The 71356-nt window shown below is 32.5% G+C and overlaps 6 protein-coding genes and 1 long non-coding RNA gene across 14 annotated transcripts; 5 read left to right on the forward strand and 2 right to left on the reverse strand.

Moving 5' to 3' along the window:
* Positions 1 to 1728: 1728 nt before the first annotated feature.
* Positions 1729 to 9030, forward strand: LOC137825603 (stomatal closure-related actin-binding protein 1). 3 transcript variants are annotated; one of them, XM_068631311.1, is made up of 13 exons: positions 1729 to 2269; positions 2589 to 2889; positions 3084 to 3212; positions 3613 to 3705; positions 4172 to 4312; positions 4762 to 4830; positions 5047 to 5130; positions 5903 to 6083; positions 7364 to 7480; positions 7645 to 7703; positions 7927 to 8058; positions 8319 to 8468; positions 8576 to 9030. In XM_068631311.1, the coding sequence occupies exons 2-13, from the start codon at positions 2608 to 2610 to the stop codon at positions 8618 to 8620; spliced, it is 1482 nt and encodes a 493-aa protein (XP_068487412.1). In that variant the 5' UTR covers positions 1729 to 2269; positions 2589 to 2607; the 3' UTR covers positions 8621 to 9030. The 3 variants fall into 3 exon arrangements, with proteins under 3 accessions (XP_068487412.1, XP_068487413.1, XP_068487414.1); XM_068631312.1 differs by having other exon boundaries at positions 2039 to 2439; XM_068631313.1 differs by lacking the exon at positions 1729 to 2269 and adding an exon at positions 2292 to 2469.
* A 1457-nt stretch (positions 9031 to 10487) lies between these two features.
* On the forward strand, positions 10488 to 12785 carry LOC137826768 (uncharacterized). 2 transcript variants are annotated; one of them, XM_068632904.1, is made up of 3 exons: positions 10488 to 10682; positions 11172 to 12130; positions 12509 to 12785. In XM_068632904.1, exons 2-3 carry the CDS (start codon positions 11174 to 11176, stop codon positions 12512 to 12514), a joined length of 963 nt encoding a protein of 320 aa, XP_068489005.1. In that variant the 5' UTR covers positions 10488 to 10682; positions 11172 to 11173; the 3' UTR covers positions 12515 to 12785. The 2 variants fall into 2 exon arrangements, with proteins under 2 accessions (XP_068489005.1, XP_068489006.1); XM_068632905.1 differs by having other exon boundaries at positions 10599 to 10873.
* A 1651-nt stretch (positions 12786 to 14436) lies between these two features.
* On the reverse strand, positions 14437 to 23878 carry LOC137825511 (protein DGS1, mitochondrial). Its single transcript, XM_068631193.1, has 14 exons — positions 23485 to 23878; positions 23202 to 23316; positions 22725 to 22928; positions 22106 to 22243; positions 21780 to 21941; positions 20109 to 20303; positions 19346 to 19446; positions 17793 to 17882; positions 17341 to 17413; positions 17245 to 17273; positions 17046 to 17169; positions 15457 to 15567; positions 14914 to 15014; positions 14437 to 14763 (listed from the first exon to the last, which is right to left on the reverse strand). Exons 1-14 carry the CDS (start codon positions 23691 to 23693, stop codon positions 14646 to 14648), a joined length of 1770 nt encoding a protein of 589 aa, XP_068487294.1. The 5' UTR covers positions 23694 to 23878; the 3' UTR covers positions 14437 to 14645.
* Positions 23879 to 27418: 3540 nt separating this feature from the next.
* Positions 27419 to 30991, forward strand: LOC137826863 (ankyrin repeat-containing protein ITN1-like). Of its 3 annotated transcripts, none has more exons than XM_068633016.1 (7): positions 27419 to 27543; positions 27657 to 27774; positions 27895 to 28239; positions 28688 to 28798; positions 29048 to 29478; positions 29583 to 29781; positions 30306 to 30991. In XM_068633016.1, the coding sequence occupies exons 2-7, from the start codon at positions 27660 to 27662 to the stop codon at positions 30413 to 30415; spliced, it is 1311 nt and encodes a 436-aa protein (XP_068489117.1). In that variant the 5' UTR covers positions 27419 to 27543; positions 27657 to 27659; the 3' UTR covers positions 30416 to 30991. The 3 variants fall into 3 exon arrangements, with proteins under 3 accessions (XP_068489117.1, XP_068489115.1, XP_068489114.1); XM_068633014.1 differs by having other exon boundaries at positions 29583 to 30025; positions 30306 to 30973; XM_068633013.1 differs by lacking the exon at positions 30306 to 30991 and having other exon boundaries at positions 29583 to 30304.
* A 3596-nt stretch (positions 30992 to 34587) lies between these two features.
* Positions 34588 to 37060, reverse strand: LOC137824429 (uncharacterized). 3 transcript variants are annotated; one of them, XR_011083253.1, is made up of 6 exons: positions 36838 to 37035; positions 35713 to 35775; positions 35210 to 35305; positions 34945 to 35040; positions 34777 to 34866; positions 34588 to 34705 (listed from the first exon to the last, which is right to left on the reverse strand). It is a non-coding gene; the product is annotated as an uncharacterized lncRNA (long non-coding RNA). The 3 variants fall into 3 exon arrangements; XR_011083252.1 differs by having other exon boundaries at positions 34588 to 35040; XR_011083255.1 differs by lacking the exon at positions 35713 to 35775 and having other exon boundaries at positions 34625 to 35040; positions 36838 to 37060.
* A 2823-nt stretch (positions 37061 to 39883) lies between these two features.
* Positions 39884 to 43645, forward strand: LOC137826900 (ankyrin repeat-containing protein ITN1-like). Its single transcript, XM_068633057.1, has 8 exons — positions 39884 to 39997; positions 40114 to 40240; positions 40367 to 40711; positions 41367 to 41477; positions 41728 to 41775; positions 42082 to 42120; positions 42294 to 42724; positions 42834 to 43645. Exons 2-8 carry the CDS (start codon positions 40117 to 40119, stop codon positions 43419 to 43421), a joined length of 1686 nt encoding a protein of 561 aa, XP_068489158.1. The 5' UTR covers positions 39884 to 39997; positions 40114 to 40116; the 3' UTR covers positions 43422 to 43645.
* A 12889-nt stretch (positions 43646 to 56534) lies between these two features.
* On the forward strand, positions 56535 to 57644 carry LOC137825368 (uncharacterized). Its single transcript, XM_068631039.1, has 3 exons — positions 56535 to 57160; positions 57245 to 57485; positions 57603 to 57644. The coding sequence occupies exons 1-3, from the start codon at positions 56535 to 56537 to the stop codon at positions 57642 to 57644; spliced, it is 909 nt and encodes a 302-aa protein (XP_068487140.1).
* Positions 57645 to 71356: the final 13712 nt, after the last annotated feature.

Below are 71356 nucleotides of genomic sequence, written 5' to 3' on the forward strand. Positions count from 1 at the left end.
AAAGTGTAAATTTAAATTATAAATCACAAAGACTAATAATCTTTGATCCAATTTTTTTTAATAAATTTTAATTACTAAAAAAATATTATAAAGTGAATCCTACATAAATTTCTTAAAATAAAGAAAATTAATTTAAAAAAACTGTAATCAATTTAAGTAATTTATATTTGTAGAATCTATATTAAAATATTTTTATTAATACAAAGTTCATTTGAAAATGCTATAAAAAGACATTTCCATAGCATATAAAATGTAATAACCTTTGTTAGATGCAAAAGTCTATTGAAATTTATTTTATTAGAGATCTTATTATTACTTCATGTTATCACTAAATAATTTATACAATATTCATGTAAGGTTATAAAATCCATATTTTTATAGATCACAAATATTTTCTATTAAATATAAATTTATTCAATTCAGATTTAGTTTTAATAAATGATAATTTTCTTCTTCAAATATTTAATATAATTGTGTGTTCAGAATTCTAATTTGAAATTATTACTAATTGAATCAATGTTTTCATATTGCTTTGTATAATGTAAAAATATTGGCATAATATTTTAGGTACCTTCCATAGAAAAACATGATATTATGTGAAAGTATTGCCTATCTTCCTCTATCAATTAATGTTTATGAAAAATATTTTTATATTATATATATATATATTTTTTTATTGTATTTGTAAGGTTTTGTCTAATGAGACTTATTCATATAGATCTTCTTAGTCTTATTTTACATATGTCTTGACATTTAACACGTGAAAAGTAAATTTGTAAAAAATATTTCAACATTCAAGTTGAGTAATAAGTATTTATATATAATAAATACTATTTGTTAAATACATATTTTGTCTTAATTATGATTAACTTGTTTTTAGAGTTAGGTTAGACTTAAAAGATATTATATCCGATTAATACGAATATCACTATTAAATTTTTGGAGAGTATTTTTTAGGGTTGATATATATTCTATCATGCAATTAAGATTGTGGCATACCACATTTTGATCATGTAATACACAAATCATATAAGTAATTAAATGTAAAGAGGCATAGGTATGAGAAAAATGTAACAATAATACATAAATCTATGGGTATGAGAAAAATGTAACAGTAAAACACAAATCATATAAGTAATTAAATGCATAGAGGCATAGGTATGAGAAAAATGTAACAATAAAGCCATTAATAAATTAGCAACTAGTTATTCCTCTAATATATGACCTAATGGTAATAAGCAATTAATTGTGATTGATTGTGAATTAGGTTTATAAGGAAAGAAAAAAATCGATTTCAAAATGTCAACTATCCACAATCTGCCCTAATTCATTCGGGCACACATAATGGAAGAATAATATGATATGATCTTGCATTATTGTAACAATGATTCCCCAAATTACTTGGTAATATTTTTTTTTTATCTATTTATTAAAAATGTGTTTTTTTCACAGTGTTTTATTTTGAGATTTTTTTTTCTCAGGGATTCATTTTCTGTAAAACACGAATCAGGAGATTTAATATGTGTATTTGTGTGTTCAATGACCAAATTCATTTTCTATAAGAATTAGGAGATTATTGATTTAATTTTTTTTCTGAGGTGTCTATGATGTTTAAAAAAATTATAATTTGGAATGTTTTCCTTGACTTCACAACGCACACCGAAACCAAAACCCAGTCAAACAACTAACACCGAAAGCTATCTCAAAGTCATTGAAAGTGAATAATATAATTGCAGATCAAATAATAGAAAAAAGAGAATGAGAATGAAAGTGTGAGTGAAGTGAAGGGTGAAGGGGACCCTGAAAATGGAAGAAATTGAAGTTGAAAGCATAAGCATGGTGACAAAGTATTGCAATGGTTATGTTAGTAATAGCAACAAACAAACACCATTGTTGTATGTAACATCTTGAAGACAATGATCCAAGTAGCTTAGTTCCATTCAAAGCTGTTTTGTTGTGTGTGGCAAAGGATGACACAAAGACAACACAACACAAAACGTTGACAATAAAGTCCCGTAAGAGGGGGGCCACTTCACACACGGGCGGCACAACACAACCTATTTTTTTTTTCCTCTTTTCAAAAAGCAAGCTTTCATCTTTCTCATTCTCTCTATCCATATGCTATGTGCTTATTCTTTCTCTCCCTCTATCTCTCTAAAACCATTGATCTGACTACTGCTTGTGTGTATAACCAAATTGGAGCAACCCCCTTTGCATCTGATCCTAGAATCACAAGCATATCTACCTATTTTCTATCTTCTCATCACCCGTAAAGCTTTCATTTTGTCCTTTTCTTGTTAGCCTTTTCACCGCTGCTTTAAGTTCAGATAAAAGAAAAACAAAATAAGAAAAGGAGGGAGAAGAAGGAAGATTAAGGGGGTTTAGTTTCCTTGTGAAAATGCTTTGACTTCAATAAGCTTAATGGATTATGGACTTGGGGTATCTCTGTTTATTAGTTTCTCATTTTTTGTATGTTTTGTTTGTAAAGTACTTCTGCTTTTGTTCTTTACGTCCCCTTTTTTTGTATTATTGTAAGCTGTAATTTGTTGAATTTCCTTTGCTAAAAGGTTTGATTTTCTGATTGGCAGAGGTAATTGAGTGTGAAAAATGACAAGGGTGGCTCGTGATTTTGGTGATACAATGCAAAAAGAGGCCGTGCCTGCGGTGTCTTCTGATGTTGTGTTTGCTTCTAGTCGGTTTCCTAATTACAGAATTGGAGCTAACAATCAGATAATGGAGACAAAGGATGACCCTAAAGTGCTGTCTATGAAGGAAGTTGTGGCACGTGAGACTGCTCAACTGTTGGAGCAGCATAATCGTCTCTCGGTTCGTGACCTTGCCAGTAAATTCGAGAAGGGTTTGGCAGCCGCGGCTAAGTTGTCTGAAGAGGTTACCCTTTGTTCTGGTTTAAAATCAATTATTTTTTACATTGGAATACAGTTTTTCCTTTTGAAGGGTTTTGCAACCTGAGATTGTTATTTTGTAATGCTTGCAATTGAAATAACCAATGGTCATATTCATAACTTTTGAAGAAAGGGATGCTCCTTTTTTAAACTAAGTTTTTCATGTGCTGGTGAAATCAGGCTAGACTTAGAGAGGCTGCATCTTTGGAGAAACATGTTCTTTTGAAGAAACTTAGAGATGCACTTGAGTCCTTAAAAGGGCGTGTGGCAGGAAGAAACAAGGATGATGTGGAAGAAGCTATTTCTATGGTTAGTTCTTTTTTATTTTTTGTAAAAGGAAGATTTCTACTTCAAATTTGTTCTACAAAATAATCAGGTTTTCATATTTATCCTGTTATGTGCTTTTCCATATGAAGCTGCCTCTATAATATAAAGTCTTGTGTATTTCTAGAGAAGTCAATTTGGGAGAGTGTATGTTAATGGAAGCGCTTTGAGAATGAACTTGGGAATACTTCTCTTAAATTTTGTATATACTTGCAGAAGTACATTTTCTTATCTAGAAATGCTTTCATTGCTCCATGAATAAAAATGAATTATTAATTTTTTAATTTTTTTAATGTAATGTTCATCGTAGTGCCAGTTTATTTGTGCATTCAGTCTTCTAAGAGATGCAATCGTGCAACTGTAATTTATTCTGCGCATTCTCCAGGTTGAAGCTCTAGCAGTTCAGTTGACTCAGAGGGAAGGAGAACTAATACAAGAGAAGGCAGAAGTGAAGAAGCTTGCAAATTTTCTTAAGCAGGTGAGTTGTCCTGTTTTACATGGCGACGAAAGAAGTTTCATTAGAAATAGGAAGAGAAAAGAAGATCAAACATTATAAGATATCCTCTTTATAAACATTAAAAGTAAACACAATGAGACCAACAATTGCATCAAAGAGGACCCCAGTCCCTTACAATCGTTACTAAAGACATTCCCTGACAAAATTTTATGCTGAGCTCCACAGAGATGTCACAAATCCTATTTTATCCCATCACAAGTTTGGGCAAAAAGATTTACAAGCACTCTGCCTCAACCATGGAATCGGAAAGCACGGATTGTGCACTTACATGAATTGAGCAACTCATTACTTCTTTAATTCTGATATGTTGCATATTAATAATATAGCTTCACAAATAATGATATATTTTTTCTTTAGCTTATGTCTTCTTGACATGGCTGCATAAAGAAATTCCTCTTCCAATATTGATAGTTCAATTAATTTCTAGGCTTCTGAAGATGCTAAGAAACTTGTTGATGAAGAAAGAGCTTTTGCTCGTGCTGAAATAGAGGATGCTCGAGCAGCAGTTCAAAGAGTGGAAGAGGCACTTCAAGAACACGAGAGAATGTCTCAAGCCTCTGAGAAACAAGTTTGTATTATTTTATTGTCATTTGCCACTTTTTATTTGTAGGGAGTTGGTAATAAGTGCTTGTTGAAAGGTTTATCCTAATAGGCTCAGTATATATTTGCAAGTAGTTATCTTGACACAAGGACAAGGGAAAGTGGAAGATGGGTATTTTGCTCAATATTTTTACTTGTTTGTTTAAAATTATGCTTCAAGCTTTCTTGCACCTATCTTTCCCTCGCTTCTAGGTTTTCATTTTCCCTGAAAGCCTGAACTAAACATTTGACTCTTTTGATTATTGTTTTAATGTGATACCCTTCAGCAGTTGAGCTACTGCTTCCCTTTCTATGCATTGTTTGTCACTCCCACTCAAGTGTTTTTGCTTTCTCTTTTCTTATACGAGAAAACAAATACCGTTGGTCTGTCTTAATTTAGTAATAATCATTTGAACAAAATTTGGTTCTATGGTTTAGGACATGGAACAATTAATGAAGGAGGTTCAAGAGGCTCGAAGAATCAAAATGCTGCATCAGCCAAGCAAGGTATATATGAGCACTTACACATGTATCTATTTTTTCTCTCATCTAAATGCTATTTCTAGTTTCCATTTTTCTTAGGTGTGCAGTCTCTTGATTGTTCTGCTTTGTTGAATTACATTTCTTTCCTTTATTTACTTGGACTTATTTTTTCCATATTGTCAACATTTTTATTAAGTTATTTAAGATATATGATTACATTGATTGTTGATTGAATTTTAGGTCATGGACATGGAACATGAACTTCGAGCATTGCGGGCTCAACTTGCAGAGAAGACTAGACAGTATCTTCGACTTCAAAAGGAGGTATGCCTGTCATATGAACCATCAACGGTCAATTCTATGATATACTCTCAGCATTATGTGGAAGACTTTTAGACAGTTGTTGGGTTTTTAAGCAGCATGTTATGATGAATCACGGTTTGTAACTTGAATTTGGTTTTGAAGTCTGGTTTTTGGTTGAAAATCTGTGTTTAACATGGTTTTGCATCATGCATGGATTATGAGGACAACATGCCTCGACAATTGCTGTGTATCATGACCATTGGAGGATATCTATGATAGGGACTTGAATATTATGGAGTGTGTACGTTTCACATTGAATAGTAATATGAGATGATTGCTGGAATCCTAAAGTGTTTGGTTTCCCCCTCTTATCAACTAGTGTTTGTCACCTCTGCTTTGTGTCATGCAGTATTTACCTTCATACTGTCAAATTCTCTGGCAATACTGAAAACCTGGTCCTATAATTCTTTCACAATTGCTTTATTTTTCTGATGATTCATATTAAAAAGAAATGATTTTAAAATACTATATGAAAAACACGTGAATATTTAATATTCCATATTCTTTCGCTGAGGCAGTATGATCTTTAGATAGACTTGGGAGAATCTTCTGATTCTTACATGGTGTGAACGAACATTCCATGATTTTATACATTTGGACTAGTGTTTGTTGAACAATGTTTTTTTCTTAAGTGAAGGGGGAATTTCTTTGCTTAGATGGAGGAGTTAAGTGATTGTCTTCCACTAATCATTGTAAGCTTCTTTTATTGATTATCTTTCATAATACTTTTCAGCTAACTAGAACAAAGAAAGGTGGGGAGAATATTTCTCATTTTTATGAACTTGAAGGGAATGAAACCTTAGGTTCTTACTTGCAAATTCAGCCTTGCTCTGATAATGCACCTGAAGTTTCGGAATGTTCAATTCAGTGGTATCGTGTATCATCTGATGGTGCCAAAAAAGAACTTATCTCAGGTAATTTTTCTGTTTTTTTAACTTTCCAGTCATCCGACTCTTGATTTATGCATTTTTTCTACTGATTGTATTGCATTTTCTATTATTGGTCATTTTTCTGGAGAGCGAATAATAGTTATGATGATGACAATTCTATCTTTTAGTATTTATAGAAATTTATAAATGACACCCAAACCCTCACCTACCTATCATCTGCTTAACATTTTTCATCATAGATGAATGTTCAGTATAACTACTTGTGTTGTGCAAATACTAATGATTAATTTAGTTAAACTTAAAACTATTTTGTAAGATGGTATCCAGACCTATTCTAGTGAGGTTTATTGATTCTATCATGTCACTCACTATTCGGTCACAACCACAAGAGGTATATGATATGACCATATTTTAGTATATAAGTGGGTATAAACTTCATCTTACAAGCTTATTTTGTAGGATTGAGTTACGCCTAAATCACTTTTTAAGAACTTTATTCATAGCTTGTTACTTGCTTTTTGTGGCTATTATACATTTAAGGTTGCCAAACGTAACTGTCAGTGGTGCTTATTATCTAAGCTGTGCTGTTGAAGATGCTGGAAGACTGGTTGTTGTTAAATATGTTATCCAGTAGTTCCTCGTTTTTATCTTTCCTTATCATGTGTCAACACCCGATTTTCTCCTCGTAAATAAATTTTGTTTTTAAAGAAAATAAAAAAAGGTAGAAAAAAGAAGAATAATTTAAATATAAAAAGAAAAAAAAGGAAAAAAATATTTTTCTAAAATAAAGATAAATAAATAATAAAACATTTCTTTTTTTGCTTTTTGCACCCCTGCACCCCTTTTTTCTCACCTTCGTTTTTTACTTTCCTTTTTACCCCCTAGCCCATCTGCACTGCTTTCACCAAATAAACCTGGGTCCATTCTGCTGGCACTAGTTCTGCTGTTCGTCACCTATGCTATTATTATCTGACCACCTTAACCAAATAAGTCTGCGCCCATTCAGCTGGCCTAGCACTCGTGCTATCTGCCACCCCCTTCCCATCAGCTCTCATAAAAAGCTGATGGGTTTGTGTGAAATAAGAAAAGGGGTGTGGAAAGGAAGAGAGTGCGATGGGCTAGGGGGTAAAAAGAAAAAGTGGCAGGGGTGCAAAAGAATTTTTTTATTATTTATTTTGTTTATTTTCTTCCTTTTTTATTTTATTTATTTAAAATATTTTTCTGCTTTTTTCCTTTTTTTTATTTTCTTTAAAAACAAATTTTATTTATCCGGAAGAAATGACAATATGATATAATTTTCTCAGGAGCAAGCAAATCAATTTACGCCCCTGAGCCTTTTGATGTTGGACGTGTATTGCAAGTTGATGTTATTTCAGAAAGTGAGCATGTCACACTTTCCACTGCTGGTCCAATAGACCCAGGTCTGGTTTCATTTTTACTTATCCTTATTTCCATTAGTACTTATTTCCATTAGTAGTAGTCACTAACAGCCAATTTAAATATAAACTTTTCTTATCTGTTTTTTTAAGACATGTTCTGCTGTGCAGCCATGTTTAGCTCACATTTCTTGTGTACTCTCATGCAGCTGCTGGTTTGGGAACCTATGTAGAGGCGCTTGTGCGCAAACATGACACTGAATTTAACGTATGTTGTTCTGTACATGCGTGCCTTGTTAAGTTCAGCTGTTTTTTTTAATCTAAATGTGTATGGTTTCGTACGTTGTTGTTGCTGAGTCATTTAATCAAATTGTTTAGTTTTGACAAACTGCTGTTATTTTGTGCTTTGTTCTTCACTTTTCAAAAGAAATTTCAGAAGTGTAGTTGGATTACATGACAATAATATTGTAGTTGCATTTAATACTTTTCAGGTAGTTGTAACTCAAGTGAATGGTTCTCCTCCAACTGAATCTATTCATGTGCTTCATGTTGGAAAGATGAGGATAAAACTCTGCAAAGGAAAGACCACAATTGCCAAAGAGTACTATTCTAGTTCTATGCAGGTATTTAAAACTGTTGATACCATCTATATTTTGATTGTGAAAACCAAAACAATGCTCTAACCTCCTTCTTGCACTTATTCTCTATATGATTGTTAATCACTGTGTTCATTCATATGCATACCTTGTGCATTGAATTATTCGATGCCATCTGGGTGTATGAAAATGCATTTGTTTTTGTACTCTTGTCTTCATTTTTTCCCCTTGTCACATGATAAACTGGAATTTGGTTAACCATACTGCTTTGATCTTGTTTTCTTTAGCTTTGTGGAGTTAGAGGAGGTGGAAATGCAGCAGCACAGGGACTTTTTTGGCAGCCAAAGCAAGGGCATTCTTTTGTATTAGCTTTTGAATCAGAGAGAGAAAGGAATGCTGCCATCATGCTTGCAAGGAGATTTGCATTTGACTGTAATGTATGTCCTTCTGAAACTTGAAACATTGGTTAGAATTTGAGAATTCATCTTTTCTCTCTCTCTTTTTGGCCACCATTGCTAAGTTGGAAATGCAAATATAATGACAGATCATGCTTGCTGGACCAGATGACAGAGCTCCTCTAGGGACATGATGAGTCTCCTCCTTACATCTTTTTCCCCCACCTTGTAATTATGAGTTTTTCTACCTTGTATCATTATCATAAGTGTTTTTGAAACACGTAAAATCTTCCTTATAATTTGTTTTAGCTTGTAGTGATTCATACCTTGTGGTCTGAATCATTTGTATAATTTTGTTTCATCAGTCCAAGGCATTTTTTTTTTATTTGCCTGTGAGATTAGGTTACACTGTTATAGAATCCATGGCTTCCATGTCAAGTGTTTGAGATGCTAATTGGTTGTATTTGATGGACAGACAATTACTGAGAACTCTGATTGATATTGTCCATGGACACTGACCTTGTGAACAGGACAATATGTGAATCTTCTTCTCTAATTTGTAATGTAAAAGAATCCAATGTTTATATCACTAGATTTACCTCAAGAATCCAATGTATTGTGTAGATAGATAAATAGATACTGCATGGATTATATTCATCAATAAATTAAGGATTTGCAGCAATAATAAAAAATAAAAACAAAAGCTAAAACATAAAAAGGAGCTCATTTTGATATTTAAAGTATTAATAATCACACATCAAAATTTGAAGAGATTCATTTAATAATAAACCCTTTAAAATTTTGATATGGTAATGATTTAAATCATGAAAAAAAGAATGTGAGATGTTTGATAAAGTAAAAATATGGAAGAACAAAACAAGATATACAGCACAAACCTGTTTATTTTTTCATGAAGTTGCAAAAAAGAAATACTCAAGGAATGTTTAACATTTTGTAACAGTTCAGTTGTGGTGAATTTGTCAAAAATTGACATTTCATGTTTTAGTGTTTTTTTATCAGATCAAAAGGGCTGGAAACATATATTACAAAAGAAATTAATATTAAAAATAATATTTTTCATTTTATTTTTCTATGTACTTATTTTCTGTTTTTAACTATTAAATTCCAAAAAGTTACTTCATTTGTTATTGTTTATTTTCATTCATCTTATTTTTCTCTTTTCTATTTTTTTTGTGTGCTTTACTTCTTTTTATACTATTTTCCCTACCAAAATACATGTATAAGATATAGTAGATTTGCTTGAATGCTATTATTTATTAATTAATTTTTCAAAATTTACTATTTTTCATTAAATACAGTAATAAATAGTAGATTGTATTAAAATATTTAATACTATCAACTCAATGATTAATAAATTATATATATTTTATTGGTCGGTGTTGAGTCTTGAATACTAATCTAGTTAAAAAGTATTTTTACTTTCTGTAAAATGAATAAATTTTAATTTTAATCCTTGTAAATTTTTAGTTTTAGTCTTTTAAAAATTGAAAATTTACCATTTTTTTATCTTTAATATTGTATGTTACGAGTTAATTACTTATGTGTTAAATAAAAATTTAAATAATCATTCTAGTTAAGTAAAAAATAGTAATGTGATAATATAAGGGGGTGCCATCTAAATAACTTTTAAAATCTGAAAAATAAATGTTATTAATATATTTTAAAATAAGCATTAGATATTAAAAGGAAGGATTTAAAGTTCTAAAAGATGAACATTTTTAAATATTTTTTTTATAAAAACTAAAACAAAAATTTACGCATTTGAAAAAAAAGATAAAAAAGTTATTTCAAATTTTATGAAGATGAAAAATAAACCATAATAATTTTATAAAATATTTGATAATATGAACTCGATATTTAATAAACAAAAAAGATCACTTAATCAAATTTATACTTTTTTTTGAACTTTGTAGTTGGCGTTCTTAAAAGTTGAAATTTTTATTTAGGCATTCCGTGTGGACCATGCTTTACAGAGTTGAATGCTTGGTTTTGAGGTCAAACCAACTCAAACTTCAATCAACGGCTACCATTCATCTTCTCTTCGTGCCAAATATCTGACCCTTCATGTAATCTCAGTTTTTTTTTTCAGTTTTTTTTTTGTATTTTTTTATTGTCCCCTACAAAATCTTGATCTCTATGCTGTTGTGTGGTGTTGTTGTGTTGTGTTAATCTGATTCACAGTTACACACTCTCTCTCTCTGTCACTTGGATCACTCATCTCGCCTCAATTCTCAGGTACTTCTCTGCACTCTTTCTCATGTTTCTGCTTCATTCCCACCTAGTATCTTCCATTTTTATGATCCCCTTTAAGGCCAATTTGACCAAGCTTCCTCATTTTGGATATTTGCGAGGGTGGTATCTTGTATTCAACTCAAATGATCAAGCGTTGACCATCTTATGATTCCTGGGAAATCCATTGACAAAATGTACTTACATAAATAAATGCAAATAATTTTTTTTTCTAGTATCATCACCCTGATATGGAATGACAAGTTTTGTTGCCTTTTTGGAGCATGGAGATCTAAAGTATGTATTTTGAATCGTGTGTTTGTAACTAGCTAATGCTGATGCAAGTGATCCAGCATGTTGCAGTGTTTTCCTTTGCAAATAATTGATCAGAGCGTTAACTTGTGACTTTGGTTGACTTTGATTTGCTGTGTGATTGGATTGGATTTGGATCTTGATCAAGCTAACTTATGTGAAAATTTGCTATCTGTAATTTAGATATGTCGACATCTGATGAGCCAGAAGTGGTGGAAAGGGGTAGCAAGGATGAAAAGCACAAGGAAGATGATAAAGAGGAAGGGAAGGGTGGATTCATTGAGAAGGTGAAGGATTTCATTCACGACATTGGTGAGAAGATTGAGGAAGCTATTGGGTTTGGGAAGCCTACTGCTGATGTTTCTGCGATACACATTCCATCAATTAATCTTCACAAGGCAGATCTTGTTGTTGATGTGCTCATAAAGAACCCAAATCCGGTGCCGATCCCTCTGATTGACATAGACTACTTGGTTGAGAGTGATGGAAGGAAGCTAGTTTCTGGATTGATACCAGATGCAGGCACTGTCCATGCACACGGAGAACAGACTGTCAAAATTCCTCTTACTTTGATTTATGATGACATCAAGCAAACATATGCTGATATTAAACCAGGAAGCATCATTCCTTATAGGGTGAAGGTGAGTCTCATTTTTGATGTTCCCATCTTGGGAAGGCTAACTCTACCTTTGGAGAAAACTGGAGAAATCCCCATACCTTATAAGCCTGATATTGATCTTGAGAAGATTCATTTTGAAAGGTTCTCTTTTGAAGAGACAATTGCAACTCTTCATTTGAAGTTGGAAAACATGAATGATTTTGACCTTGGCCTCAATGCTCTTGATTATGAGGTCTGGCTTGGTGATGTTAGCATCGGTGGTGCCGAACTCACCAAATCTGCTAAAATTGAGAAAAATGGGTTTAGCTATATTGATATTCCAATTTCCTTCAGGCCTAAGGATTTTGGCTCTGCCCTCTGGGATATGATTAGAGGAAGGGGAACTGGTTACACCATGAAAGGACATATTGATGTTGACACTCCCTTTGGAGCAATGAAATTGCCCATCAACAAAGAGGGTGGTACAACCCAACTTAAGAAAAAGAAGGAAGATCGTGATTATGATGATGATGATGAAGATGAGGTTTGTTAAACTTCTTTTAATTATGTTTCTTGATTCCTTTCTATGTTTTCAAAGTTCTCTAGAAAATGATAAGGTATTGGCATGCAACTATACATATCATCAAACAGGATATAGCTTTCAATTCACATATGCAGCCCTTGTCTTGCATATTTTCAATATAGTAGAAATGCTTCAGAATCTAGTATTGAAAAAGAACTTTACCTGTGCTTAGTTGGAAAGATGACAAATAGATTTAGTGAACAATTTTTCGTCTTTCATTGATGAGAAATTTTTATCTGAAACAAGGATGCTTCCCAATAAGTTGTTCCATCTCTTGGTAATGTCTTTATCTTGTATAAGTTGTTCCATAACTTTTGTCTATAATCCTTTTCTTTGCAGGATTGAAGAAGAGTTGTAGCAGGTTATTTACTGGTTATTAATAAAAACGGACTTGAACTTTAAGGCATTACTTTATGAGTTCTGATGGCATTGATATGTATTTTTAGAGATCAAGTTGACATTCAAATTATGAGATAATATCAGAATTTTAGTGAAAATATGCTGCTGCAGTTTGGCTTGTTTTCTTTCTTTTGAACCGTGCTTTTGTTGTACTTATTGATTATCATGACAATCTAATGCTGTCTTAATGTGAGATAAAAGATCATTTGCCTTGGAATTGTATATGGTCAGTTTTCTTTGTCATTCTGGAATTGAGAATTGGTCATGTTATGGCTTCCTTTCAGGGTTGTGTGTGGTCTCCACTTTAAATCAAACAGTTCTATTATTAGTTTGAATCAAAGTGTGCTTGTACCAAACAACATGAAAACACTCCAAAGTTTTATGCCTGTTCTCGTCTAAGTATTAAACAAAAAATGCATCTTCCTCGTAATTGCTAAACATTGGCTACTAAATTCGACCATAAAGAGAAGTTTCTTCTTAGGCTCACATTTGTTGTGCCAAAATATTAGTAATGCTTGATTCAAATGATGAGTATAGCTGTAAGGACAAAACTTAGATACTGTGTGAACTATTTCCCAATCAAAATTGGAGTATTACCTCAATAATCTATTGAATCTTTTAATAATACAGTATTTATTATATAAAAGTTATACTAATATTGTCACATATAAACAACTTTTTGCACACTTATATTGAATATAAACATTGGTTAAATTAAATTTGAAAAACAAACCATTTCAATGCATCAATTAAAAAACTTGTAAACCAGTCTGATTATAAAAACTTATAAACCGATCAAATTATTTTAGTTTGATGGTATATCAAATGCATTGAATAACTTGAACTCGATATGGTAATACATTCTCTTTATTAGTAATAAGGAAAAATATGTCAATATTCATATTTTAGAATTGTTAAATATGATATTTTTTGATTAATTTTTTAGTAATTAAATATTTTAAATGATCTAATACTTGTTTTTATAAATTTTTTTTAAATATTTTAATTTATCTTTTCATTCTTAAACTATATATATACAATATGGGTCAACTAGGCGTCAATAGTATGAGATGGAAAGAATCATGGTAAGGATTGTGGTTTGGAAGAAAAATACCCATTGAATTATGAAAAAAAATCATTTTTCAAAAAAATTGAATTATCATTTGAAATAATTATATTATATGGTTTTAATAAGTTTCTTAAATTTTGTAATAGTTATCTTAAAAGTATACCAATAATAATTTTTTATTAGTTTTTTTAATAAATTTTAATTAGTTGATACTATAACATTTTATACTTAAAATGCTTAGAGATGAAACTCTAACTGCTTATTCATACATAAAATTGTTACTCTTAATCATTATGTCATCGTAGTAAGTGTTTAACATGGAATGATAATATCTATGAAATCAGAAATAGAAATCAATGTTGGTTCAAGTCTTTTTATTGTTAATGGTTACATTTGGTTGTGACAGATAGTTTCTTGCATGGAACATTGTCATAACAAATCATAAATAATAACGAGTTTTTCATTTCTTTGTTTTTTCTGTCAAGAGAAAAAATAGCTAAATAATGTTAGTAGACTATTTCTTTCCAATTTTCTTTTCATAGGGAAGCATAATATAGGGATACATTATTCATTAGTTGTGTTTCTATGTTGTATATATCAATTTATGTAGCGTGACTACTATATAAAGATACTAGTCATACAAAAAGAATAATTACGTAGCACAAATGAATAATGATTAATTATTAAAAGTTAATTCGCTGCTATATTTTATATATGTATTTAAACATGGCATAAGAATCCTTTTCGATTTCCCACCGAAGACTTACAAAAAAAATGAAAACTTTAAAAAACACTTGCAAGACAATGAAATATAGTTACTTATCATCCCTTCAAAATATGATTTGTATTCAATTGTTAAAATTGGTCAAAATCTTTGATCACACTATGGCGATAAAATGTCACCATGCATGAGGAAGATATGCGTACATCCAAAACAAAATTGGATTTGAAAGTAGCTAGAAAATCATGATTAGAAGAGTTAAGAAAAAAATAGTATACTAAAATATGCTACCGGCGGTTCTGACTTGGAAGCAAGCAGTCATATGTAACCATGTGTGATATCACAGAGAGCTTGTCTGAAGTTTGCAGTCCAGGGGCTGCCAAATCTATTATATCCTCACGCAAACTGTTCATGATATAATTGATTTAGCAATTTTAACAATCATAAAATTCACACCCTTTTCTTGTATTTAAACAGTTAGAGGATATAAATATAAATCCGATAAATAGGAAGTGAGTGAACAATTATAGCTGAGACAAAAAGAGTGCAACTAACCTCTCCCACTCTCCAGAAGCTTCTGCGTGCCCTTTGATAGAATGATATAGGCGATTCAGGCTATAGAGTGCCAATCCAAACATACATTGTGCATCTCTCTCCTGTAGATAACATCTAACATTAACTTCCCATCTTTCTTCCATCCATCTCCTTCAAATTAACTAAGGATTTCTTTGTTTTAAAGTTAAATAGAATTGATTTTAAACCATTAAAAATAATTGGAACATATTCCCAAATTAATGTCATAAATTTCACGTTAGAACACGTGTCATGGTGGGAGAAATATTGGTGAACCCCACTCCCACAGTGAAGAACATTTTTCATATACTCTATCATGATTATTCTAGACCAACTCGGCCTAGGTGAATTGTCTCCATAATATGTGTGTGTGAGCGACGAGAGTTGAAACTTCATTTTGGGAGGGCTAAATAAAATCAAGCGTCATATATGTATGCACAAATGACGTGACTTTATAGACGTGAAACTTCAATGCAGGAAGAACTGTAGTCACATGTATGTAAAAGAATCAGGAAAGCTTCTTACCAGCCCTTGGTCAACATAATTTTGGTACCGCACAATCCTTTTCTTAACCTCAGCAACAAGTAACCTCCTCTGAATGCGAGCAACTCTACCTCTTCCCTCAGCTTTGGTATCCTAATTTATACAAACTTTTTTTATCAATGCTAGTGAATAAAAAAATTCTTTTTAAGAGAAAAGATAATGAAGGCAATACTGAAACAAGTTGACAAATCTGACACTAGGGGTCAAAGAAACGAAAGCAAAACCAGAAAGTAACGAAAAACAGAGCTTCGGAAATTTTATTCTTCCCAAACCAAAAAGAAGGCAAGGGATGAATATATATACAGCCGAATCAAAGAAGATCAAACTTTAAGCAAAACAAGAAAAATAACAGCAAAACAGACTAATCTTTAAGATGGTCTAACCAACCTGAAAGCAAACTACACGGTCTGAGTTGTGTACACAGACGGTCTAGTAAGAACAAAAAGGCTAGATGATCAAAGACTAGGCTGTCTACAAGAACAAACAAACTAGACAATTTGAAATGGAGATCATCTACACACAACACACTAGACGGTCTACACACAACAATACACTAGACGGATATCGTCTACACACAACAATACAGACAGTCGAGCGAGAGACTGTCTATGACCATACCACGACTAGACAGCCTAAGGGAAAACCATCTACACGACCAAAGACACATTAGACGATCTCCTCGTAAACAAAGATGACAAAACAAAGGTTTATCAAAATCACTGGAAATTATATAACTAAATTATAATGAGTGAAAATTCAAGGACAACCAAAAATAAGTAACTTCATAACACTGTAGAGCATCCTCCAATCAATGAGGCAGTAACAAAATTCTTAAAAGTTGGAGGGCAGTTAAGTATAACAAATAAAGGATGAAATTGAGCAGGTTTGATACAAAATAGAACACCTTTTTGACCTAATCAAGTGATATTAGGATACATATGTCGACTAGAAACAGGTACTGTAATATCTACCCCATAAGTTATAAACCAATTTGCTTAAAACCACTTTAGTGCTCATAATTTCATGTATGTATATTTTTGATATGAAACTTTAATTGCACATTTGGTCTTCCAGTTTTTCAAAAAGTAAGCAATTTAGTTCACCATTAATATATATCATTCAATTTTTAATAGCAAATGTTAATATATCGATAAAGATAGTGTTAAAACTTGTTAAACCTTGCAATTAATATTTTATGTGAATATTTGACACTATAATTACTGATAGACATGTAATACTTTTTATTAGTAATTGGATAACATCAACAGTAGACCAAAATGCTTAATTTTGGAAAAATGAATGACCAAATGCGCAATTAAGTTTTAATAGAGACCAAAATTGCATATCTTAAAATTGCATGGCATAGAAATTGCACAATGTGTAATTTAAATTTTTATAGGGACTAAAATTCTAACAATATCCAACCATACACAAAAAATGTGTCACTCCAAACAAGATCCACACTCCAACTCATTCATACAAGTTTTCTTATGTAAGAACTGCAGTATGATATTTGGATTCCTATCAGCATTATGATCATAATTTTTTGCAAACTAAACAAGGGAAATTACCTTTTTGAACCATGCACGTACTACCATGATGAGTAAAAGAGAGAGAAAGAATGCAGGTAAAGCAGTCAGAACGGCAAAGTTGATTTCATTTGCCCGTAGAATCTGGTTCAGCTCTAGCATTGCCCTGACCAAAATATTATATTGAGGAATAAAAACAATGTGAATATTTATTTAAAATTTTATATTCAAATAAACTCACGTCTCAGTATCCAGCTTGAGCTTCTGAACCTGGAATATTGAAGAATTATGTTAAAAACTTAAACAGATGTAACATATAACATATGAATTACATTACCTGAATAAGTATAGCGCGAACCAGCTCTCCATTGAGAAGGTTTTGAATAGGATGCATGAGTTCCTTCTCATACCTGCATTTATACTTGAGAGAATTAGATCTTAGCACATGATAAACACCAATGTTACAAGAAATGGAGTGATACTAAGAATTTACTAATAAGGTTTCTAAATTCAAAATTTCTTCCTATTACATTATATCGAGAGGACTACAATATATAAAATTCACTTTCTGTATGTAATTGTCCTTTGATTCCATCAAAATCCAAGTTTTAATTTTAATTTTAAAATATATTCAATCAATATAAATTGAAAATATTTTGTATGAACATCCCAGTAGGCATAATATCATAAAAAATTGCTTACAGGTAAATCTATGTATCTACTTCAAATTCAATTACAGAAGCAACTTACTACCATTGGACCAGTATAACTAGAGATATTCCAACTCACCTATCCATGACTATCTCAAGCATTTCCTGGTCTGAAGCATTCGCTGGGATATTCTGACCCCTTGCTTGCTCACTGAATGCCAACAACATCCTGCACAGAATTTTTTTAGAAATAGTTACTAAGAAAGCAATATCCAATCATCCATGCAACCACCATGCTTTCAATATCGAGTAGATTACTATTGCAAGTCAAATTTAATATCAATGAATATGACCAAATGCAATTCCAGGTAGTCCTAAAAAAATGAAATAATTGATAGCCCAAAGGCTAGTTAACTCTAATAGATCCTTACTGTTGAACATGTTTTTATCTCGTTTCTTATAAATCCATATTCTTCAGATAGAGATTTAGGTGGTATAAGAGGATTACATTTCTATCTATGGTACAAAAGGATGCTAGAGAACATAGTAAAATATCATGGTAGATAACCGGACTACAGTGAATCGTGAAGATTACACAAAAATAGCATCGTACATCTGTTGCATAAATTTCATTAATTGATGATTTTTATCTCTAATCAAATTAAATCTTCTACGGATAGAATCAGCCCTAATTCAAGCCACAGAAGATACTCAACGCAGCTCATTAAAATTTGCTAGGTCCCAATAGTTTCACAAACAGTTACACCACCCATAATCCTTCAAACAGTCCTTCACAGGCATCACACACACCTAAGGCTGGAAAAATGTACATGAATTGAACTAAACTATTCTAAAACTGAATTAAACTTTAGAAAGAACTAAACTTTATTGTATAATGGTTTGAAAGAATTGAATTGAAGTGCCTCATGTTAGTGAACTGAACCAAATTGAACTACCCTAAATTGCTTTTGAATTGGTTGAACTATTCGAATTGTTTGAATTATTACCAATTAATATCTTATTTTAGAGTTATATTTTCCAATCTCACAAGTCATAGTCCAGTTTAGTTCAAACAATTCTATTTAGGAACAATTCAGTTCGGTTTTCTTTTAAACAATTTAGTATTTTTTTAACATCTCCATTTTGAACAAACAACCCTACACGTACCCAACACTGTTCACTAACTTGCATACATGCATATTCTATTATGAATGAATAAGACCAAGCACATGCGTAATTACATATAAACCAGAAGCAAAGTTCAATGACTCACACGAAGCTTTTCCATACTAATCTATACTGTCTAATAAGTTAATAACAATTAATTGAATAGTGGGTTATTGAAAGGAAGGGTTCTTCTGAATCTTCAAAAGTTTTAAAATTACTTAACATATATTGTTGTTTATTTGATATTTTATTTAGAAAAATAAATTTAAAATAAGAATAATATGATTTCGTTTTCTTTGTAAAACAAAAGGTCCTAATGGGTTGAGAGTTTTTACTTCAACTGGAAGAAACATCAACAATTTATATCGAAAGAGAATTATAGAAACAAAATTATTAAGGTACCTAAGTAATAGCATACAATGCAAAACTATAAACAATTATGTTAAAATAAGCATCCAAAGCACATAGATTCTATACAGGTTTAGTATTAAAGAAAAAGGAGAACAACATATTTAAAAACCAAACCTGTGTAATGAGTTTGAAGTTAACTGCACCTCTTCGAGGTCCATAATACCTTGATGTCTCTTTCTGAATGTCTCAAAAAGTTCGTCCCTAATGGATAAAATCTGAAAATTGATTGCTTCAGCATATATACAAAGATGTGGGACACAGTGACAAACAAGAGGGCTCAAATCTCAAACAGTAATTTTTATAGGGATTATTTTAAAGGATTTTATGTGGTTTCAACTGGTGGATTTAACCCAACCAAAGTACAATGAGTACTCATGGGATATTAAATAAAATTCTAGGGCCAGGCTTAATTTAAACATAAGAAACAAAACACTCCTTCTAGCTTTATAATATTCTAAGGGCTTCCATATTTTTATGCTGGAATCCACCTCGCCTGCATAATACACTTTAGATCAGCTACTAGACAATATTAAACCTTATTTCATCCTTCCATCCTACATCAATCACAATCACAATCACAATCACAATCAGTTTGGTTAACTTTTCAACAGATATCAAGATGGGAATGAAGAGGGAAAAGACTCAAGGAAAAGAATTTTGTCCATTGCTTGCTGAAAATGGACTTTTAGGAAGGCTACATAGTTAATTCTAATTATCAAATAGATTGAGATTTGGAGGGGAAATGCAGCTAAGCAAATTTTACAATGCTTACTACAGCTCCTATCTCATAAGGATATTTTAAGTCCAACTCTCCTTTATTGAGGATGAAAAAAATGAAAGAATAATGAAAACCCTGGTAAATCATTGAGAAATTTACCGGTTGCTCTACGTGATTCTTAAGAAAGCTAATTGTTGAGTTCCTAGCTTCCTGAACCCAATTATCAAGATCAGAACTTCCCACCAATCTACTATGTCGTAAGAGCCAAATCGAGCATACTGACAGACCAACTGCACCACATGTATAGCGGATCCAATATTGAGTAATTTTCTTGGGCTTTCTATGTTTGATGACCTGAAACATATCACAACCATTAAATTGCAATTTAAAACTTTATTCATGTTACTGAACGGTCCAATCAACATAAACCAACTGAAACTAGAAAAGAATAAGTATTATCAACAAAGTTTATTACTTGTTCAATTTCAAAACCTCCATAGATGACTAAATCCAATATAAATGGTAAGAAAATAGAAGCCCTTGTAATTGACACCAGTCAAGATAAATTTGTCCACTTCTAATTGGCATTGAAGGATTGACGAAGTCCCATGGATTTTTAGAATATAGAAAATAACCGAGTAGAAAATAACTAAGAGACACCTTGAAATGTTTAAGATATAATAAGGAATATTAAATTGATAAGTATTAATGCACTTGGGGAACCAACCCTCAAAAGCTAGCTATTAAGGGGGAAGAACCAAGTGTGTTACTTAGGTACCCCATAATACCCAAGTATCTATTGTAGCACCGCTCCTAGGATGGACTTTCATTCTACAACACTTCACTCAACTCCATCATTGGTCAGAACTCTCGCCGTACATAGCCTTTTTCAAGACACCAACAACCAGCTCTTATACTAACTAATTGATAAGCACCCAAGTACTTGAGGAACACACTTTCAAAAGCTAGTTATTAAGAGGGAAGAATCAAACACTTAAATTCTCCACCTAACATCTCATACTACTTGATGTGGGACTTAGACATCCTATAATACCCAAGTCTCTATCATAGAGTCAGGCCAACTGTTGTCTAACGGAGGGGTTTACTGTTCCATTACCAGTCGAAGCAAAGGGGAGCAAAGTACAACATAACGAGAAAGCTAGGTAAGCAATTAATTTTAACATCCCAATGATGGTATGGCTACTATTCACTTCTCTGATTTTCATATAAAAATGGCTTGCTAACTGAATAGAGTAACACACATGCCCCATGAATCAACATATCTTATGGGTGTGAAACTAATCCCCTTAGGCAAGGAGCATTATAGCTGCCAATTCATTTAATCATGAAGGAACTATTGCCTAATAGCAAACAGAAATGACTCTTCAAATACATAATACCAAACAAAGTTAATATCATGATTGTGGTCGAAACCTTATTTTCAGGAAGGTTGGAAAATATTTCTGTTTAATATCTCATTTTTCAAGTTACTTTTTAGACCTAAAAGGATAAGTAATATTAAGTAAAATATTCAGTTTGTGAAATAAAGCGTATCTATTTAATTATTAAAATTCTGAACAAACAAACAAAAGTCATCTCTTTGAAGTGAGACTTTGCTGATAGAAGTATATAAATTCAAAAGTATTAACAAGAATATTTTTTATACAAAACTTCGTAATTTTTAGTTAGAAAATAAAAAAAATGCTGAACAGTAAGGCACATAAGCAGTACTCCGTTACTGCTCACCAAAAAATCAAAAGAAAATGCTAATTTGCTAATGCTAATAGAGTGAGCTGCCGGAAGTTGCACGATTAACATAGAAGATCTTACAAGAAAAGATATGTATGCGTCCAGCTTGTCTAAATTTTGATAAATTGAATTGATAGCATCTCTTATTTCACAGTCTGTCCACTGAGATCCGTCCTGATTTATTTCTGGCACCTTCTCAAATATCAGAGGGAATGAATAGCTCCCGTCAACAGAAGAATCACTCTGAATAAGCACAAAAGGTCAATTCTAGAAACAATGTTAAGCTGCAAACATGCTCCAGTTTTATTTTGAAAAATCACGGCTCACAGTATTAAGGGTTAAGTTAACGTACATAAATGAAAACAGAGGGAAAAAAGGCAAAAATGAACAACTTTATATATATATACCTCACGCATTGCATGTAGATGCCCAATTGAAGCTTCTAATGTTGAAAACAAATCACTCATTTTAACTAACAAAGTTGGAAGCTCTGTCTCTGGATCTGCCACTAAATCCTCTCCGATTTTATCAACTTCCATATAAACCTGAGCATGACATTTCAAATTTGAAGTAATATCAGAGAATCGATAGATAGAGCAATTCTTCCATATTTATAATTTTCTATTTCCACAGGTGCGTTCAAAAGTGTTTTACAGGTATGCCAGAAGAACTATCCTCATAAAATAAACTCCCCTAAAGACATGAATAAGAGTGCCACAGCCAGGAAAGAGGGGGGGGGGGGGGGAAGTAACCAAAAACCAAGCTAGGGCAATTTGGTAAAAAGCAGCAGCTGCTACAAAAACATGTAAGATACAGCATCACCTTCAAAATCATTCGTCATTCCAAATTTTCTCTTCTACAAATATAAAGATTAATAACTCCAATTTGACAGAATCATGCAACAACAAAACATTATTCACCGTTAAGCGAGCTTGACAACAAGGGACAGGCAAATTATATTCATTCTAATTATGAAAGGCTATTGTAATTTAAACATTAGGAGACAATGAATCAGACAAAGCAAACCTGAGCCAAAAATGTGGCAAGTGAATATCTTAAGCTACTCAAAACAGCTACTCTCTCGTCGATAAAACCAGACGCAGATTGGCACAGACTCTGTGTGGACGAACCCTGGGCAGTGAGTCCACGCAACAACTTAACTGTTTCATCAATAAAAGCCCTTGGACCCCTCTCAAAAATCATGAAACGTGCCTTCTGGGAATCTGACCTCTGAAATTTTAAACAAATAAGCAGTGTAACTATTTCCAGAATAGACATAGTATGAACTAAAAGACATGAAAGATAAAAATAAGAAAGAAAACACAAACTGTTTTATTACAAGTTAAAGTTAGTTTATAGGAAAGCTTATTTTTAATCTATGCATTAGTTAAAATTGGCTTATGCAGTAACTCAGTTAGATTATTTTTTCTTCTTAATTCTTTTTGGAAATATTTATAATACAAAGATAACAAAACAAAATGACAAGATATTTAAAAACAGAACCTTAGCTCTGAACTGCCAGAAGTGGAGATTCTTTTGAATGCTATGCAAATTTATCAAAATACGCTCCAATATGCCCTCCACAATACCATGCACTCTGGATCTTTTGGTAATGAGCCTGCAAGGGAACACAACACCAAACATAAAAAACCCTAACATTCATTCGTTCCATCCATGAAGAAATAGAAAGAGAGCTGAGAATAAAATGAAAATGAAATTTAAACACGAACGAATATTCATCAATTTAGGGTTGATTTTGAAGAAGTGAATAGGAAAATGAGCGTACACAGGAGAGTCGAGCGAAGAGGAGGGTAACGGAAGAGGAAGACATTCCCGACGCGGTGTTGATCTGAAGCGGATTGCGAAATTGGAGATAAAGTTTTTAGGGTAGAAAGGATAGAGAGCGTGGATTCGATTTCGAATATAATGAGAATAAAATTGTGAAAGAAAAGTTGTGTTTTCGGTGGATTCGGTTTCCGATAGTGGAACCGCCATGAGAACCACTGCTCCAAGCTTCGCGCCGCTCAAACAAACTTTTCTTACACTTTTTGACTGTGTGTAGTAGTTTTTTTTTTCTCTTTTAAAATTAAATTATTTTGATTTAGTTTCGCCCAACCTTTTCACATATTCACAGTCAAAAAGCCTAACCCTTGTATTCTAACATCACCTAAATCACAGACAAAGTGAAATAAAGCCATTCAACTATTTATGAAAATTTAAAACATTTCAAGTGAGATATTAGCTAAAATATTTAAAAAATAATAATTATAAAAATATAAAAGTAAGATGGTTGTGAAGATGATTTTTTTAGCAAACTAGTGCAATTTAATATGTTAATGATCGAATTGAGTAAAATTTTAAAAAATTATAAAAATAGCCAAGTCTTGACAAGGTAACATGATTTTTATTTTCTAAAAGTAAAGTTGTGTGAATGTTGCATGATTTCAGTATTATCAGCATGATTTTTGTGTAATTAATATTGTTAGTTAAATTTAATTATATTAAAAACATGTTTACACTCTAGCACGACTTCCATTCAAATAAACTGAATCGTGTTATCTTAACATGATTTCACTTTCAGGAAGTTAGGTTTAACATGACTTTTTCACAATAAAGTTGTATCAATGATAAATACAATTTTTTTTCACACTTATTAACTTTAATCATAAATTGTTGGAATGTAATAATAAATAAATTTATTATTTTAAATAAGATTTATATAATTAGATTTATTTTGACCTTATTTATTTTGTGGTTTTTAGATTATACCGTGTATATGGAGTGTTTCTCTTTGTAAATGGACCGTCTCAAAATTATATTTTTTATTCTAAATGGTTAGAATTTTATTTAGTCTTTAAAAAAAATTATGAATTCAACAAAAGATTCATATTGTATCTTTAGTTTTCCCAAATAAATTACTACAATTGTAAAATATTGTATTTATTAAAAAAATGATATTATTGTAATTAAATTTATTTTAGCAAGTAATATATTTATTGTGTTAATTTACATTTACTTTGGCACGAAAAGAGTATTTCTTTTTTAGAAAATGTTCCCAACATTATAACGAAAACTTACAAAAACTTAAAACTCATTATCTATAACTAGCGAACACAGGCACTAACGTGTCTGTGTATCCGATTTTTTTATTTCTTTAGTATTTTTTTTATTTTTCAAAAATAAGTTAAAGAGTAGTGGAGAGAGAAAATGGAAAGTAGGTAGATTGGGTCATTCGTAACCGATGCTTTAGCATCAACTACAGCTCTTTCATCAACTACAGCAATATCCGATGTAGCACATTCTCCCTCTTTATATAGGAGAGAAAGTGGAAAGTAGGATATGTGGGTTATGTGTAGTGGAGAATCATAAAATCTGTTTCTTAAATCAATTTTAATAAAAATAAATATGAGTTTAAATCAGAAAAGTAACGTACCAAATCTCCACTCTCCTGCTGGTCCACAAAATATTACAAATATCTTTAATTTTTTATTTAATAGGGAATAAGATCTTTAAAACAGAAAAGTAACTAATCAATCTCTCCACTCTCTCCATCCTCCCCACTCTCCAGTTAAATAATAACAAATAAAATAAATTTTAAAATTAAAAAATATTTTATTAATTTTTGAAATTATAAAATGTCCAAATAACCAAAATAAATTAATACAATAAATTATTAAGTAAGGATAAAATGGAAAAAAAAATTAAGAGCAGTTAAGAGGAGAATAAGAAATGACACAATGACCATAATACAATAATAAAATTAAATATTAATATAAGGATAAAATAGGAAAAAAAGATTAAGAGCAGTTAAGAGGGGAATCCCCTTTATATATAGGTATAGATATATAAATATATATGTATATGTTTATTGGATTGTTTAAATAATTCTTTAACGGATCTAGATTCTTTTTCGAGCTTAAACTTTTTTATTACTTTTCTCCAATAACAAACATTAAATGGGTCTTGAGATAATTTTTTTATCGTTTAAAATTACTTAAACAAATATGACATATAAAATAAGCAAAAGATTTAACATCAATAAATAATAAATAAATATATTTAACTCAAAATCTTAAGACAATAAATAAATCTATAAATTATGCAGAAGTACACAGAAGCTGAAGTTTGCAAGCTTTCTAACAAGAGGGTCTAGGGGATGTACTTGTAGTCTGTGTGTTGTAATGGCTTCTAGGCAGAATTCCATCTACATGTGCTATAAAACTCTCACCTACTGTGACAATTATGCAGTAAAACAATAACGCAGAGTCAAGAAATCTGCCTTTTGAAGCTTTGTAGGCCACCAAAATTATAATGTACTCCTGTTATAGAAGTCATGGGTGCAGCAGAGGAACCCTGCTGTTAGCATAAGCAGGGTAGGGATGCAGATTTCATTGGCTTTGGATGGATAATTTTCAATGCTTGTACTAAGTTTTTAATTCAAGAAAGTTGTTTCTTTACCTAGTTTTTCTCATAATACTTGTTAAATAAATAGAATGAAGCAGATGCTTAAATCCTTATACAAAATGCACAAAATCTTACAATATTAAATAAAGTTCCTTCTAGCTAGGCTATATGCTTTTCAGCCAAAGCCATGAATAAAAAATCGTAAAACACTTAAGAGGAATGTTTTAAAGCACAGCAAAACCAGAAAAGGAGAAAAAAAATCTGCTAGAAAAAGCAAAGGCACTGTCTTTATGTGGATCAGTTGCTGGCTGAAATTAACTTAGCAGCCAGTAATAAAGCATGCTATCTTAATGGACAACTTTACCTCACTATTCCTCTTTCACTTATCTTCTAACAGATTCTCCTACTCTCCATCATGCCCCTTAACCATAATCTTCTGCATAAACCAGAATTTCTGTTCCACTAAAAGCATATCTTTGCTGCATGCAACCCTGTTTGATACTACTTGCTTTAAAGCTTTAGTCTTTGATTTCCACTGACAGTAGATGATGTTCCAATGTGTCTTCCTAACAAACCAAGCCATTCCTCTTCTCTTTATTAACTGCTGAGCTTCTGCTACCCATTCATTCTTCTCATTTCCTTCTCAATTCCTTCAACCGCAGCAAAGATACTTCATTCATCTCACGTGCATCAAGACTCACAGAACAGCATCTGATAGCATGTATCAGAAAAACTTGAAAGAAGACATATCCTAACTGTTAGGATCCTTGTAGTAACAGCTACTGGTTTTCTTTGGGCTTGTAATTGACCCTTATTGTACTTTTGTGGTTGTTACCTCCCACCAGCGTCTAGATATGGAAATAGATGAATTTAAGAATTTGGAGAGAATGGTGAACCTTTTACATTTGGAACCCACCTCTCCTTCTCTTTTACTTTAGGAATCTAGCAGTCCTTCGGTTTTAATTTTGGAATACGATTCTCTTGCTTTTCCCTCGTTACTTTTGGTTCCAATAAATAAGAAAAAAATAATATTATAGGTCCTTTGGTATCAGAAAAAACAAATTATACATTAACCAATCAATTATTATTATTTTACATTTTATTTTTATTTTTTTTACTTTACCATTAAATTTCCAACTTCCATTTATATTATCACTATTTTTTCCGTACATTTAACCATCCAAAGTTTCAGTTTTCATATATTTTAAAAAAATAATTTTATTTACAGAAAAGAATCCTAAGGCCAAAACAAAATACATAAAAAAAAATTAAAAATTATGCAATAGTAAAAGGCCATGCAGGAGCAATGTTTAAACAGCAAGAGGAAGTTTGAAGAACAGAAAAGAATAGAATAGTGGTAGAAAGAGGAGTCTCTTGCACTACTGCAACAATAATATTTCTCCATCAACACACATCTATCTTCTTTCAAGGATCACCACTGGTAAACTTCTCATCACTTTCACTTCTTCTTTATTCTCTCTACTCTTTAGGTTCTACTATTACCTGTGCTATTCTCTGATGTAAATTAAAGTTTGAGTCTTTCATTTTGGTTAGAAAATGATGAATCCTGATGTGGAAGTTTCGGATGAGTCCAACATAAAGATTACAATATCACGAGATTATCTGAGCCATGACCAAACTCTTCCCCCTGTTGCTGTCACACCATCATCAGGTTTTTTCATACAATAATATCGGAAGATAGATTTAAGTTCCAAAGAAGATGATATATATATATATATATATAGAGTGATTAAAATTACAGTGACTAAAATTAAGTTTGAAAGGATTGCAGAAATGTTATGGTGTGCATTTTCGGGTGACTGGAGTAAAATGGAAGACATTGTTAAAAATGATCCAAGTAGTGTACGCATTCAATTCATTGGATCAGGCAACACAGCTCTTCATATAGCAGCAGGTGCAGGGAACACTAGTTTTGTTGAAGAGTTGACTAAGCTTATGAAGCCAGAAGACCAGCTAATACCAAACTTCCAAGGGATGCTTCCAGTTCACTTGGCTGCTTTATCTGGCCACGGCAGAATAGTGAAAGATTTATGCTCTCAGCAGCGTCTGCTTGACAAAATGGCTTACAAGGATATTCGAAAACTCTTTTTCATCACCATTAGCAACAACATGTTTGGTAAGTGCATCTACAACAATTAAACATCCTTGTTTACCATTTCTTCTTATCTAATTATCTTTTACTACTTCTTATATTATCATGTTTATCAACTCAACCAATCAACTGATATGATTCTATATCATTCAGTTTAATTCAGTAGAACACAAGAACAAATTTAATGATCAGTTCAAATTATTTTGATCGAAACTCTGATCAGATTCAATATATAATTTTGAATTTAGTTGGACTCTGATCAGATTCAGAAAATAGAGAGGAGACTAGAGAAAATTAAAAATGATACTCTTTCTCATTCATTAGGTAACGAAGTAAAGTATCTCACAAAGTAAAATACCCTTAATGCATACTAACTCATCTTTTCATTTTCTCGCAACCATCATTTTGTAATTACTATTTCTGACAGCCTTGTACATGTTCATCATCTCTATATAATTTGTGCATTTGACAGATGTGGCCATCACAATATTTAAAAAATGTCCCCTTGAATTGAGCACTGCAAGAGATGAAGAGCAGCTAACAGCAATGCATATGCTGGCGCGAAAGCCGTCAACAGTATTACGTAAGCTTCATTTCCATTTTGGTTCTTAATTAACTTAGAAATTTATGCATACAAAAGCAAGAATTACTCCTTAATTGTCGATATTCAGTGTTATAATGGTAATGATTAGATATTTATTAAATTATTAGTCTCATAATTACAAACGTATAGCAACTGATGAGCAACTATATTTGCACTTTTAATTTTAAGTCAGGAGTAAAATATAGAACTTTCTAAATAGCAAATATATTAACTTTTTTCTTATTTTAGGCATGGAATTAGAGGACGACAAAGATGATAAAGGATCGGGTATTATATTGCTGAGAGGGATATGGGCTGAAGTTGGAAAGTTGAAAATAGAAGAGACTTTTGCGTTGATTACTCAACCTTCGGTAGTGTTGTTTGATGCAATACAATCAGTAAGCCACAAGGAAGTAATAAACATGTTTTTGAAGTGTATTGAAATACTCAGCACAGTAAAGGACCCTAATGGACGGAACCTACTGCACTTACTTTTTCTACATCGACGTGATGATATCTTTAATACGCTTGTAAATCATAGGAAAGAGCAGTTAGTACGAGCAGTGGACAATGAAGGTAACAACGTTCTACACTTGGCTGCGCTTTTTCCAATTCAATTCCAATCATTCTCAGGTTCAAGTGCATACATTCAAATGCAAAGAGAGCTCAAATGGTTCAAGGTGAATTCATTCATTTCCATATTCTTATTCAGTCATTCTTTATTAGTATTGTATTGTAAGATATCAGTTCCACAAATCTTTACATACTTTTTGTTGATAAATAGAAAGCTCAGGAAAGCGTTCCTAGTGAATTAAAGAGTGTGATAAACAAGAAGGGGAAGAGACCAATTGATGTATTTTATGATGAACACAATCAGTTATCTAAAGATATCAAAGAAGCAGCCAAAGGAATAGCAGATTCTGGAATGATTGTAGCAACGCTTGTTGCTACCGTAGCATTTGCAGCTGCTCTCACTGTTCCAGGTGACAAGAACAATAACTGGTTCATTGTCTTCATCTTCACGAACGCAGTCGCATTATTCACTTCTTCTGCGTCCATACTCTCTTTCTTGTCAAATTTCACTTCTTCAAGATTTGCACAAAGTGAATTTGTGGTATCACTACATCCCAGCTTGACTTTTGGACCTGTGTTACTAATCATCTCCGTTGCTTCTATGGTTCTGGCTTTCATTGCAGCAACCTTTCTCATATTTGCTCACACAACCAAGTGGGTTTCTTATACAGTGGCTCCAATGGGCGTTTTCGCATTACTTTTGTTTCTTCTCTTTCAATCTAAGTTCTGCGACCAACTCTTTTGGTCCAGCTACTATCGTCCCAAACTTGAGTAACTTATTACTTACGCACCTACATTACCATCATTAAGTGTTTTTTATCCAATTTTCCTGTGTTTTAATTACTCCATGGTTGCTGTCTCCACCTCATTGTATCATTTGTTTATGAAACAATAAAGTTTGTGTTTGAATTTGATGAGATTATTAAAAATGCAGCACAACTCATAGGGTGGAGGGAGAATGGCGTGAAGGGAAGAAACACTATAAGGACACTGATGAAAATTTGTGTACTGTTAACTATCAGAAGATGTATGAGTAGGTTCTAAGTGTGGTGCTCAACATGGTTATTTGTAAATTTTTGATATAATTCTCAGCCAAGGACACAAAAGGGTTTGTTTCTTGCTGGAGGAAAAGGAAGCAGAATTTGACAGTCAAGGTAGTGAGCAGGAAATCAGGAAGGATGGAGGAGACAAAGGGTATGCTAGTCTGATTCATGGTTCTTTCCAGCACCAAAAATACCCTTCGGGGAAGTAGAATAATGCTGCATAATTTAGAATGACATTCCGAAAGCAAATTTCATTGTAGGCACCCCATTGCCATTTCAACGGCATTTCCTCTGTCACCCAACAAATCTGTGTAGGAAGGACGTCTTGACATGAAAGGTGAGTGAAGTGTTAAAGTCTAAGAAATATTGCTACTGATTTGGAAGGTTTGGGTTTGTAATTGTAGAGACTGTATTGGTTTCTTGAGCTGCTATGTTGGTTAGAGTCTTTTGCAATAGATGTTCTAGTATTAGTTATGATAAAGCAGGGGAGGGAGTGCTAAAGAGGCTAGGCATTAATTTGCTTGTTGTTAAAATATAGGAGGTGAGTGTGATTTTTTATAAGAGTTGAATTATCCCTTTTAAGTCCCCAGTTAAAAAATCTTTCGCTACAAATTTAACCTGCAGATAATTTTTTTTAATAATTTACTTGTAAGCAAAACCATTGTTGCATCAACTTCAATGCTCGTAACATGGAGGAAACAAATAGTGAGGATCATGTAAACTGGTGGAACAGAATCATTCCAACATTTGATGCATGCTTCAAAACACGAATTTTTTTACACTATAGCATTGGAACAGACTCATTTCTATATTTCTCTTTTATAATTCGTAAGTGTAAAATTGTCTTTTTTTAAGGAAAAATAACATTACAGATCAACTTAGGCTGTCTTGAAGCAACAAAGTCTGGAGAGGAGGCAAATTATATTCTTTCTAATTATGAAAGACTTGTGATTCAAACATTAGGATACAATATCGAATCAGACAACAAAAACCTGAGCAGAAAATGAGGCAAGTGAATATCTTAAGGAACTCAAGTATCAGATTGGTACAGATGTCAGGAACCCTGGGCATTGAGTTCTCGCAACAACTTAATGGTTTGATCTCAAAATTCATGAAAAGTTCTTTTTATCAAGCAACAAATATTTTATTTATATATATAGAACACTTGATGTTTCAACCAATATGATACCTACTTCTATATAAGAAATGGTTATTTTGTATTTATGTATGAAGAATTATAAATATTTCATTACTACTACGTCACCACAAAAGACCTTATCATTTTCCACAATATATACTAAAGGGTCAGAAGAGATTATATTAAGCCACTTTTATACACACTACAAGAAAATCATGAAATAAAAACCAATTTTTAGACACCAAAATAATTAGTTACAATAGTAACTAAATTAGAGACCATTTTAAAAACTAAATAAAAAATTGGTTTCTAAATTAGTTTCTATTATTGATAAATAGTTTCTAAATTGGTATCTAATTAGCAACCAAGATTTTAACTATCAATTATTTAGTTTTTAAATTTGGTTTCTAAAACCTTGGTTGCTAACTAGATACCAATTTAGAAACTATTTAACAATAATAGAAACTAATTTAGAAACCAATTTTTTTTGTAGTTTTTAGAATGGTCTCTAATTTAGTTACTATTGCAACTAATTATTTTGGTCTCTAAAAATTAGTTTCTATTTCATGATTTTCTTGTAGTGACATAGGATTCCAACTCTTTCCTCAAATTCCTATAATACACCTTTGTACAAAAGTAACTCAAAATGCTTCAAGACATCTTCATACAAAAGTTAGTGTATAATGTACACTGAATGTTTAAGCTTTATTTCACTTCTCTATTTACTTCTGCAGTTTACCAAAACATTATGCAGAAGGCTTCAGCTTGCATCGTTGTTGGGAGGGGGACGATCTTTTGTTTCCATGAATTTATGTATATGTTATTTGTGTCAGGGTCCACATTATGTGTCTCCTCTTCCGTCTACTTATTTGCTTTTTTTTTTTATCACTCTCCCTTAGCCCCGGTTTGGATTAGGGGTGGCACTGTAGCCGCAGACGGATGTGGGGTGCCACCCTCGTTTGGATCCGGCCATGGTGGAGGGTATGGGTGAGGGTGAGGGGAAAGTTGGGCCAAATGAGAGAGCATTCAGAAGTGAAGAGAAAGGAGATGGTGAGGGAGTGAGTGCCAAGTAGGATGAGTGAAATATCATTTGTGCCCTCACTAGATTTTTGGACGTATGTGGACATTGGACGTGAAACATGCATGCGCATATGTGAAGAGAAGCTTTTCAGCAGCAAGCACATGAGATTCCTGGCCATTGTTCAGGAATCTGTTTGACCAAGTTCAAAGTTCAATGAATGCATAGGCAAGTTGGTGAGAGGGTGGATGAGCGTAATAAAGAGGTGCAACAATATATATGTGGTTCCCAAGCTCACAAAGCAGAGGCAATTCGGTTCTTCACAAAACACATACCTAGAGAGCTTGGAGAGGGTCGTGAGTGCGTTTGGTTCTTCGTTTGTGACCTCAGGTGAGCTGTGTGAGTTTAGTTTCATTCTTAATCGATTATCACTGAAAATGAACGTATGCCATAATCGATTATGTGGAAAAAAATTGTTGATAATCAATTATGTTCATGACATAATCGATTATCTGTACAAATTTCCGTGAGATAATCGATTATGATCGTTTTTGCACTGGAAGCCTAATTGATTATGTGTCATAAACATTTGGATAATCGATTATGTGCTATTTTACACTCGGGTGATAATCGATTATGGTTCTAATTTTCCAGATTTAAAATATTGTTATTAAAAAGATTATAAAAATGGTTGCAGTAATTTAAAAACAGAAAAACCAAATATACAGAAGATTTTTTTAACATTTTACAATGTTAATAAATAAATTTATGAATGTATAGATAGTAATTTTTTTTTAACTTTGAAGATGTTAATAAATACATTTTTTGATTTAAATTTACAGAATAGACTATTTTTTAGAAATTATTATTTTTACAGAATGTAAATATAATTTTTTAATGTTATTTTTTAAAACAAATATTGTATTAATTAAAAAAACAGAAAAAGATTATATAATAAATTAGAATTTTTAATAATATATGTACATAGTTACATAAATTCTTAATGTTATTATCAAAAAATTAAAACAAAATATTGTAGTAATTAAAAAGAACAGAAAAAAGATTACATAATAAATTCGATTTTTTAATAATATGTGTAGATAGTTAATATTTTTTTAACATTTAATGTTTTATAAAAAAAATATTTATTTATTTGAAATGATTATTTTTATAGAATGGAAATACAAATTTTGAATGTTATATTTATAATTTTTTTTTTCATTTTATAATGTTATGAAAATATATATAATTTATTTTTCATAATTTACATATAAAAAACAGAAAAAGATTACATAATAAATTAAATGTTTTACTAATATGTCACTAGTGATTTTACAAACTAAATTTTTGGTTTCTAAAAGGATAAAATTAGTCACTAACTTAATTCGAGACTAATTTAGAAACTAATAATCTTAAGTGGCTAAAATCATGGTCGCTAATTTTAGATACCAATTTAGATTCTAATTTAGAAATCAATTTAGTTACCATTAAATAAAAACCAATTTAGTGACCAAATATATAGAAACTAATTTAGTGACCAATTATATAGAAACCAAATTAACAACCAATTTAGTAACCAAAATATATAAAAACTTATTTAGTGACCAAATATATAAATACAAAAAAGTCACTATATTAGTTTCTAAATAATATAATTTATTATAAAATATTTATTATTATTATTATTATTATTATTATTTGTTTTTTATATTTATTATTTATATTTATATTTATATTTATATTTATATTTATATTTATATTTATATTTATATTTATATTTATATTTATATTTATATTTATATTTATATTTATATTTATATTTATATTTATATTTATATTTATATTTATATTTATATTTATATTTATATTTATATTTATATTTATATTTATATTTATATTTATATTTATATTTATATTTATATTTATATTTATATTTATATTTATATTTATATTTATATTTATATTTATATTTATATTTATATTTATATTTATATTTATATTTATATTTATATTTATATTTATTTTTATTTATTTATTTTTTTTTATTTTTTTTATTTTTTATTTTTTATCAAGTGTAAATCTTAGCCAAAAAGACTTCAATACAGCTTGAACTGCTTTGCTAGTTGCCCTGCAAACTGCGAAAATTAGTCATTTAGTGTAGTCTATTCATAAGAAAAATGCGGGATATACTAAGATGATCACTTACATATTGAACTTTCTTTTGTTGTTCATTGCTAAGTTCCAAAGCTTTTGCAACTGAGCAAGAGCATTTAAAATCTTCAATATTTGTACCTATCTGGTCCCATAGATAACTAGAATGAGATTATAGAGAAATTGATGTTTCTAGTATCCATTAATTGTCCAGGATGCTCACCTTTCCAATTGTTTCAGGATCCCCAAAACAATCCAAATAATCATATGCTCACCTTTCCAATTGTTTCAGATCCCCAAAGCAATCCAAATAATCATCCTAAAATTAGAGGGGGGAAAGTCAAGGGAAAAGATAGGTTAAAGTACAGTTTTTATAAAATATTTTAAGCTGATACATAGTGAAAGTATAAGGTAGACACAGACACACATCATTCTAGAGTCTAAATGGCCTTAAGAGAAGAGGTCAAATATACCAGCAAAGATATTACCTATACTTGAAAATATATTCCCATCTCAACAAGAATGTTCTTTACATCAACATGGTTATCCAGATTCTCACCCACCATGAGCAATGCACATGCAACCTGAGTAAGAAGCAGATATATACATGGATAAATAACATATCATATATTCGAGTGGCCTACAGAACTGATGGAAATTAATCACATAGATAATAGAAAGACATCTTCTTTTAAGTGACACTCATTAAAAACATATCAAACTTTATATTCAGTTGTATGATAGCTTATAGAACCATTTTAAATGAATCAAATAGATAATAATAAAAAAAATAAAACTTCTTTTAAGTAATAACTCTTTAGAAACATATCGAACTGAATAACATCATATGCATTTCATTATCTGTTTCCTAGTTTAATTAGAAAAACATTAAAGATTCTAGCAGTGTAAACTATTGGGCGACTGATAGTTATTTAACATTAGTATTTATAAGAAACGAACAAGGAGGAAACCAAAAATTGTGAGGTTATACCAAAAAGGGATAATAATACTTAATGGGAGGTAAAACGACTTGTAATGAACAATACACCGATGCCTGCAGAAGATGATATCCATATGTTATTATTAGTATTGATTTCTCAAGACAGAAAAGAATAATGGACAAGCAACTGAAGAGAAAATACATAGATTGCATTGAAAACATAGCACATTGCTAGCTAGTAATAAGAGAAGGAACCAGTAACAAGCAAATTTCACATCATATTCTTCACCATGCCCAGCCAAAAAAGAACTGCATTATTAGTTTTGGCAAATACAATTCTATATAATATTCTGTGTTTCAAGGTTGATGATATTAGAAACAACACAACTCACTATTTCAAAATCTATATGTAAAGCTTTCCGAATCTAATAAAGAACACGTTTAAACAGGGGACAAAATTTCATTCAGAATAAAACTCAATGTGAACTAAAGAAAACAAATAGCAAAAGACTCAGTGTAAACTGATCTTCAAAACAGAAAATTTGCTTTCTGTTGTTAGGACACTGCAAGTGACAACAAATAACAATAGAATAATTAATTAATCAACAAAAGAAAAATATATTTGTGAAGTTTTTGACATATTTCTTATTTATTCATTGAATCATTCACCAATCATCCACAAACTGAAAGTGTTTCAATTGGCAAGTTATAATTTCTCAAATTTTAATCACATTGAAAACAAATGGCAAATCGGCTAACATAACAAGCACAACAATTTGAATGCATTTTAGTTGCAGTTGTGCTTCATTCAGAGCCAACAGTAACCGTGAAAATGTTTCTATAACTTTTAAATGTTTACATTATAATAACTCATTAAAACTTAAACTACTAAATGTTGCTCATGTGCGTGGTGTATCAATTTGTATCTTCAATCAAATCTGATTTCTCCTTAAGAATTAAAAGATACATGAGTTCTCCTTAAGAACTAACTCTCCGTGAGTATTTTTAGGAAATACAACAAACATGATAACCGAAATTAGGGTTTTAACCGAATTTAGGGTTTTAAGATGGGGAAGATACAATGAGTAAAGTTGTGAAGCTTCGATGAGCAAGAAAAAAATTAAAGACAAAGATCGAAAATGGAGCATGAAATAATGGAGCGAGAATGAAACTTACGATGATAAGCAGAGTGCGTTGCCGTTGGGTGCGTTGCCGTCGCGGGTGCGTTACGGTTGCGGGTGCGTTGCCGTCGCGAGTGTGTTTCCGTCGCAGGGTGACGTAGCAGGGTGTCGTCGTAGGGTGCGGTGCGCGGTTCCACTCGCAGGGTGCGCAGTTCCAGTTGCAGAGTTGTTGAGAGTGAGAGATGAGAAGAAAAGTTAGAGAGATAAAATTTTGAAATTAAAAATCCTGCAGAATATTTGCTCTCAAATTTAAAAAAATTAAATTGATATCAATTATTTTAATATTATACTAAAATTAATAAATTAGTAAATTTATTTATATTAATTTAAAATATTTTATAAATTAATAATTAATTTTATAAAATTTAATTATTCCAAAATTAGTATATAAATTTAAATAATAGTAACTAAAAATTTAAGTATTTAATATATGATGATTAGAAACTACAAAATTAGTTTCTAATTTTATTATTTTTAAAAAACAAAAAATTAGTTTCTAAAATAGATTAAAAGTGACTAAAAAATGTTTCTAATTACATTTTAATAAGAGACTAAAAAATTGGTTTCTATAAATATATTTTTATTATTAGTTACCAAAAATATAGTATCTAATTATATTATATTTTTTATTAATAATAGATACCATTTTAGTAATAAAATTTTTTTAGTTTATAAGATGATATCTAAATTAGTTACCATAGAAACTATTTTTTTAGTTTCTAAATTAGTCACCATTCAATCATTTTCTTGTAGTGTGTTAATATTTTTGGAACATCAAATTGTTTATAAAAAATAGATTTATTTATTTGAAATTATTATTTTTACAGAATAGAAATAGAAATAGAATTTTGGAATTTTATTTTTTATATTTTTTAAAATTAAATTATTTATAAATAATACATTTATTTATTTATTTATAGTTAATATTTTTGACATAATGCATTAATACAAATTTGACATGTTATAAATAATAAATGCTAACAGAAGTTTTTATAGAAATTAATAATGTTATAGAAAGTTTTATTGTTACATACGTAATTAAAAATAATAATAATAATAATGTTATACAATTTTTTATTTTTTATTGTTACAGAATGTAAATGTAATTTAAAATAGTATTGTACTAAAACCCTAAAACAAAAAAAGTTAAGAGAAAATATATTTATTTCTTGATTGATGAAATTATAATTTTGTTAGTTTATATTTATTTTGTTATATTAGATAAATTAAATGATAAAGTCATTTCTAATAAAATGTTTATTATAATTATTTAAAATTAGATATTAGGGTAAGTGTATTGGTATAATTTTACACCGAAACAGTAACCGTATTCGGTATGTTGTATTGACATTTATCCATAATCATGGCTCTGGATCAAAGTTCTACCTTTCGTGGATAACATTATGAATTCGGGTAACCAATACGACGAGCCAGAGATGGTACATTTTGGTGTGAGTGTTTTATACAAATCCGAAGATCACACCTCTTGGTGAACTTGTCATTGAAATTTGTGGCAAGCGGATACACATCAATGAAATGGATTGGATGAATATTACTCATCTGTGGTATGACGGTGTTAAGTTAACACCTGAGACGATCCCGGAAGAATGTAATTTTGATCGAGTCTTAGCATTATATCTTTAGTTTAATATTGTATCTTTAGTTTTCCCAAATAAATTACAAAAATTATATTACCACAGATAAAATATTGTATTTATTAAGATAATGATATTATTGTAATTAAATGTATTTTAACAAGTGATATATATATATATATATATATATATTTTGTTAATTTACATTTACTTTGACACGAAAAGAGTATTTCTTATTTAGAAAATGTTCACAACATTACAACGAAAACTTACAAAAACATAAAACTCATTATCTAGAATATATATGTATGCTGTTTAAATAATTCTTTAATGGATCTAGATTTTTTTTCGAGCTTAAACTTTTTTATTACTTCTCTCCAATAACAAACATTAAATGGGTCTTGAGATAATCTTTTTATCGTTTAAAATTACTTAAACAAATATGATATATAAAAAAGCAAAATATTTAACATCAATAAATAATAAATAAATATTTTTAACTCAAAATCGTAAGACAATAAATAAATCTATAATTTTTTTTTACTTATATATTATTAATCTTACTTATCTTTATCCGTTACAAAATTTCTACAACTAATTATGATTAGTGCATATAAAATGCATTAGAATGGAATACTAGTTTACTTTGCAAAACTAAATTCCAAAATCCACTTACCTGAGTCCAACATACACATCATTGATGAAATAGAAATCCAAATATAGATATAGTTTGATGAGATAGAAACACATGTACAATTAATGTTACAACCTCAAACAAATTATATATCAAACAATTATAACAAGCTTTTTAGGTTAACTTGGCCATCATCATAATGTAAAACTTTGGCAATGAGCTTGGATGAATAATTTTCAATGCTTGTAGTAAGTTTTTAATTCAAGAAAGTTGTTTTTTTTTATCTAGTTTTTCTAAGATGCTTGTAATTGACCCTTGTTGTTATTACCTTCCACGAGCTTCTAGATATGGAAATAGATGAATTTAAGAATTTGGAGAGAATGGTGTACCTTTACATTTGGAACCACCTCTCCCTCTCCTTTACTTTAGGAATTTAATAGTCCTTCGGTTTTAATTTTGGAATACCATTCTCTTGCTTTTCCCTTGTTACTTTTGGTTCCAATAAATGAGAAAAAAAAATATTATAGGTCCTTTGATATCGAAAAAACAATTTATACATTATTAACCAATCGATTATTATTATTATACATTTTATTTATTTATTTTTTACTTTATCATTAAATTTCCAACTTCCATTCATATTATCAATAATTTTTCCGTACATTTAACAATTCAAATTTTCAGTTTTCATATATATAAAAAAAATACTTTTATTACAGAAAAGAATCCTAAGGCCTAACAAAATTCATAAAAAAAAATCAATTTTGTGTAACTATAAAAGGGCATGCAGGAACAATGTTTAAACAGCAAGAGGAAGTTTGAAGAACAGAAAAGAATAAATAGTGGTAGAAAGAGGGGTCTCTTGCACTGCAACAATAATATTTCATTCACCATCAACACACCTTCCTTCTACAAGATCACCACTCGTAAACTTCTCATCACTTTCACTTCTTCTTCTTTATTCTCTCTACTCTTTAGCTTCTACTATTACTTGTGCTATTCTCTTAGGTAAATTAAAGTTTGAGCCTTTCATTTTGGTTAGAAAATGATGAATCCTGATGTGGAAGCTTGGGACGAGTCCAACATTGAGATTACTAAAGCACGAGATTATCTGAGCCATCACCAAACTCATCCCCCTGTTGCTACTTCACATGCTGTCACACCATCAGGTTTTTTCATACAATAATATTGGTAGATTGATTTGAGTTCTAAAGAAGATGAGATATACATATATATATATATATATATAGTGATTAAAATTACAGTGACTAAAATTAAGTTTGAAAGGATTGCAGATATGTACTGGCATGCATACATGGGTGAGTGGGGTGAAATGGAAGCCATTGTTAAAAATGATCGAAATAGTGTACGCATTGGATTGACTGGATCTGGCGACACAGCTCTTCATGTAGCAGCAGGTGCAGGGAACACTACTTTTGTTCAAGAGTTGATTAAGTTTATGAAGATAGAAGAGCAGCTAATACCAAACTCCGAAGAGATGCTTGCAGTTCACTTGGCTGCTTTATCTCGCCACCACAGAATAGTGAAACATTTATGCTCTCAGCAACATCTTCTTGACAAAATGGCTTACAAGGATATTGAAAAACTCTTTTTCATGACCATTAGCAACAACATGTTTGGTAAGTGCATCTACAACTAATCAAACATCCTTGTTTACTCCCTTTCTTATCTAATTATTATCTTTTACTACTTGTTATATTATCATGTTTACCAACTCAACCAATTGAATTTTATAGTGCTGTGTTTATGTGATTTTAGGGTGATGCATAGTGCGTGGTGACTAGTGCTGTCCTGTGTATGTACTGCTGTTGCATATGGGTCTTCTTAGCTGTAGATATTTGTTTTGTTTTTAACATTAGTGCAGGGTTGTATTAGAGACATAGAAGGTTAGAAGATCAATGTTTATTTTGTGGATTTTGTTTAAAGGATTGGGACACCTTCTGTGTCCCCTTTAAATTTATATGTTATCTATCATTCGGTTTAATTCACTAGAACTCAAAAATTTAATGATCAGTTCAAATTATTTTGATCGAAACTCTGATCAGATTCAATGTATAAATTTGAATTTAGTTGGACTTTTTGCTTTCCTTTATTAGAAAAATAGAGAGGAGAATAGAGAAAATTAAAAATGATACATTTTGTTCTACCTTCGAATACTTGAATAAAAGTAATACTCATGCATATTAACTTATTTTTTATGATACATTTTGTAATTACTATTTCTGACAGCCTTGTACATGTTCATCATCGCTATTTAATTTGTGCATTTGACAGATGTGGCCATCATAATATTTGAAAAATGTCCCATTAAATTGAGCACTGCAAGAGATGAAAAGCAGCTAACAGCATTGCATATGCTGGCGCGGAAGCCTGCAACAGTTCTAAGTAAGCTTCATTTCCATTTTGGTTGTTAATTAATTTAGAAATTTATGCATACAAAAGGCAAGAATTACTCCTTAATTGTCGATATTCAGTGTTATAATGGTAATGGATTATTAGTCTCATAAATACAAACCTATAGCAACTGATGAGCAAATATTTGAACCTTAAACTTTGAAGTGAGGAGTAAAATATAGAACTTTCTAAATAGAAATTAAAAAAAATGGTTTTTAATTTAACTTTTTCCTTTCTTTAGGCATGGAATTAGAGGACAACAAGGATACTGAAGTCGCACATGTTACAGGTAAGCTTCATTTCCATTTTGGTTCTTAATTAATTTAGAAATTTATGCATAAAAAAAAAAGCAAGAACTATTCCTTAATTGTCGATAAACAGTTGTTATAATGGTAATGGATTAGATATTTATTAAATTATTAGTCTCATAAATACAAACGTATAGCAGCTGATGAGCAAATATTTGCAGTTTTAATTTGAAGTGAGGAGTAAAATATATAACTTTCTAAATAGAAATATATATAAAAAAAAAGTGGTGCTTAATACAAGATCAATTTTTAATTTAACTTTTTTCTTTCTTTATACATGGAATTAGAGGACGACGAGGATAATGACTTAATCGAAAATGTTTCAGGTAAGCTTCATTTCCATTTTGTTTCTTAATTAATTTTATTATATTATTAGTCTCATATATAGCAAAGCAAATATTTGCAGTTTTAATTTGAAGTGAGGAGTAAAATATAGAACTTTCTAAAAGGAAATAAAACAAAAAAAAAAGGTTTTTAATTTAAATTTTTCTTTCTTTAGACATGAAATTGGAGGAGGAGAAAGATAGTGGAGGAACTGGTATTGTATTGCTGAAAAGGATATGGGCTGAAGTTAAAAAATTGAGAAGGGAAGAGATTTTTGCGTTGATTACTGAACCCTCGGTAGCGTTGTTTGATGCAATAAAATCAGAAAGCCATGATCAAGTAATAGACACTTTTTTAGATTATATTACAATACTCACGACCGTAAAGGACCCTGAAGGACGGAACCTACTGCACTTGCTTTGTCTACATCGACGTCGTGCATTCTCTGATAAGCGTGTAAATAATCGGAAAGAGCAGTTAGTAGGAGCAGTGGACAATGAAGGTAACAACGTTCTACACATGGCTGCGCTTTTTTCAGTTCAATTCCAATCATTCTCAGGTTTAAATCCATACCTTCAAATGCAAAAAGCTCTCAAATGGTTCAAGGTGAATTAATTCATTTCCCTATTCTTATTCAATCATTCTTTATTACTATTCTATTGTATTTGAAGACATCAGTTCCACAAATCTTCACATACTTTTTGTTGATAAACAGAAAGTGAAGAGTCACGTTCCTCGTGAATTAAGGAGTGCAAGAAACAAGAAGGGGAAGAGACCAGTTGAGGTATTTTGTGATGAACACAAACAGTTATCAAATGATATCAAAGAAGTAGCGAAAGGAATAGCGGATTCTGGGATGATTGTGTCAACGCTTGTTGCTACAGTAGCATTTGGAGCTGCTCTCACTGTTCCAGGTGACAAGAACAATAGCTGGTTCATCGTCTTCATCGTCACAAACGCATTCGCATTATTCAGTTCTTGTACGTCCACCATCTGTTTCTTGTCAAATTTCACTTCTTCAAGATTTGCACGTAGTGAATTTGCCGTATCACTAAATCTCACCTTGGCATATGGAAGTTCGCTCCTAATCATCTCCGTTGCTGCTATGGTTGTGGCTTTCATTGCAACATCCTATCTCATATTTGCTCACGCAACCAAGTGGGTTTCTTATTTAGTGACTTCAATGGGGGGTTTCACATTAATTTGTTTTATTATTTTTGGATTGAAAAAATATAACAAGAGATGGGAACGCCGGTTTCTCCGACATAAAAAATGGGCTAGCCGACTTCAAAAATTTTCATGACAATTTTTTTAAATAGAAACCAGTCTTTAAGTGTTTTTTATCCTAATTTTCTGTGTTTTAATTACTCCACATGATTGTGTATCATTTGTTTGTGAAACAATAAAGTTTGTGTTTGAGTTTGATGAGATTATTAAAAATAAGATCCATTTTGAATCCTATTTAAGGGATTTCTTCTTTCGGGATTGAAGATGCAATGTTCAAGAGTTTTATTTATATATATAGAACACTTAATGTTCAAACCTATATGCCTAGTTTTGTTGTATGTTAGATTTCTTGAATCTGTCTTTCATGTTTTTTCAAGTTACAGAACATTGTATGTTCTTAGCTTGGCCATAAGATTCTCCATATGTATTCAATATGTGGTTGTTTTTCAAAAGGGGTGTGCATGTTAAGGAATCCTATTTCAGCATAACCATTACAAATAAATGTTACCATGAAATTTGTAATTGATTTCTTTTATCAATAAAAAGAATTAAATAAATGGAAGTGTTAAAAGTACTCTAACCCTTTTAAAAAAAAACTTAACAAAATTCTACCACTAGTTAGTTCAAATGTGGACCTCCTCCAGATAGTAATTTTAAGAGCAAAAAAAGTCATCTAAAACAAAAGCATTACATAAAAAAGCCTCACAATATAACATCAGTCGAGTTAGTACACCGACCATCAAGATATTTTGTAAAACATGTTAATGAACCACATTCTATATGTACCATATAAAAAAAAAAAACTTATATGAGTTCCTTGTGAAAATGTTACATTATTTACAACTCCACTTAGAGAGGCTTTAGACTTGTCGTGCGCGGTATTTGGCATCAACTCCATCAGAGCAACTGTCTCATTAAAGTGTTGTCCTTTCCTTGACTTCTTTCAGAATGCTTTGTCCCACTATGCAGTCAAATAACATTTTGTCTAACAAATGTACCGAAATCAAGTGAGAGTTGTCATGTAAATAGAGAAAAAGCTATGGCAAATTGGGCATCCTACCTCTACAATTTTTAACATATTTTAAAAAAGTTACTTATCAATGCACCATTTAGTATAAAAGAAACTGACCATTTTATTTTTATATGTTATCCATGACCAAACTTTTAGTTGGATCAGTGTAAAGATTTCAATGAGATCAAGAGATATCTTAAAAACTACAATTGATTATGCGTGTGTTCTATATGAAGTATTATATCAGTACAAGAAAAAGTGCTTTTAAAAACTAAATTTTTGGTTTGTAAAATGATAAAATTAGTCACTAAATTAATTAGAAACTAATAGTCTTAAGTAGCTAAAATCATGGTCGCTAATTTTAGATACCAATTTAGATTCTAATTTAGAAACCAATTTAGTGACCATTAAATAAAAACCAATTTAGTGACCAAATATGTAGAAACTAATTTAGTGACCAAATATGTAGAAACTAATTTAGTGACCAAATATATAGAAACTAATTTAGTGACCAATTATATAAAAACCAAATTAACAACCAATTTTATTTAAACCAATTTAGTGACCAAAATATATAGAAACTCATTTAGTGACCAAATATATAAATATAAAAAAATAGTCACTATATTGGTCTCTAAATAATATAATTTATTATAAATATTATTTTATTATTTTTATTATTTTTATTATTATTTATTATTTTTTTATTATATATTTATTTATTTATCAAGTATAAAAATCAATGCATTTGACGTATCAAGTATTAAAATTTACACAGCTGCACCTACTATCATACTCACTCTTACTTGATCTACCCTACCAACTATGGTTTTAGTTCCTAGCAGTGAAGCAAAAAAGATTGGCATAGTTGGGATAAAACTGCATAAAAAACAGAATAAAAGGACTTCAAAGCTCATGAGAGTGACACATATTATAATTCTGCAGCACCAGCTATGTTGTCATTGACAACTTATAACAACTATTTCTCTTGTTAGAAGTAATTCTATGCAATGTAGAAGCTAAAAGTTGCTGCCAATCATTACAAATGATTCAAACAAGGCACTTGAAAATTTATTCCATGAAGAGCCTCTATATAATCATCTACCTGTCAAAAAATATAAAATAAAATTTATTAGCAAGATAGAAATTTAAAAATATATATAAAATAGTGTAACAAAATTACCTTGATAAGGACTGAGTGGTTGTGTTTCATCCTCATCTTGAGTTTCCTCAAAACTTGGTGGCATTGATTGACGATTAATGCTATTCATTCATTGTCGAATCATTGCATTGTTTTTCTCAAAAAGTTGCTCAATATTTAAAATTTTGATTCGAAGCTCATCTCTTTCTTTCTTTCTTAACTAATTCCATATCTCTTTTAAGTTCATCAAGTTCTTGACTTTGTATCCACCCATTTGAGGAAGAAGATGAGCCAAGGTAGTAAGGCCTACCTCTAATAACAGTAGATTCCATTCCAAGACCATATATCCTCCCATTCTTGGTTCCAGCTACATCACACCAGACATCTAACTCATTTGGGGGGGGGGGGGGGGGGAATTCCTTGTGCAAATGCACTTTGTGTTAAGTCTTCAAATTTACGTGTAAATTCTGCCTATTAACATCAATAGAATATTGATAAAGAAAACAAACATATATTATTTTGTATGACGTGGAATATACAAATCTGTATGATGTAGACAATCCTTCAATGACTGATCAATTTGATATGAATATGCAAAATGTGTATCATGTAAAGAATCCTTCTATGACTGATCATTTTGATACTATTTTGTAGATGAACTCAGAAGAAAAAAAATTCCAGGACCAAATGAGTTTGTGAAATTGCAGTAGGCAATGCAAGAAAAAGCAAAAAAGACTTGTGAAGAATCTGCCGAAAAAGAGGACAAGTAATTGTTCATAGAGCCTAATTGTTTACAATTCCAAGCATGTTTCAAAATGTGTTTCTTTATTATCATTCTTTTCCTATATATATATATACATATTTCCCAGAAGTCCTAGGACAAGGAGATTATGTAGTTAGATTCTGAGAGAGAGAAAATAATAAAAATTAGAAAATGAACTTACGCAGCTCATGGACAAGTACACTTCCAACCAGTCACAAGAGAACCACTTATCTAAAATGAATGGCTGCTAAGTAACATTATTAATGAATACCAGTATAGAAAAGTGTCTAAGGCCAGAATCATTCACATTTTTCTAACCCTTGCTTTCATTTGAAAGTTGAAAAATGAGAGCTGACATTTGACAAACCTCACTGACATCAGAACTTTGATCTCATTTTACTCTTAAATGTAGTTTTTATTCTTATTATATATTAGATTGGATATTGGACAAGGAACGTATGCATGCAACAAGAAACTATAGCATGTTTTTTTTGATTTGGTGAGTGTTGCAGGAGGACACATAAACCCGGCTGTGACTTTTGGGTGTTCTGTTTTGTTACACAATGTGTATAAACGCCAGCTAGACTATTGCATATTGTATTTAAAAGATAATCTTAACATTGAAAAAGATCTACAATTTGTATTTAAACACACAACAATAATAAACTAACAATAACCTTAACATTGAAAATGAAAAAATAAAAAATATAACAGAACAACTAAAATAAAAGGTAAATAATGCATTCTTTTAACATGAACCTCGTATTTGAAAACGTGGTTTGTGACAAAATCTACATTCTTTTAACTTCATTTCTTCATCAGTGTAAAATAGCATACAACCATCAACACAACAATCAATTTTTTTTTGCAGTTAAACCAAGTTTTGAGACTAGTTTTTTGGTCCTATAGAAATCTTTAGGAATAAGATTACCAATAGGATGTGTCTCTTTCATAAGGGCTAATGTTTGATCACAAGATCTTTGAGACATGTTCCCCTCTGATTTAATTGTCAAAAATCTAACAGCAAAAGATAATTCAGTGTGATTATTACATTCGGGCCATAATGGTTTTTGGGCTGCATCTAATAGTTCATAAAACTTTTGGGCTTCTATGTTTGGAGCAAGGTAGTCAAAATCGAGATCTTACTTAGGATCGGATAGATAAACATGAATCGTAAATCGGAAGATCGTAACACGGATCGTAAGATCCTACAAATTTTATGAAATTCATAATTGAACCTCATAATATATATAAGAATACATAATTAGGTGTAAGGAAAGGGGAGAGAAGAGTAGGAGTCATGACTGCAATGGGGAAGTTGAAAGGGAAGGAGAAGTTGATAGGGAAGGGGGCAGGAGAACAGGATTCATGACTGCGCTGGATTAAAAAAATTAATTCTGTGGGAGAAGTTGTAACATTTCAGTAAAAAATTAAATTTGCAGTAAGTAGTTTCTTTCACTGTGCAGTAAGTGGATTCTTTTCACTTATTTGGGCTTTTTATCTTATTGAGCCCATAGGCTACTGCTGCAGCCTCCTCCATCTTAAACAGAAACCCTAATATCAACTATCCCATTTGTTGCTTCCACACCACAGCCACCTCGCCGTCGCGTCGCGACACTGTAAATGTTGTCGCGCCACCGCGCCACCGCAACCATGTAACAAGCGCTGCATGTGGCAATTTCCAACATCACAAAACTCGACGATCCCACGCGAGTTGCGATTTGCAACGCCGATCCCACGCGATCCGCCGGAATCGTATTATTCTGGTGATCGCAGATCAGCACCATGAGTATATATCGTAAAATCGTACGATCTTACGATGCAACTCGCGATTTTGACTACCATGGTTTGGAGTCTCATTCATACTTGGAGAGTCATCCATTTCTTGATCATGATCTATTTCATACTCTAGACCAGCAACATCATAAACCATGCTCTCAAATCTATTGAGGTGTCCTTCCTGTGTACTGAAAATCTCAAGACTGGTATCTATCCATATGTTTGGAATCCTTTCTTATAAAGATGAACTTTAACTTCTTCAAAATAGATGAACTTTAGATTTTTGCACTTAGAACAAGGACACCTTATTTTTTCCATTTGACAAATTTGTTTCTTCACATGCATAGGACACAAATTCATCTACTCCTTTTAAAAATGCATCTTTATATCCACTTCTATTAGACATAAATCTATCATACATCCAACTTCGATTTTGACGAATATCCATAATCTGTCGTATAACACAATACATCATTCAACTATAAAAGAAAGTCTTATAATCTGTCATTGTTTAATTTATTTGAGAACAATAAAATATTCCCTAAACTATGAACATACAATGACTAAAATAAAAAAATGTCTAACCTTATTTCGCTTGAAGAAAACTTGCAGCCCCACAGGTGTGCCTTGGACTAAAAGAAAAAGATGTCTATCATCAAGGTAGAAAAAAACTTGTACTAATGTAGAAAAAAAAATACTAAGGACAAACTTGTATTGATTCTATGATGTCTATCATCAAGGTAGTTCTCAAACAAAACAAAGCTCATTGCATCAGCTGTTGACAGAAAACTGCCTTGCTTATAATTTGCTAGAACAAGACAACATAGATGTATCTAGGGAAATTTTATCAAAAAGCTTATGGGAAACTTAAAGGGAGGTATAGAACAGTAACAATAATACATCAAAACCAATTGACCACAAAAACAGAATTTAGAAAAACTAATCATTGAAGGGCATGCAGATTGAAGTACAACAAATTATTTATTAAAACATGTGCATTCATGCTGAATTGCATCATCTGTGTTAAAACTTAAAAATACAAAGATAATACTATGATTGGAATTTAATAAAATTAATTTTTGTTTAATAACAAGGAACAGGATAAAATATATACATGATTGTCTTAAAATAGTGAATAACTTAAGCTGCTTAAGGGCTAGTTAAATATATTGACTCATACGAAAATAGTACCGTGAGCATAAAGATTTACCACCAAACAAAAACTCAGAGGAAACAAACAAAGTACTTATTCTCTGATTTTTTACTTCAAGGGTCTTCATTCAATATTATATGTAATAGTCATATAGGTCTGGAACTAGACCACATTTGATCTCATGAATTAAATAATGCTAGAAGATACTCACTATGTGGCGTCAAAGATTGCAATAGAAACATCATATGTATTGTTTATAGAATCAAAAAGTGTGTGCAAGATTATAAGGCCAATTTCATACAAATATATCTTATTAATGTGTTTAGGATGCATAAATTTAAGTGATGGAGAATTTTGTGAATAAATTAATGGAATGATTTGGATTTTATACCACACAGGAAATACTCTATTCCAAAAAACTAACACTATTATCTTATAAGGAATTTATACATAAATTAAAAGAATTATCAGTTGATAGTTGAGATAAGGAAAAACATCCTACTCTGCTGCAATGAAACAAAGTTTAGCCAGGTTCCTAAAATTTATAAAGAATATGTTCATTGTAATGAAAAAACATTGAAAATAAAAGATTCAAAATCAAATATAATATCTCCTTAAAATTAAAAAATACAGAGCGAGAATGGAGCACAAATTGAAACTTACAATAGAGCGAGAATAGAGTCTCCTTCAGAGCAGAGAAGCGTCGTTTTCGCAGAGCGTGTTACCGTCGCAAGGTGTGCTGCCGTTGCGCGTTCCCGTCGTGTCGCAGGGTTGCCGTCGCGCATTCTCGTCGTGTCGCAAGGTTGTCGTCACGCGTTCCCGTTGGGAACGTTGCCCGTTGCAGGGTACAATTTCGATTGCAGAATGTGTTACTGTGAGAGTGAGAGATGAACGGAAAATGTAGAAAATGTTAAAGAGAAAGAAAGAGTTTGAAATTCAAACCCTACAGCCCTACAACCTATTTTCTCAAATTTTAAAAAAATTAAATTAAATTAATAATTAATTTTATAAAATTTAATTTAAATATTAATTTAATTTTATATTTAAATAAAATTAAAATATTATTTTAAATGTAATTTCTAAATTGATATTAATTATTTTAATATTAAACTAAAATTAATAAATTAGTAAATTTATTCATATCAATTTAAAATATTTTATAAATTAATAATTAATAATTAATTTTATAAAATTTAATTAGTTAAAAATTAGTATTTAAATTTAAATAATAGTGACTAAAAATTTAAGTATCTAATTATATGATGATTAGAAACTAAAAAATTAGTTTCTAATTTTATTATTTTTAGAGAGTAAAAATTAGTTTCTAAAATAGATTAAAAGTGACTAAAAAAATGGTTTTCATTTACACTTTAGCAAGAGACTAAAAAATTGGTTTTTATAAATTTTTTATTTTATTTTTATTTCTAGCTACCATTATAATTTTTATTGATAATAGATACTATTTTAGTAACCAATAATTTTTAGTTTATAAAATGATATCTAAATTAGTTACTATAGAAACTAATTTTTTTTTTCTAAATTAGTTACCATTCAATCATTTTCTTGTAGTATATACTTCCAAGTTTGTTCCTAAAAAATAATAACGTTGTTATGAGAATTATTTAATTACTGATTATGTTACGTATGTGTGTTTTATATAAAATAATTATATTTAAGATATATATATATATATATATATATATTAAAAATAAAAAAATATGTTATTTATTAAAATAACCTCATTCTCTCGAGTATATAAACCTAAGATTTTTAATCCATTTCAAAATAAGGAAAATGTTTTTAATTTATAATTATAAGTTGTCATTTCAATTTTCTAGATGACTTTTTCTTTTTTCATTTTAATTGAACAATTGATTGCTTATAAACCAACCCTTGCCAATAATTTCATATATTTGTCATAGTTTTTATTGTTAAAAATATTTTAAACAATTCAAATAATACATCAAAACATATAACTAATTCCCTACAGTCAGTCGTTAAAACAATATATTTTCAAAATACATATCTGTGATCCTTTGTATAAAACCTGATCAACTAATCATTAAGATTAAAAAATGAGTTTGAATGAAAGAATTAGAAAAAAAAGTGGATGAAGGAGATGTGTGTGAATGAATGTGTTATGGGTGAAGGTGATGAGTGTGAATGAAAGAGATGATTGTAAATGAATAATAGACAAAAGAAAACAATGACGGGAAGAAAAGCACGCACATCTCAGAGGCACGGTGGCCATGGTTTTGACCGTAAACCACATAAACCTGCAATTGATTTTACAACTTTCTTCTTCTCAAACTTTCCAAATGGCTATGGTGAACCAGACACGTTTAAGGTCTTCCAAAAATGGGGTAGGGTGAAAGAAGTATTTATTTCACGCAGGCTAACTAAACAAATGGGGGAGAAGATTCGACTTTGTGAGATTCTTTGATGTTGGAAATGCGGGGCGGTTGGAGAGGGAGTTAGACCAAATCTATATAGGAAATATGAAGCTTTACATGAATATTTCGAGATACTGGAGGCATGAGTTGGAACCCAATAGGGAGCAGAGAAGGGACAACAAGAGCCTACACATGGAGATACCAAGGGAATCCACGAAGCGGTGTTGAATCAGTAGTAGAATCCCGTCTCCTTAAATGAAAGGAGCGATCTCTCCCTCAAAGTAGAACGAGCATAATCGAAGACAGATGGTAGCGTATTCTAAGTAGTTGATCTCACGTGCTATCCGAAAGTATTCTTAGTCTTCGTCCGCTCTTAATGCCCGGAACAGGCTCTGAATGAAATAGAAATCCCGTCAGTGAAGTCACTCTCGGAGTTGAAAACGACTAAGCTTTTTGCCTGGCGACTTGCCTCTCTCACTCAAGATAAGGTAAGGTGATCCCTTTATGTCTCCTTCTCAGATAGGTCCAAGAAGTCCCTTCCCTTTCTCCGATCAATAAGCCCCCTAATCCCTTTCTTTGTCTTTCATCCTCCCTGAACAGAATAAGTAAGGCCCCGTTTTTTTCTAATAAAAAAAGAAAGGGCGAAGTGCCCGTTTGAAGTGGCGAAGGCCTATGATATCTATACCTATATATAATGAGGATTCTCTCTTTGATATATAATTGTTTTTTATATATATAAAAAAGTTAATTTTATTTTTAGTTATTTTGTAATTTTGTAAATATTAAAACAATTATCAATGGAGTTTTTGAACGTAAAACAGTTTTGAATTTAGATTTTTGAAATATATCTTTATTTTTTCAGTTTTCACTCATAGTTTCTTTTCAATTTGAATTTATATTTGGAATTTTTATTATCGTTTTTCTCTCATATCACTTCCATTAGATAAAAAGATTCATTCTTCAAGATAAGAGTAAGAAGAAAAACACGCATCTATGTTAGTCTCCGTAAGTGAGTTTTCTTGGTTGTTTAATTGTTAATATTAAGAAAGTGGACTTTAAGCCTAACTCAACCCCATAAAACCGGCTCAATGGGGTGAGGTTTGCACCCACTTATATACTATGAAAGGCTCTAATCTCTAGTCGATGTGGGATCTCCAACACACCCCCCTCACGCCGAGAGTGATAGATATAAGCTCGTAAGTGGGATAACATATTATGGGTGGTCCGATAGCGGCCCGATAGCGGGTGGCCTGATAAGCCCAACAAATACTCGCTAGGATAGGCTTGAAATGGCTCTGATACCATATTACGAAGTGGACTTTAAGCCTAACTCAACCCCATAAAACCGGCTCGTGGGGTGAGGTTTGCACCCACTTATATACAATGAAAGGCTCTAATCTCTAATCGATGTGGGATCTCCAACACACCCCCTGACGCCGAGACTGCCAACTCGTGCCGTGAGACTATATATTTTGGGTGGTCCGATAGCGGGTGGCACGATAGGCCCAACACAAACACTCGCTAGGATAGGCTCGAACTGGCTCTGATACCATATTAAGAAAGTGGACTTTAAGCCTAACTCAACCCCATAAAACCGGCTCAATGGGGTGAGGTTTTCACCCACTTATATACTATGAAAGGCTCTAATCTCTAGTCGATGTGGGATCTCCAACAGTTAATGTTACTCATTTTTATCAATTTCTTTTTACTCTAATTTTCATTTTCGTAAACCGAAGGCGGAATACAGAGCATTCATATTGCACAGGTACAGAGTTATCTTGACATCATTGTTTATGTGGACATCGACGGGAGGATGAATGCGTTCTAAATATGACATTTTTGCGGAGGAAAGGGGTTAGAAAATAAATATTTTCTTAAGGTTTGTTATGGGTTTGTTATGGAGTTTCTCATCTTTTTTTCTTTTCATTGTTATATTTCTCTTTTTTAGTTTTATGTTAGTAACAACAAATCAAAATTAGCGATTCACAAGAATGATGGCGTAATTTCTTTAAGGTACAAAGTTAACTTGACATCATTGTTGATGTGGGTATCGACGAGAAGGATGAATGCATTCTGAACATTCTTGCGGAGAAGAGGAAAGAGATTGGAAAATAAATATTTTCTTAAGGTTTGTTACAAAGTTTCTTATCTTATTATTTTTTTTTTCTTTTCATTATTATATTTCTCTTTTTTAGTTTTATGTTAGTAACAACAAATCAAAATTAGTGATTCACCATAATGATGACGCAATTGCTATAAGGTACAGAGTTATCTTGACATCATTGTTGATGTGGGCATCTACGGAGAGGATGAATGTGTTTTGAATACGACATTCTTACTGAGAAGGAAAAGGAATTAAAAAATAAATATTTTCTTAAGGTTTGTTACGGAGTTTCTTATCTTATTCTTTTTTCTTTTCATTATTATATTTCTCTTTTTTAGTTTTATGTTAGTAACAACAAATTAAATTTGGTTATGTTTATTGTGTTATAAATTTAAATTTGTTTCATATATTTTTTACTGCAACTTAATTATTAAAATAGTAGGTTGAAACTCATAAATGATGAGAGAAAATGTTTCTATATTATTTTTACCTAGTAATATTTGATATTTAAAAGATATGAATACACATAATAATATACAATATAGTAATAATAAAAAAATTGGATAAAGTGTATGTGTTTCCCGTATGTAAACGACAAATAATTACATATGTAACTTTGGCACCATGAAGCGGAAAGTAAAATAAAATCTATAATGAATGGGATTCGAAACTAGGTTCCTTTAGTGACGAAAAAAATCTTTAACCATTACATCGAACAAATTCTTTAATATTATTATGATTTTTATTATACTTATTATTATTAATAATATGAATATTATGAATAATATTAATAATGTGAATAATATGAATAATATGAATCATACGAATAATATTAATAATTTAATAATATGAATAACATTAATAATATTAATAATATTAATAATATTAATAATATGAATAATATTAATAATATGAATAATATTAATAACATGAATAATATTAATAACATTAATAATATTAATAAAATAAATAACATTAATAATATAAATATAATATTAATAATATCAATATAATATTAATAATATCAATATAATATTTATAATATGAATATAATATTAAGAATATGAATATAATTTATATTATTATTAATATAATTTATATTATTATTATTATTAATATAATTTATATTATTATTATCATTAATATAATTCTTATTATTATTATCATTAATATAATTATTGTTAATAGTAATAAGTATAAATTATATTAATAATAAGTATAATAAAAATCATAATATGATCAAAGAACTTGTGATCTAGTGGTTAATGCTTCTTTGGTTACTAAAAGAGCTGCAGATGTTTCCTAAATATCATCTCTTTAGTTTAAATTATTCTCCTTTATTAAGAAACCTACCTTTTGACAACCTTACTAATAGAAAGGGGAAAGCTCAAGCATGCGAAGAGTATAGAAAGGTTTGTAAAAAGGGGCTTCTTCTAATATCCCAACAATCCATAAAGTAGGGGCTTCAAAGCTAGCTTGTAGTTTAGGACAGGTTTGTAACCCTAAACTACAAGCTAGCGTGCAAAGGCTTTCTAGGGGCTCGCATCAAAAAGTGGAACTTGCTTTCTACTAAACGAGCCTTCACTGCCCGCCCGACCCCTATCTTTAATCTTAAGTAAAGTGAAGTCAAATCAATGAAGTGAACAACCCAACCTCTTTATTTGAAGCTTTGCTTCCCCTAATTCTAAAATACAATAAATATACTTGCTACTACTATAGTTATAGTCTGGGAAAAAGCTTCTCTTTGATAGCGATCATAGGGGGTCAATAAAGAATCTGATCGTAGATATAGACTAAAACCTAGGGGTAGGGGCGAATGTATCCAAGTGGATCAAGGCATTGGATTGTGAATCCACCACGCGCGGGTTCAATCCCCGTCGTTCGCCCATCAATAAATGGACCATCAGAGACACAAGACAAACCTAGAAATCATTTTTTCTTCAAGGAATCTCGATTCAAACGCATCCAAGCAATTGGTACCCGATTGAAACATAGAAACCATAGATTCGCGTCGCCTACTTGCTGAAAGAACAAATGGAATGGCTGATCATTCATTGTATGAAGTTTTTAAGACCTCACTAATCAGCCTTACACCTTTTTTTTTTAGTTCATAATGAATGAAATGAACCCCGGATGAAGAGACATTATCCCTTCCCTATTACTAAACCATGGGGAGCCCCGACTAGTTTACCGGGCAAATTGAGTTGTCGTGACAATACCTTTCTTAGTGGAAGATCGGAAAAGACTTCTTAACGCACGAGACTGATCGGATCCGCCGTAGACAACCGAGAGACCTCCACAAGGTAGGCTAAAAGAGTAAGAGGACAACAAGCAAAGAGTTACGCTTTCTTTTATCTTCCCTTGAACTTGAACTTGAACCTGGTATTCTCGCAAATATCGAATTGAACTGGGTCTGGCTAAGCCCTTTTGTCCATCCGTACGAAGAACCAATTCTTGATTCCTCGATTTCATTTCCCTAATCGTTTGGTAAAGGCTAGGAAAAGGAGGAAGGAAGTGTTTTGGGATGGGGTGTTCGATAGAATAAAGAACAGATTGGGAAGGTGGATGGGTAGGAGTATCTCGATCGCCGGGAGGATTTGTCTTGTCAAGTCTGTTTTGTCTGCTATTTCGTTGTTTTACCTCTCTTTGTTTAAAATTCCTTCTATGGTGGTGAAGAAGATTGTGAAATTGCAAAGGGATTTCTTGTGGGGTTGGGGGTCCGAAGGGAGAAAAATTGCGTGGGCCTCCTGGAAAAATGTGTGTGAACCACGAGATGTTGGAGGTCTTGGGGTTATTAATATTAAGCTCCTCAATGTTGCACTTTTGGGAAAATGAATTTGGAGGATGGGCTCTTCCGAGGAAGGTTTATGGAAGGAAGTTTTAGAGTCTAAGTATGGAGGCTGGAGAAGTCTGAAAGTGTCCAACCCAAACAGATTTGGGTCCCTCTGGTGGAAAGATTTGAAGGAGGTGTGGGCGTCGAAGGATTGGAGAGACAAGTTCGAAGATCGTGTTAAGTGGGAACTTGACAATGGGAAGAGTATATTGTTTTGGGAAGACGTTTGGATGGGTAATATTGCATTGAAAGGTATATTTCCGAGACTGTTTTCCCTGAGCTTGAACAAAGAGTCTCTATTGGAAGATTGCGGGAATTGGTCTAACGGTGTGTGGAAGTGGAATCTTGAGTGGCGAAGAAGTTTGTTTGAATGGGAGAAGACCCATGTTTGTCAGCTGTATGAGGAGGTCTCTGGGTTGGGTCTTGAGTTGGGTTCTGTTGATTGGTGGTCCTGGAAAGGTTGTATGCCCCCTGTTTACTCGGTGAAATCTGCTTATAGTTTTGTAAGGGGAGAAGGAAAAGGGGAGTTATTGTATCTTTATAACCTGTTCTGGGATTGTAAGGTTTTTCCTGCTGCTCAAGTTTTGGCTTGGAGGGTGTTGGAAAACAAGATTGCTACTAAAGTTAACTTGGTTAGGTGAGGGGTGGGGGTGGACAATATTATTTGTTGCTTGTGTGGGGCACATGAGGAATCTACGAATCATTTGTTCTTTGATTGCAGAATTGTCTGGCTAGTTTGGAACCATTGTCTCTCGTGGTTAGGTTTGGTGTCGGCTGCTCCAATTGACCCTTTCTCAAATTTTTTGCAGCTCTCTTTAGGTAAGGCTTCTGCTTCCGTCAACTATGTTTTGGGAAGTGTGTGGATTGCTGTGGTGTGGGAGATCTGGATCCATAGGAATAAGATTATTTTCAACGGTGGTGTGGTGGATCACCTTGAAATATTTTCTATGGCCCAACTGAAGGTTTGAACTTGGGTTACCTCTAAAGTTGTTGTTGCTCATTTCTCCTTCTCTGATTGGTGTTTGGCTCCTATGACTTGTCTCAATTTGTTATAATTGTTGTTATTGTCTCTTTTGTAGGTTGGCAGTGGAAAATACAATCGTGGTGGTGGAGAGATTTAAAGAAAGTGTGTGGTGAGGGAGAAGGAGGATGGTTCCGGCAAGCTCTATCTTGAAAAATTGGACTTGGGGACAAAATCAGATTCTGGAAGGATGCCTGGGTAGAGAATGTGAACCTAAGAACTTTATACTCTAGATTGTTTTCCTTGTCTTTGGATAAGGGTCTAACGGTAGCTGAGGTTGGTGAGTGGGGACAGGAAGGGTGGCAATGGCAGCTTAAGTAGAGAAGGGGTAAGTTTGATTGGGAAGCTGTGTTGGTGGAAGATTTGTTGAGATATGTGGCAAAGGAGAGTTTGAACAAGGAAGCTAATGATTGTATCCAGTGAAGAGGAGATTCATCTGGGGACTTTTCGGTGAAGTCGGCCTACACTTGGGTGAATGTGGTGGGAAGACTACATAAGGACACCTAAGAAGGTTGCAGAGGTTGTTGATTTTGGCTTAATCCCAAGTCCCACATCGGTGGGTTCATTGTTTGGGAAGGAGGTTTGAGGGTTATAAATTAAACTCTTCTCCTTCACTGTTATATATCCCAATTTGTAATATCTTCTCTCATAATAATAAAAGGGAGTTGTTTTTGCTGTGCTCGGAGATTAGGCTAAACAGGCCGAACTCCGTTAACAATTTTCGGGTGTGTTCTTTCCTCTTTATCTCTTTTATTATTCTGCTTTATTTATTCAATATTATTTGTCGGGTAGCTCTGTTAGGGTTTTGTTTTAGTGGGAAAATTACCCGTTTTTCCCAACAAGTGGTATCAGAGCCGAAGGTTCGCCTTGGGTTGTTTGAAATTATTTGTAATATTGAATATTATATTTTGAGTTTGTAATGGCAAATCAAGAAGAAGAAGCCAAGGATGTATCCAGAGTGTCGGGCTCCTCTTCATCATGGTCGAGGTTCCCGGTGTCCACCTTGAAATTGGCGGTGGAAATATTTGATGGCACTGGACATTTTGGCATGTGGCAAGGAGAGGTCTTGGACTCTCTTTTTCAGCAAGGTCTTGATATTGCTATTGAAGGAGAGAAACCAAAAGAGGTAGAGGAGAAAGATTGGAGCATCATCAACCGGTTGGCATGCGGAACTATTCGATCCTGCCTGTCCAGAGAGCAGAAGTACGCTGTAAAAAACGAGACTTCTGCACACAAACTGTGGAAGGCATTGGAGGACAAGTTTCTGAAGAAGAGTGGTCAGAACAAGCTCCTGATGAAGAAAAGGTTGTTCCGATTTGACTACCAACAAGGTACTACTATGAATGCACACATCACTATGTTTAATCAATTAGTAGCAGACCTGTTGAATTTAGATGTGAAGTTTGAGGATGAGGATTTGGCTTTGATGTTGTTATCATCTCTTCCTGATGAATTTGAACATTTGGAGACTACGCTCCTTCACGGGAAGGAGAATGTGTCGTTAGATGCTGTTTGTTATGCTTTATATAGTCATGAATTAAGAAAGCAGGATAAGATGAGAACCAAATCAACGACATCAGAAGAAGCATTGGTGGCAAGAGGTCGTCAGCAAAGCCAAACAAAGGAGAGAAGAGGGATGTCTAAGTCTAAAGGTCGAGTCGTTGCCAAAGATGAGTGTGCTTTCTGTCATGAGAAAGGACACTGGAAGAAAGACTGTCCAAAACTGCAGAAGAAAGGGAAGACTCCACAAGATGCAAATGTTGCAGAATGCAAAAGTGACGTGGAATCAGATATCTCTTTAATTGTCTCGCTTTCAACATCATCGTATCCAGATGAGTGGATATTGGATTCAGGTTGTACTTATCATATGTGTCCCATTCGGGAATGGTTCTTTGATTTTCAAGAACTCGATGGCGGGGTTGTTTACATGGGTAATGATAATCCATGTAAGACAGTCGGGATAGGTTCAACCAAGCTGCGGAATCATGATGGATCCACCAGAATTTTGCGGGATGTACGGTACGTGCCAAAGTTGAAGAAGAATCTCATCTCATTGGGGGCTTTAGAATCTAAAGGCCTAGTTGTTACGATGCGAGATGGAATTCTTAAAGCAACTTCGGGAGCACTGGTGATGTTGAAAGGCGTGATAAAGAACAATTTGTATTACTATCAAGGTAGTACAGTGGTGGGGACAGTAGCGGCAGAAACTTCTAGCTCTAAGAAGGATGCTGAGGCAACGAAATTGTGGCATATGAGGTTGGGACATGCTGGAGAGAAATCCTTGCAAATTCTTACCAAGCAGGGATTGTTGAAAGGTACGAAGGCTTGCAAACTTGAATTTTGTGAGCATTGTGTTCTGGGAAAACAACGAAGAGTGAAGTTTGGCACTGCAATTCACAATACCAAGGGTATTCTGGATTATGTGCATTCAGATGTGTGGGGACCTGCCAAGACTCCGTCAATCGGAGGTAGGCATTATTTTGTCACTTTTCTGGATGATTTTTCCAGGAGAGTTTGGGTGTTTACTATGAAGAACAAAAATGATGTGCTTGAAATTTTCCTTAAGTGGAAAGCTGAAGTTGAAAACCAGACAGGAAGGAAGATTAAGGTTCTCCGAACAGACAATGGAGGAGAATACAAGAGTGATCCGTTCCTGAAGGTATGTCAAGATTGTGGCATAGTTCGGCACTTCACTGTTAGAAAAACACCACAGCAGAATGGGGTGTCGGAGCGTATGAACAAGATACTTGTGGAGAAAGTTCGTTGTATGTTGTCTAATGCTGAGTTAGGCAGAGAGTTTTGGGCTGAGGCTGTGACATACGCTCAACATCTCGTCAATCGTTTGCCATCATCTGCTATAGATGGAAAAACCCCGTTAGAGGTATGGTCTGGAAAACCTGCAACTGATTATGATTCTTTGCATGTTTTTGGTTCTATTGCATATTATCATGTGATTGAATCAAAGTTGGATCCACGGGCAAAGAAGGCTCTTTTCATGGGCTTTAGTCCTGGAGTGAAGGGATACCGTTTGTGGTGTCTAGAGGCAAAGAAGACGATTATCAGCAGGGATGTTACCTTTGATGAATCTGCCATGTTAAAGAAGGTAAATCCAGAAGGAGCTGATAGTACTCCACAACAGGTGGAGTGTGTTCGGAAGCAGGTGGAGTTTGAGCCGACAGTGGTGATCCCAACACGAAATACCACAAGTGACTCTCCTATGGCAGAAGAAGAGTCAGATGAGGAAGAGGTTCCTACCCAAGAATCTCAACAACAATCAGCGCCAATTGCAGTTAGAAGACAGAGACGAGATATTCAGAAGCCTGCTCGTTTCATGGATATGGTTGCCTATGCACTTCCAGTTGTTGATGACATTCCATCCACTTACCCAAAAGCCATTCTGAGTTCAGAGAGTGGTAATTGGGCGGGTGCGATGGAAGAGGAGATGCAGTCTTTGAAGAAGAACAAGACGTGGAAGTTGGCACAATTACCAAAAGGTAAGAAGGCAATTGGGTGCAAATGGGTATTTGCAAAGAAAGAAGAATTTTCTAATAAAGAAGATGTTCGCTACAAGGCAAGGTGGTTACAAGGGCCAAGTTTGAATATTGTTTAGACTTGGTTAATATTTTGCACATTTGAAGTTGGCGCCCGGAGGCGCAAATTTGAAGCACTGTAAAGTTTGTTTTTTGTTATGTTGTGAGAAGATTTGTTTTAGGTGGGACTTGAAATTAAGCCAAGGTGGAGATTTGTTGATTTTGGCTTAATCCCAAGTCCCACATCGGTGGGTTCATTGTTTGGGAAGGAGGTTTGAGGGTTATAAATTAAACTCTTCTCCTTCACTGTTATATATCCCAATTTGTAATATCTTCTCACATAATAATAAAAGGGAGTTGTTTTTGCTGTGCTCGGAGATTAGGCTAAATAGGCCGAACTCCGTTAACAATTTTCGGGTGTGTTCTTTCCTCTTTATCTCTTTTATTATTCCGCTTTATTTATTCAATATTATTTGTCGGGTAGCTCTATTAGGGTTTTGTTTTAGTAGGAAAATTACCCGTTTTTCCCAACAGAGGTTACAAGAAGGTGCTGGGAGGGTGCATGCATAAAGATGGAGCGCTGGAGGTGTAACGTGTCAATCTACGTCAATCTACGTGTATTAGCTAAGTTTTTGATTTAGCTAAAGAGCTGGAACACAATTGCAATGCATGTGCTCTCGTTTACATGAAGATTTAAAAAGAATGATCCTGAAGCTGAGGTAATTCCTAGTTGGGTGACAAGGACAACAAAAGGTTTCAGGCAATGGTAGTTGGGCCAAGGTTTTTGGAGCAGGCTCTGGCAGGTGTATTTGGGGTTAGCTGTTGTGGTGCCCGTTGTAATGTTTGTTATTTCCTATGGTCTGGTAGGTACGATCCACATCTGCTTATAGCAAAGACGTGGTGTGTAAAGGGTTGGTATTTCTGAAATATCCTGTTTTAATTCAATTTTTTCATTGTGGATAAATATATATATATATATATATATATATTAAAAATAATAATATGTTATTTATTAAAATAACCTCATTCTATCGAGTTTATAAACCTAAGATTTTTAATCCATTTACTTTTTCTTTTGTCATTTTAATTGAACAATTGATTGCTTATAAACCAAGCCCTTGCCAATAATTTCATACATTTGTCATATTTTTTTATTGTTAAAAAATATTTTAAACAATTCAAATAATACATCAAAACATATAACTAAATTCCTACAGTTAGTCAGTCGTTAAAACAATATATTTTCAAAGTACACATCTGTGATCCCTTATTATAAAACCTGATCAACTAATCATTAAGATTAAAAAAAACGGTTATTTCAGTTGGTAACATTCTAAATTATTAATATTTTCTCAAAATTATATTTTCTCTATTCTAAATTATTAGAATTTTATTTAGTCTTTAAAAAAATTGATGTATTCAACAAAAGTTTAATATTGTATCTTTCCCAAATAAATTACAACAATTGTATTACTTGTTACCACAGATAAAATATTGTATTTATCTATACTTATATAAAAAGATATTTTTCAATTTTAACTATTCTAAATTATTTTTCTATTTTATCCTTACTTAATATTTTATTTTATTAATTATTTTGATTATTTGAATATTTTATAATTTTAAAAGTTAATAAAATAGTTTTTTAATTTTAAAATTTTATTTTATTTGTTCTTATTTAATTGATTAGAGTGGAGAGATTAGTAATTGATTATTTGAATATTTTATAATTTTAAAAGTTAATAAAACAGTTTTTTAATTTTAAAATTTTATTTTATTTGTTCTTATTTAATTGATTAGAGTGAAGAGATTAGTAAGTTATTTTTTATTTTGTAACCGTTTTTAATATATATATATTTTTAATTTTATCTTTATATTAAAAGAGTTATCAAAATATTTTGATTATTTTGTAATTTTGTAAATATTAAGAAAATGATAGTATTGTAATTAAATTTATTTTAACAATTGATATATTTATTGTGTTAATTTACATTTACTTTGGCACGAAAAGAGTATTTATTTTTTAGAAAATGTTCCCAACATTACAACGACAACTTAAAAAAACTCAAAACTCATTATCTAGAATATATATTGTTTATTAATTGGGTTGTTTAAATAATTCTTTAATGGATCTAGATTCTTTGTCGAACTTAAATTTTTTTTATTACTTTTCTCCAATAACAAACGTTAAATGGGTCTTGCGATAATTTTTTTTATTGTTTAAAATTACTCAAACAAATATGATTTTAAAACAGCAAAAGATTTAACATCAATAAATAATAAATAAATATGTTTTACTCAAAATCTTAAGACAATTATTTATACTCAAAATCTTAAGACAATAAATTCAGATGCTTAAATCCTTATATAAAATCCAGACAAAGATGTTACTATATCAAATAAAGTTTTCCTGCTAGCTAGGCTATATGCTTTTCAGCGCAAGCCATGAACAAAAAATATTAAAATACTTAAAGAGGAATGTTTTAAAGCCTAGCAAAACCAGAAAAATAGAAACAAAAATCTGCAAGAAAAAGCAAAGGCAATGTCTTTATGTGGATCAGTTGCTGGCTGAAATTAACTTAGCAGGCAGTAATAACTATTCCTCCTTCACTCCATCATGCCCCTTAACCATAATCTTCTGCATAAACCAGAATTTCTGTTCCACTAAAAACATATCTTTTGCTGCATGCACACTACTTGCTTTAGGCTTTAGTCTTTATTGGGTTTCACTGACAGTAGATGATGTTCCAATGGGTCTTCCTAACAAACCAAACCAAGCCATTCCTCTTCTCTTATCCTGTCACCACTGTAGCGTTCCTCTTTATTAACTGCCGAGATCCTGCTACCCATTCATCCTTCTCATTTCCTTTTCAATTCCTTCAACCGCAGCAAAGATACTTCATCTCTCTTGCATCAAGACTCACAGAACAGCATCTGATAACATGTAACCAGAAAAACTTGAAAGAAGACATATCCTAACTGTCAGGATCCTTATAATTGAACACAGCTGAAGTGGCTAGGCTTAAAAGTAGCTCTTGCTATACCAGATTTGGGAGCCAGCATCTGCATAATTGATCCTCAGATGTTTGTGACTGACCCTTGTTGTACTTTTGTTGTTGTTACCTCCCACCAGCGTCTAGATATGGAAATAGATGAATCTAAGAATTCGAGAGAATGGTGAACCTTTTACATTTGGAACCCACCTCTCCTTCTCTTTTATTTAGGAATCTACCAGTCCTTTGGTTTTAAATTTGGAATACGATTCTCTTGCTTTTCCCTAGTTACTTTTGGTTTCAATAAATAAGAAAAAAAATAATATTATAGGTCCTTTGATATCAGAAAAGAAATTTATACATTTACCAATCAATTATTATTATTTTACATTTTATTTTTTTACTTTACCATTAAATTTCCAACTTCCATTTATATTATCACTATTTTTTTCCGTACATTTGACCATCCAAAATTTCAGTTTTCATATATTTAAAAAAAAAATACTTTTATTTACAGAAAAGAATCCTAAGGCCAAACAAAATACATAAAAAAAACTAATTTTGTGCAAGAGTAAAAGGCCATGCAGGAGCAATGTTTAAACAGCAATAGGAAGTTTGAAGAACAGAAAAAGAATAGAATAGTGGTAGAAAGGTGTCTCTTGCAGTGCAACAATAATATTTCATTCACCATCAACACACCTCTATCTTCCTTCAACGATCACTACTCGTTAACTTCTCATCACTTTCACTTCTTCTTTATTCTCTATACTCTTTAGCTTCTATTACTTGTGCTATTCTCTGATATAAATTAAAGTTTGAGCCTTTCATTTTGGTTAGAAAATGATGAATCCTAATGTGGAAGTTTCAGATGAGTCCAACATTGAGATTACAATATCAAGAGATTATCTGAGCCATGATCAAACCCATCCCCCTCTTGCTACTTCACATGCTGTCACACCATCAGGTTTTTTCATTTTCAATAATATTGGTACATAGATTTGAATTCTAAAGAAGATGATATATATATATATATATATATATTTATTGATTAAAATTACAGTAACTAAAATTAAGTTTGAAAGGATTGCAGAAATGTTATGGTGTGCATTTTCGGGTGACTGGAGTAAAATGGAAGACATTGTTAAAAATGATCCAAATAGTGTACGCATTCAATTCATTGGATCAGGCGACACAGCTCTTCATGTAGCAGCAGGTGCAGGGAACACTAGTTTTGTTGAAGAGTTGAGTAAATTTTTTATTTTTTTTATCACCAATGAATAAAATAATTAAGGGTTCAGGGGTTCTAACCCTTATACAGAATTCACCTTGCAAAAATAAATACAAGCACAATGGCCTAGATCTTTGGCACTTGCTTTTTCAACACCAAAGAGACTTAAACTAAATCTTACAGGAAGCACATTACAGCAAGTTGTTTCATAAGAAATAGTCAAAGCTTTAAAACATTAAACCAATCAGCAAAAAACAAAGGTGCACCAGATCTGCAAAATTTTCAGGTTATGCAGCATAGAAAGCTAGTGGCTGCCATGATACCTGTGACTCCAACAACTCCATTATCCTTCATCAATAAAGCACCGAGCCTACAATTGTTGTAACCTTCAAAACCCCTAGCCCATACATGGCAACAAAAAACCAGCATCTCCATGATTAAGACTACAACACTCCAGACTTGTTTCCTAGCACATTTGAGCCATGTTGTTGTTCTTAATTGCCTCTTACTAGAAGCACCATCCCTCTTCATCACAATAACAGTATCTGCTTTGATTAGAGTTAGCATTTGGAATGCAACCAAAGCTTATACCAACTAAGACAGATTTTCTGGCCCCAATTTTCTCATACAGTTCCTTAGCTTTGTCACTCCAAGTTTCATACCAAAAGACGAACATATGGCACTGTGGTTTTACATATGTGCTCTCACAATTCAGAGCTAAAACCAGCTGGTCCAATTGCAGATGATGTGGTACAAACCTCAAAACCCAGATGTTGAGCAAAACTCCCTCCAAAACCATTTCGCAGAACTGCCTCACTTAGTCTTACAACGAGCCAAAGTGTAACCGACCTGTTTTCACCTTCCAACCGCATCTGCCCATTGCACCATTGAGAGCTCCAGATAAAAGGTCAGCACTGCAAGTACTTGATATAGTTATCAAGTCAGAATTAGCATCTGTTTTACAAGTTTACAAGCCCCTAGAACACCCCCAAGTTTGCACCCTGCATCTTTCGATTTAATTCCAGCAAGCTGCTCACCCAAGCACCAGCCAGCATTTCCTTCTTCCAATCCAAATCTGCCTTATCAGTTCTTGTAACAGCAGAAACCAGACTATCAGTGTATGTGAACTAAGACAGCCCTGCCTTCACCGTACTAAACCTGAAAATACCCCTCTCACTAGCATTTACTCCTTCCTCTCCTTTGGACTCTTCCTCAGCTCTGGCACAATTTTTGCTGGACCAGCCTTAGGCAGACCCAAAACAAGTCCAACTGTGTCTACAGGTTTGTGACCTCTGCATCTCAGCCCTGCACTCCGAGCCCCTCTTACCCTTATACTGGTTCACTACAGTCCCTTTGAATCTCACCTGCCCATCTAGCGCTCACTCCTTCTTACTTAATATTATTTATACAAATCACCGGATTAAGAATCCAATCTGCAAAAGCGTAATCAAGAGCACTTGACCTATATTTTAGCCATAACCACACTTTAAGTTGGGTCATCTGGAAAATTTCATTTGCATCTGCTACTCCTTGATTAAACAAGATAGAGTTTCTCTGGTCCAGATACTCCTTACAATAGCTGCCCATATACCTTTCCACACCAAATTTTGCTTACTACTAGCCTGAGCACAATGAAAACTCACAAAATGGGTTTTTAGCTCATTGTGTTGTACAAGCTCGAATCCCAACCACTTAAGACAAAGAGACCATACGAGTTGAGCATATTTGCAATCTATAAACAGATGTTGACACGAATTCTCCTTGATCTTACACAACACACATATTGTTTTATCCATCAGCGCACCTCTTCTACTTAGTCCCTCTAGTTGGCAGTCTATCTATAAGAATTCTCCAAGCTGTTGTCAACACATTAGGGAATGCTTTAGCTTTCCAAACAAGCTCCAAAGCAGCCTACTGCGTACCTCTCGTTTGTTTAGCTAAGCATTCGTATGCTGAATTTACTGTGTACTTCTCGGCAGCCTCAACCCCCCACACTTGGATATCAATTGTTTCTCTCTTCAAAAGAGCCTTTTCTATGCATTCCATAAGATTTTCTTCCATTCAGCTTCCCACTCAAATCTATCCCTCCTCCATTGAAGCCTCCACCTCCAATCTATACCTTCCCACTCACCAACTTCTTCCACCTTTTGCTCTTGTATAAGAAAATGATAAAAAATGGTAAGAAGAAAATATGTTTCTTATTCTCTTATGTGTATATTACATCAGTCATGTATAGGAAATATATAAGGAGTTTCTCTCCCCCAAATTACAATCTAATTAGGTAGGATACTAATCATGAGATTCTATAATTATTAAATTAATTGCATATAATTGGGTACAATATCGTCAAATATTGCATACAATAATTGCATATAATTTTATAATTATTATTTCCTTAATACTCCCCCTCAAGTTGGTAGGAGAAGATCAAGAACCCCCAACTTGTGTCGTAGTGTCAAAAACCCAATGCCTTCGTAAAACTGCGAGCTCATACTGTGTCGGTACATATGAAGGACTGATTATCCCAGCTTGTAATTTTTCTCGCAAAATGTGACAGTCTATCTCAATGTGTTTTGTGCGTTCATGAAATACTGGGTTTGCTGCTATATGTAATGCCGCTTGATTGTCACACAAAAGTTGAGCTGGCAAGTTGCATGGCACCTTTAAATCATGCAACAAATATCGCAACCAAACTATCTCCAAACAAGTATTGGCCATTGCGCGGTATCCTGCTTCCGCTGATGATCTTGATATGTTTGTCTGTTTTTTTGACTTCCATGAGATAATAGATGAACCAAGAAAAATGCAATATCCAGATACTGATTTCCGAGTTGTCTGACAACCTCCCCAGTCTGAGTCGCAATAAGCTGTCAATGTCAGATTGTTTTCGGATGGCAATAACAATCCTTGTCCTGGTGATCCTTTGATGTACTTTAGGACTCGAATTGCGGCATCCCAATGAGGTTTCCGTGGATCCTGTATATATTGACTTAGGGTCCGAACCGAAAATGCTATGTCAGGCCGAGTAACCGTGAGGTATATCAGTCGTCCCACGAGTTGCCTGTATTTGACTGGATCCTTTAATAACTCTCCATCGTCTGGTGTGAGTTTTAGGTATTGTTCCATTGGAAATTTGTCTGGACGAGCACCTGTGAGTCCCGTATCCTGCAAAATATCAAGCGCATATTTTCTTTGGGACATGTAAATACCAGCTTTGGAACGGGAAAATTCAATCCCTAGAAAATATTTTAGGTCTCCAAGATCTTTAATGCGAAATTGTTGTAATAAACAATAACACGCTGAATTTCTGTCAAATCATTTCCTGTCAGAAGAATATCATCCACATAAATCAAAAGGGCAGTAAATGATGAGTTATTCTGTCTTGTGAATAGAGAGTAATCTGTCTTGGACTGTTGAAATCCTACAGATTTAATCACACGAGAAAATGTTGAAAACCATGTTCGAGATGCTTGTTTGAGACCATAAAGGGATTTGTTGAGTCGACATACAATGTTCTCCCCCTGTCGATGATGTCCGGGTGGCAAGTCCATGTAAATAATTTCATGCAATGTGCCATGTAAGAAGGCATTTTGCACATCTAGCTGGTGAGTAAACCAATTTCTGGATGCTGCAATGGTGAGGAGACACCTCAAAGTTGTTAATTTTGCTGTTGGTGAAAAAGTTTCAGAATAGTCGACACCTTCAATTTGAGTGTACCCCTTTGCGACAAGGCGCGCCTTATATCTGTCGATGCTACCATCTGAGTTGTACTTTATTTTATAGACCCATTTGCATCCGATGGGTTTCTGTACAGCGGGTAACGATGTCAAGGTCCACGTTTGATTTAGCTGCAAGGCGGAAAGCTCTTCGTCCATTGCTTTTTGCCAATTTGGATCAAGGATAGCTTGAGCATAAGTGTGAGGTTCTTTGGTGGTTGTGATGTTAGCAAGATATGCACTATGTGTAGAAGAAAATCGTGAATTAGAAAAAAAATGATGCATAGGATACCTGGTTCCATTCGGTCGGTCTTGGGTAGTGGTCGAATGATTGGCTTGGGATCCCGTTACGTAGTCTTGAAGCCAGGAAGGTTGGGTTGATGTGCGACTGGATCGTCGAACAGGAAGGTCGGTTGGAGAAGGTTTGGTAATGGGTGCTAAACTTCTTGGCATGGGAGAAGAAGGTTGGTCTACTGGAGGTTCAGGTGTATTATGACGAGTAGGAGAAGAATGTTGGTTTGATGGAGGTTCAGGTGCATTGTGACGAGTAGGAGAAGAGGGTTGGTTTGATGGAGGTTCAGGTGTATTGTGACGAGTAGGAGAAAAAGGTTGGTTTGATGGAGGTTCAGGTGCATTGTGATGAGTAAGAGAAGAAGGTTGATCGAGTGAATGTTGGACAGGAGTGGGTAAGTCAATGTCAATAGTGGGCAAAATACCTTGTAATGGAGGTGAGGATTGTGTCTGTAACTGTTGGCAAAATGGGAAAACACTTTCATGGAAGATGACATCCCGACTTGTAAAAAAAGTGTCTGCATCTATATCAAATAATTTGTATGCTTTTTGACTGTGAGGATAACCAATGAAGATGCATTGTCGGGCACGCGGATCAAATTTTTGCTTAGGTGAAACAACAGTTGCGTAACAAAGGCAACCAAAAGTTTTTAGGTGAGAAAGTGAAGGTGGTTGATTATATAGTAGCTCAAAAGGTGATTTATTTTTTAGTAAAGGTGATGGCAAGCGATTAATGATATATGTGGTGGTTAAAACGCATTCTCCCCAAAATTCTAATGGTAAATTGGACTGAAATAGGAGGGCTCGTGCTGTGTTTAAAACATGTCTATGTTTGCGTTCTACTACCCCATTTTGTTGAGGAGTGTAAACGCAAGTGCGTTGACATTCAATACCTTTTTTGAGAAAAAAATCATACATTGAAATAAATTCCAGTCCGTTGTCAACGCGGATGGTTTTAATAGATGCCTGAAATTGATTTTGTGCAAATGTAATGAATGACTCTAAGAGATGTTGGGTTTCAGATTTTTGATTCATAAGAAATAGCCAAGTACATCTAGTATAGTCATCGACTATAGTGAGAAAAAAACGTTTTCCAAAATGAGTTGGGGTTTTATGAGGACCCCAAATGTCACAATGCAATAGATTAAATGGAGAATGAGATTTTATTGTGCTTAAAGGAAAGGGTAGCCTTGTTTGTTTAGCTTTGGGACAAATACTACAATGATTATGAATGAGAATGAGAATTTTACTGATAGGGATAGGTAGTAGGGAAGATACAAGTTGTAGACACGCAGGAGAAGGATGTCCAAGGCGCTTATGCCATAAATCAGGATCGGTCGATATTTGAGATGCGTGGGCTTGGTTTGGAAGAGGGGACATAAGCCTGCGTGTTGTTTACCCGAGCCAATCATCCTCCCCGTAGCCAAGTCCTGTAAAACGCAACCATGTGGAGTAAAAACGACACAACAATTTAGTGAACTGGTTATCTTACTAATGGACATGAGATTTAAATTAAAAGAAGGAACACAAAGAACATCTTTGAGAGTGATTTTGTCATTGAATTTAATTGTGCCTGTAGATGAGATGGGCGCAATTGAGCCTGTGGGCAGATTAACATTTGAAATAAATGATGATGAACTGTGTGTGAAAAATTGTGAATCAGATGCAATGTGATGGGTTGCTCCGCTATCCAAAATCCATGGTTTCGTAAAAGCAGAATTAGAAGAGGAGTTATGGGCAAGCAGACCTGCAGAGCTAACAAACGTGTCACTTTTACCGTTATTGTTGAGCGAGTAAATAGCCCTTGCCAATTGCTGAATTTGTTCGGCACTGAAGTGTTGTACGAGGTTTCTATCGGACTCGTTACTGGTGCCTTCTTTGCCAGACATGATTTTTTATTTAGGGGATAAAAATAGAGAGGCTGTCAGGGCACCAAGATCGGTGCTCTGATACCATATAAGAAAATGATAGAAAATGGTAAGAAGATAATGAATTTTCTTCTTACCATTTTTTATCATTTTCTTATATCTTGGTTGACCGATAATGAAAATAAC

This window comes from Phaseolus vulgaris, chromosome 8 (genome assembly GCF_000499845.2).
Source record: "Phaseolus vulgaris cultivar G19833 chromosome 8, P. vulgaris v2.0, whole genome shotgun sequence".
Lineage (NCBI taxonomy): Eukaryota > Viridiplantae > Streptophyta > Magnoliopsida > Fabales > Fabaceae > Phaseolus > Phaseolus vulgaris.

Bases quoted from the DNA above. Each gene is read 5' to 3' on its own strand.
- LOC137825603 (XM_068631311.1), top strand. From the start codon at position 2,608: ATGACAAGGGTGGCTCGTGATTTTGGTGATACAATGCAAAAAGAGGCC. The intron at 2,890-3,083 runs GTTACCCTTTGT...TGGTGAAATCAG, and splicing joins CGGCTAAGTTGTCTGAAGAG to GCTAGACTTAGAGAGGCTGC. The intron at 7,704-7,926 runs GTATGTTGTTCT...AATACTTTTCAG, and splicing joins AACATGACACTGAATTTAAC to GTAGTTGTAACTCAAGTGAA.
- LOC137826768 (XM_068632904.1), top strand. From the start codon at position 11,174: ATGTCGACATCTGATGAGCCAGAAGTGGTGGAAAGGGGTAGCAAGGAT.
- LOC137825511 (XM_068631193.1), bottom strand. From the start codon at position 23,693: ATGGCGGTTCCACTATCGGAAACCGAATCCACCGAAAACACAACTTTT. The intron at 17,170-17,244 runs GTGAGTTTATTT...TATTTTGGTCAG, and splicing joins CTCAAGCTGGATACTGAGAC to GGCAATGCTAGAGCTGAACC. The intron at 14,764-14,913 runs GTTAGTTGCACT...TATCATGAACAG, and splicing joins GCTTCTGGAGAGTGGGAGAG to TTTGCGTGAGGATATAATAG.
- LOC137826863 (XM_068633013.1), top strand. From the start codon at position 27,660: ATGATGAATCCTGATGTGGAAGTTTCGGATGAGTCCAACATAAAGATT. The intron at 27,775-27,894 runs GTTTTTTCATAC...AAAGGATTGCAG, and splicing joins TGCTGTCACACCATCATCAG to AAATGTTATGGTGTGCATTT. The intron at 28,240-28,687 runs GTAAGTGCATCT...TGCATTTGACAG, and splicing joins CATTAGCAACAACATGTTTG to ATGTGGCCATCACAATATTT.
- LOC137826900 (XM_068633057.1), top strand. From the start codon at position 40,117: ATGATGAATCCTGATGTGGAAGCTTGGGACGAGTCCAACATTGAGATT. The intron at 40,241-40,366 runs GTTTTTTCATAC...AAAGGATTGCAG, and splicing joins ACATGCTGTCACACCATCAG to ATATGTACTGGCATGCATAC. The intron at 42,121-42,293 runs GTAAGCTTCATT...TTCTTTCTTTAG, and splicing joins CTTAATCGAAAATGTTTCAG to ACATGAAATTGGAGGAGGAG.
- LOC137825368 (XM_068631039.1), top strand. From the start codon at position 56,535: ATGGGCTCTTCCGAGGAAGGTTTATGGAAGGAAGTTTTAGAGTCTAAG. The intron at 57,161-57,244 runs GTGAGGGGTGGG...CTTTGATTGCAG, and splicing joins ACTAAAGTTAACTTGGTTAG to AATTGTCTGGCTAGTTTGGA. The intron at 57,486-57,602 runs GTTTGAACTTGG...TCTCTTTTGTAG, and splicing joins TTTCTATGGCCCAACTGAAG to GTTGGCAGTGGAAAATACAA.